Genomic DNA, 69,115 nt, shown 5'->3' on the forward strand with positions numbered 1-69,115 from the left:
AATACATGACCCGAAATAGTTAACGTGAATGTTGTATGAAAAAGATGCTATTAGTAAAATAATTTATATATCTATATAAAGCAAGGACATAAGCCGATGACGTGACACTCTAATAAGCCAGAATTGCTATTATCTAATTTTCTAGTATTAGTTCCCTTAAATTCCGTTCTTTTACAAATCTAAAGTGATTGTTCGGTGGTCTAGCCACATTTTCAAACCATTATTTTCTCTTAACTCTTAAATAGTTACACCCCTCACTAATAGTAATAGTTGCCTCTGTAAAAGACAGTTTATTAATGGATGAAACGAATAGCCCTGCAAATTATATTAGGCTGCGATAATGGTCATCAAACACCTGTGATTTCAAGGTTCAAATATTCCACCAAAGATATTAACTTTGTGTCTATAAGTTGCTCTTTTTATTTCTGTTTTGTTTTTCCCACATAATTTCTGGAAATATCTTCAACTTTCTTATTGAAGTATTGCTAGATGCTATCTACCTGTTAATATGTAATTTTATCTGCATTCAGCAAAAATATATTAGTAAACTCAATTCTTTAAAGGAAGGTATATGGATATATCTTGTAATATTATAACACACCTTATGTTATCGCCTAAGTAATCTAATGGCTGGCACCTATATAGGAGATTGCAGGACATGCTATTTGTTTAGTTCTCAAATGCTACATGTAAGTCTTCAATTCAAGAGACGACTCAATTTATAGATCTAAGATTTGAACAAAATTCAAAAAATAAAATAATAATAATAATAATATCCTCCAAGGATAAAGGTATAAAAACAGTCATTTGATCTCCATCAAAATCGGAGTGGAATCCCTTGCAAACTAATGGATGTAAACTAATAGCGCGCTCCTCCACTAAAACGGGCAGAACAAGTCAAAAGATAAAGAAGTATCGTTAACGATTAAATATCCTTCAAAAGTAAGTAATTAAACCCGAAACATATAAAATGCGATTAATCCTGCCGTGGCCCAATCGTATAAATCTTCACCTTCAATTTATGTGAACCGGTGTAACTCTTCGTTTCATTCTCTCATACGAATATAAAATACTGAAAAGAATAACCATGCAAGCTATTCTAGGCCATGGTAATCATGAAGTGGGTTTAATAATTAGTCACAATATCTACACACTTTTCACCTTCCCATGGTAATCGTAAAGTGGGTTTCACTAAATTTTCTTTTACTAAGGATAAGGATCACACACTCCCAAATACATTTCTTTTTGAGAGACTAGATTTATAGAAGAGTAATCAGTGTGTCAAAATGGTATAGGAAACGTTATTTGCAGAAACTAACATATTTTGAATTTCACATCAAATTAGAAGGAAAAAGAACAAGAGGTTTGTTTTGTGATTTGAGAGGAAAAAGCTTTGGAAACGAAGTAACGGTTTTGAAAGAAAGATTTACCGACAAGGGTAAAAGAAGTGGTGCTATCATTGTTTTTCTCTTTCTGCTTTCTCTTTTTCTAATTATTTCTTCTTCTTTAGGTTTTTTATTATTATTATTATTATAAAAATAGGAGAAAGGGTGAAGAGAATTTTAACTATCTTTTTGTCTTTTTCTTTTTGCTTTTATCTCTCATTTTGTCCAAACATCCAACAATTTCTATTTTTCTTCTTTCTCTTATTTATAAGCATTTACATAGTAATCACCAAATTAAATTAAATTGAAAGAGGTTTACACCGTAATTGTCAAATTACGTTAATTAAAAGAGGTATATTAATTATTTTCTATTTATAACTAAGTGTTTGACCATGCGATTTGAAATCATGATTTTACATTTTTGATTTCAAATCAGCGTTTGTTTATGAAATTTGCACAAAATTTCAACTTCAACTTCATAGTATGATTTCAAATCCCAAATTTCCCAAAAGGTAGACCAAATCATGATTTCAAAAAATTTTAAATATAAAACTTGACTCAAAGTGACAATGTTGGTTCGTCTTCTCGGTCATCTGATCGGAAATACATGCTCAAAGTGAAGAGATTGTCCGTACCATGTGGGAGGATTATATTAAAGAGTAGTTACACTACAACTCATGTTCAATTTTCCTTTCTATTGAACTAAAGTTCGATCAATAGCATGTTAACTTTGTTATGAACTATGATTTGCTCATTTGGTAAGATTGTATAAGAGTTGGGGAAGTTTCGATAGTTTTCAAATTTATGAGAAAAAATACAACTTAAAAAATTCAGATTGCATGTCCAAGCAAAACCTCAACTTCAAATCAACCTAATTTCAAATCGCTAATTTCATATCATGTCCAAACGGGGGTTAAGTCTCCAAGCTTTTAGTGGTTATCACCTTATTTCTTTTCTTACATTCTTAATTAGCTCTTGGTGCATGTATAACGATTTTTGTCATAGTTATTCACTGTTTTCATGAAATTGATAATATGACGAGGTCGAAGTTAATCTCAAAAAATGTTTGTACTTGTGATTTAGTCAGTTTATTACTATTAATTTTTGTATGCATTAATCTTTGTGTGCATATGGATGAAATATTTATTTCTATACTGACTAAATTTATAGAAAGACTAATTAAAAATTTCACTAAATTTTCTCGCGCGGTCAATATCACTAGTTTAAAATATTTTCGAGTGTTCAATAATAGATTTTATATTATAATATTAGGATAGTGAAGAAGAAATGACTTTGAAGCGTGGAAGAATCAACTTTCCTTAAAGAGATATTGTTTGTGTACAGATTGGAAAACATACAAATAATTTCCTTCGGGATACAACAAAGCTCATATTTATACCTGCAGATTTTTCTTACGCTACTTCAAGAGAGTCCTTATATATATATATAGAACTCAAGAGATGACTTTTCAAAATAGTTACTTTCACGAAAAATGTGCTTGTTCAATTTAAGACCTCTATATATTACAAACTATCTAACAATTAACAAAAGACAAACAAAATAAGGTTTCTTAAGGAGAACCATGTTGAGACATAATAGTCCGCACCCAGATGCACAACGTACCTGCATTCATGTAGGGTTTGGGAAGGACGGCACCCCAAGGGATGCAACCTGCCCTAAAATATTAGTGATTGATTCCACGGCCCAAACTAGGTCACGTGGAAATGACTTTAGGTTGCTTCAAGGAACCCCTCCATTGGAGACATAATAAAATTAAGCATTAGGCCTATCAATTTAAGCTCTATGATGAGATGATGACACAATTCAACACTATGATCTATTTTAAGACATGTTAATAGGCTTTCCAAAGCTAGGAGAAGGTTCCTAGGACAGATACTGATCCCAACCTCTAGCTCTGGCAAACTCTGCTAACTTATTTCTTAGCTTTTCTATCATGCTCATGGGAAGTCTCCATCTCAAAGCTATTAGCAATAGTTCTATGTCTCCCTGTCTCTTATACATTCCTAATTATAGATATTATTAAGCTGGACATGGTGAGGCTGAATTTGCAGCTATCATATGTTACACAATTATTGACTTAGAAGAGGGTCGTCCTATAGGGATAACATTCAAAACAGCAATCGCTTGAGATATTGCAAATTTGCTAATTTTATTGTTTATATTCAATGACTTGCTATGATATCACCCACTCCCACCAGCCTCAATTTCTTTTATCATTGTCATAATCTCTTTCTATCTCTGTCTCTCTTTAGGCAATGTTCCTCTCGCACCAGCTTACCTCCAACTTGTTGAAAAGTGGTGAATTTGAGTCCTAGGTGTTTCTTTTTTGTTGTTACAGGATCACCATCAAAGATAAGGTTTGACTTTTGTATTTTACTTTTGATTGTAATTACTGGATTAGGCGGCTCTAAAATAAAAAGGTAACCTAGTGCACGAAGCATCTCGCATTAACACAGGGTCGCATCCCAATGGAGTGTGATGTAGGCAGCCCACCGCAACACAAGCATCAATGTCTTTTCCTCTCATGAGATTGCACATATATATGCCAATTTCATTAGCTTAATACGTTTCCTGAAAACCATTATGCAATTTATGCTTTGCAGGATATGATTGATGTCTAATATAGCAGCTCTTAGGATAGTCTTGATAATCAAAATGCCCAATGTATCCACAAAATGGAAAAAATCACTTATGAAGGTGGCCCCAAAAAAGCCTGCCATTTTGTTTTATTGTTATTGTTGCTTCAAGTGGTGCTAAAATGCATTTTCCCCAGCAAAACTTCATCTGCATATATCACACATTGATAACTAAGTTGGGCTGGCTGCAAAGCATGTCTAGATGTACACAGAGGAACTAAGAATCTTATATTAGTAATTACTACTTACATATAATGAGGCTAAAGAAAGGAGTACAAACAAGCCTTTTAAAATTCTAACCACATTGGGACTATAGAACCTTAAACTAGCACTTGGAGCTGATTGCATCAACATTCTGCTTAGTTTAGACATATCAGTGATTAAATGCTACTGAGGTAATATGTATTCAATCGTCTAAGAATCTCAATAGTCCCCAGAGGAGTTCATTGAGATGAAGTTATGACTAAATGGACGAAGCTAAATAAAGTTTTTGTGCTAACAGTTGGCATGCTTCTCACCCTAGTGACTGATTCCCGTTCTGTTATATGGATTCAAACTAGTCATTGGCTTCAGCTTTCTTCTTCTTCTTCTCCTAAAAAACAAACAGATGTTTACGGTGCTTTTTCCCGTTGCAGTGTAATGTGAAAGTTTCTTCATTCATGCACGGAACTTGACATAATTCGCACCAGAATTGCTGCCCATTCTCATCTTTAATCTTCTCTCCGTGTTCCAGCTCATGTTCTTTAGCCTTGTGTTTCTTACCTTTAAGGTGCATCTCTAACAAAGTTTCGTCCTGGCAGTAAATTTCGCACAAGTCACATCTCACTCGTTTGTTTCTTTCCTTGACACTTGGATCTCGCGAGCATTGTAGTTTTGCCTTGTGCTTTTCACCTCTCAAGTGCTGCTCATAACATAGAGCTCCAGAGCAGTAAATTCCACAGTCATTACAGTAGTGCATTATGTTTGGAGTATGCTGCTCTTCCAGCTCATGTTCTTTAGCCTTGTGTTTCTTACCTTTAAGGTGCATCTCTAACAAAGTTTCATCCTGGCAGTAAATTTCACACAAGTCACATCTCACTTGTTTGTTTCTTTCCTTGACACTTAAATCTCGCGGGTATTGCAGTTTTGCCTTGTGATTTTCACCTCTCAACTGCTGCTCATAACATAGAGCTCCAGAGCAGTAAACTCCAGAGTCTTTGCCGTAGTGCATTATGTTTGGTGTATGCTGCTGTTGAGGTGACACAAAGCCAGAGTTGCCCGAATCTGCATTTTCCTTTCTACATGAGTAAGCAAACATAGGGCTTAATGATGGACGTGGTGGCGAGATCATACTTGGAAAATGATTTGGCAGTAGGGCTGCAATAGGGGCAGAAGACGGAATTTCAGCATTTATACTTGAATTTTTCTTGAAGATGGTACCTGACAGGATGAAATTTTTTGTAACAGAAGAAATGGAAACGTGCAATGTGCCCCAGAAAAATAATATTTAGCAGTAGTTGCTGTGATATTTGTAGATTTTAGTACTATTACTTACTTTCCCCATCAGATTCCAAATGTTTTAATGTATCCTGTGAAACTCCAGTGTATCCACAAGTTGGACTACCAGCGGATTTCTTGTTCTTGGAAATCGTAGCTTTCTGTCTTTTTACCTAAAACTTGGATGTTTTTATTAGATCTGAATAGGCATAATACATAGGTAGACACTTAAACTTGGCCTCTACTGGCAACTAAAGACTCCTACTTTGAGAATGCACATCTAGATACCAACTCATCCCCTCTGTGTCAATTGAACACCCCAACTTACAAATGATCACCTAGACACCTCAAAAGTTTATGTGCCACATCATGTCACGTCAGCGTTGGGTGTGCACTACATACAGTGAGAACGAGTTGAGGTATCTAGATGCGCATTCCTAAAGTTGGAGTGTTTAGCTGCCAGTTGAGGTCAAGTTAAGGTGTCTAATTATTTGATACACGGAACATCAGATATACAAAGATAACTCGCACGATTCAGTGAACAAAATCAGTTAATGGACCTGGGAAGGGAAGCTCAATACTTACATTTGGGTTGCTCCTTGAGATGGTACCTGACAGGAGGAAAAATCATAAGATCAGAGAGTAGTAAATAAAACTGTACAGTGTGTGCTAATAAATGTGACTTTCTGCAACAATTGCTTTGATATTTGTAGAACTTGGTTTTACTTACAGGATTAAAAAAGAAGCGAAAAGAAAAGATGAAATACCTATGGCATTAATTTCTCCATCAGATTCTTGTTTCATTCTTTCCTGTAAAACTTTGGTGTATTTATTGGTTGGTGTTGTTGTTGGGCTGCAATCTATTAATTCATCAGTGGATCTCTTATTCTTGGAAATCGAAGCTTTCCATCGTTTTTCCTAAAACTTAGGATGATGTTCTATTAGAAGGCCGCATGTATGACACACAGATTACCAGATATGTAGAGTTAGTAATTCACAGGATTCATCGAACAAAAACTACTAAACTAGTTTATATGTATCTGTATCAAGGATATATCAGGTCTTAGTAAATCCTTGTAACACAAAAGATAAAAGTAGTACGCACATTTTGGTCATCGGATGTAGTGCAAACGCGTTTTCTTTATTTGAATGCATATAATAAAACCTTATACCAAAACGATATGTCATGCATTTATTGATTTAAGTTAGTATTTTTCGCTAACTATTAACAGGGTCATGGAGTGGACAAGATGGATAGAAACAGACCTCTTCTAAGGGCAAAACATTATCTGGAAATAAATTTGCAATCTTCTGTATATATTGTACCTCACGCTGAATTGCATTTGCATTCTCCACTCCCTTATCTTCAGCCATTATCCCTTTGGCCCTTTCTGTCATCAATTTTATCAATCTCTAATTAAGTCTTGAGCAAATCTGAAGCTACTAAGGTTCAACAATGCAGCATCTTTATACTATCAAATAGGGTAAATCTGCATTTTTCAACATATTTGTTACTAATAAAAGACTTGATAATAACATAACAAAGTTTTCAGGAAACCAAAGGAAAAAAAAAATTGTGAGTCTTGACTAATAATACCTGTAAAGCATAATAATAAGGGAATTATTTCCTCGTGTTTAGGCTTCTGCCACGTCCTCTCCTCACAGTTTCTTCGTGTTTAGGCTGCTGGCTCATTTTTTTTTTTTTTTTTTTTTTTTTTTTTTGTATTTAAAAAAAAAACTAATTTTGTTTATTCCTGTTATAGTTTATTTTTTTGTACAAAATTGTGATTAGTATAGTAGAGTGAATTATGATTAAATTTCAGTTTTGTGAAAATAGAAAGAAATTTCCACGAACCAAAATATAATACTCTCTCCGTCCCAATTAAGTATCTTACATTCTTTTTTGATTTGTTTCAAAAAGGGTATCTCTTTCTATATTTAGTAAGTTGACAATTCAAATATCTTACATGGCAAGTTTAAAACAACAAGATTCAAAGGACTTTTTGCTACTTTACACATCTTTAATTTAAGGCAACAAGATTTAAATGTCTCTATTTATTTCTTAAACTCCTTGTCAAGTCAAACTACACACTTAAATTGGACGGAGGGAGTGGATTATTCTGAGGTTAATAAAGTAGGCGATAGGCTTTGGAATTTTTACATTGAATGACTTGGAAATTCAAGGGGAAATTATAAATCTTGAAAGGTAATGTAAGACATTAAACTTTTCTTGAGTCTTAAACACGGTTTATAAATAAGAAAATTCAATGCATCCGCTGCATTAGAATAGTCCATTAGTGATATTCACGTTAATTAAGCTTCTAGATCCACTTCAACTGGCGATTACTCCATGATTTGACTCCATTGGTTAATTTTGTGCAAAACCCACCATGTCAAAATGTTATAGCATCATATACTGTACAAAACATATCAAATTTTGATCAATTCAGCAGTTTTTAGCTACTGTTATAAGTAAATGATCTTGAGTTATTGAAGTATGGGGATAGTAACCACAAAGATAAATGTATTTTCCAAGTGCTCGTGTTCCTTTTTCTCCTTTTTTGACGCCATCCACTATGAAAAAGAATGGTAATTACAAGACTTGATGACCTAATCAACAACAAATTCCGTGTACTAAATTTTTTTTTTTTTTAATAAAAGTCCACTAGGCTTTTGGCCTAGGGCTAATTTTATAAATTTTATCAAAAAATTCAGAAGTTTGTACAACTCTAGCCAAAAGGCTAATGAAAATACAAAATTTAAACTAATGATCAAATTAAGACTTATAACTTGTCTTAATTTGATATTACAAATTGTTAAAAAATTACTAATAGAATGAAATTTGAAATAATTGCTCCATAAAGAACTTCTATTTCTATATCTCACATGCTCTATATTTGGCTCTCTATATGCACCAAGGCAGTACATTTTCTAACTAATGACCAGTTCTCAGTAGGATGAGCATCCCGGGGTGCTAATACCACCAACTAAGAAACAACCACTAAATAGAAACTGTATGCCCATGTGTACTCAAGAGGTCTGTTGTGTTCCATGTGCTCAATCATTTGGAGCAGTAATTCCACTTCATGTCATTTGTCAAAAGTGTCTCCAACCAGTTGCAATTTATGCTGGTAAAACTTCTCAACATCCTGATTACACTGTGTTTCGCTGCTTGTTGGTATTCCTTCAGTGTGGTTGTTCTGTGGTACCTGTTGAATTAAAATCCTCCATTTATGTTAGTTTGTGTACCTGCAACCATTAGCAAACAGTTAGTGTAAACCAAATCCTTCACATTCTCCTCCCAAAGGATTTGAGTGTGAGGACCTCCTTTTCTCCCACCTTCCCCCTATATTCAGTCTCCTTAACATGATCTAATTCTTAGACAGGGCAGCTGTAATTTGTCACTGTTCACAATTCTTTTACAGTGGCTCTCCATGTCATGAAAGGAATTGAATTGTATGTACCCTATGTCCAAAGCTAAATTAGCCAAGTGATCTGCTAATTTGTTTCCTTCCCTATAAATATGCTCTATCACCACCACTTTTTCCTCACTTATTCTCCAAATTTCTTCCACCATAGTAATGATTTGCCAAGGAATTTCCCATGTCCTTTGAATAGAGTTCTTCAGCAAAAGTGAATCTGTCTCTATCCTTATTTGATCCCATTGACTGTCTTTTAAATACCTGAGAGCCTGTAAAATGGCTAGGGCCTCTGCCTCGGTGTTGGTGCTTTGAAGATCCTCTATTTCTCTGGCCTGTGCTTGTATCACATCTCCCCTTTCATCCCTTACACAAAAGGCCCATGAACTCCTACCCGGGTTTCCTCTTGAGGCTCCATCAGTATTGACTTTTATCCATCCAATATCTGGAGTTCTCCAAGTCACTGGTGTTACTCTTATCTTTGGAGAATATCTCTGTAATGCCTCAACAATCACACTCCAATTATATGGTGCATACCTAAAATTTCTCCTTCTCACCTTCATGAATTGAATCAAAGTATGCATCACTTGGTAAATGAGTTTTGTGATTGACACCTTCCCTTCATGTCTCATAGTGTTTCTCCTCTTCCAGAGTTCCCAAATAATAATAGCAGGGACAGCTTGGTTGATGCATTTGGCATGTAGTCTACTAGGCATATCCCACCATCTGTTAATTATTTGGGTAACTTGCAAATTCTCAGTATTTATTCCCACTGGTCCACAAAAATACTTCCAGATGGCTTGAGCTGTTGGTGAGTGTAAAAAGACATGGGAGGTATCTTCCACTTTTGGATGTTGACAACAATAGCATCTGGAAGGGAATTGGTGTCCCCATTTCTTCAACTTATCATCCAATGGTAGCTTGAACTTCCAAAATCTCCACATAAAAAAAGATATCTTTATTGGTAGTCCTTTTATCCACATCTGCTTATACAAATTACTGGGGTCTTTTCTTTGTCTGAGCAATTGAAATGCAGACCCAACTGTGAATTTCCCCCTCGAATCTAATTTCCAGAAAGCCTTATCTGCTTGGCCATTTTCATTTGGTGGATTAATGTGCTGCACAATATGGTCTGCTAGATCCTCAGGAAGGATTCTTCTTAGCAACTGTTCATCCCATTGCCCCACTTCTGCAGTTTCTTTTACAAGGATGATTGTGGGATCACACTCAAAATCTGGTGGAGTAATATGGTATAGGGCTCCCAGTCCTGTCCAATTATCAAACCAAAAATAAGAATTACCTTGTTGAAGCTTCCACCATATCTCATGTTCCATCTCATCTCGGTATTTAATCATCTTCTTCCACACATAAGTACCTGATCCGCTAGGGGCTATCACAGCATGAAACTTCTTTAAGTACTTATTACTCATGAAAGTTCTCCATAAGGATTGTTTGGTTCTCATGTTCCACCACAGTTTAGCAAAGAGGGCTTTAGATATATCTTGTAGGCTTCTAAACCCCATGCCGCCTTCTTCTTGTGGGTGACATAAGGTTGTCCAAGTTGCCCAGTGCTTACTTGAATTTCCCACAGAGTTGCTCCAAAAGAACTTAGCAAACAATCTATGAATCTGAGCAAGTATAGCACTAGGAGGGTCACAAGCGGATAGTAGGTGTATAGGCATGCTCTGTAAACCATGTTTAATCAGTGTTGTCCTTCCTCCAATAGATAACAGCTTACCAGTCCATGAGCTCAGTCTATTCTGAATCTTTTCTATTATCTCCTTGTAGTGAATGTTCCTTCTTCTCCCATAGTAGATTGGTACACCCAAATATGTGAATGGAAAATCCTTTTTAGGAATCTGGGTGACAGAAAATACCAGCTCCTTAATGTTATGAGATGTCAAATGATGCATATAAACAGCACTTTTCTGCTTGTTGATCTTCTGACCACTCACCTTCTCATAATTACTCAAAGTCTTCATCACTAATCTCATAGACTGTTCATTAGCAGAGGTGAAAATGATAGTATCATCTGCATATGCCAAATGATTGACATATGGACTCCATTTTGGCATCCCATATTCCTTGTACTCATCCTCAGTATGCAGTGTATTGAGAGCCCTAGACAAACATTCTGCAGCCAAAATGAATAAAGTAGGGGACAGTGGATCTCCTTGCTTTACTCCTCTAGATGATTTGAAGAATCCATGAGGTTGCCCATTAATCAGAATGGAATACCAATTATTTGAGATAACTCTAAACACCAGATCAATAGTAAATTCACCGAACCCCATTCTCCTCAGGACTTTAGTTAGAAATAACCATGATACTCTGTCATAAGCCTTTTCCATGTCCAGCTTAATGACAACATTTGCAGGCTTTCCTCTAATCCTAATATCATGTACAATTTCCTGAGCCAACAGAATGTTTTCTACAATACTCCTGCCTTTAACAAATCCTGATTGCTGAGGTGAAATGATCTCAGGTAGCAGATATATCAGTCTTTCATGAATGATTCTTGAAATAACTTTGCTAGTGATGTTACTCAAGCTGATTGGCCTCATATCAGAAAATGTATTAATTTCTTTCTTCTTTGGTATCAAAACCAAATTGGTACAAGTTACATACCTTGGGAGTTCATGCCCACAGAAGAATGATCTCACCATGGTCACCAAGTCATTTGCAATAATTTCCCAACAAGCTTGGAAAAATCTTCCTGTGAAACCATCAGGACCCCCTGCACTGTCTCCATTTAAACCAAAAACTGCTCTTTTCACCTCTGCTTCATCTGGCATTTCATAGAGTTGTTGATTTTGTTCTTCTGTAACCATTTTAGGAATCTTATCAAGCATAGAGAAATCTGTAGGGATATTTTCCTCTTTGAATTGGTCTGAGAAAAATCTGATTGCTTCCTGTGCAATCTCCTCTTCAGTGTCCAGCCATGTACCTGTATGATCTTGAATTCTCTGTAATTGTAGCTTTCTTCTCTTTCCATTGACATGAGCATGAAAGAATTTTGTGTTCCTATCTCCATCCTGAAACCACAGCATCCCTGCTTTTTGTCTCCAAAATTTTTCTTCAATAGCATAAAACCTGATCAGATCAGCTTGTACCCTTTGTAGCCTTTCCCTGTTAAGCCCTGTAGGATTCTGTTCAAATTCTTGCTCATGCACCTGCACCACTTCCTCCAGAGTTGCAATTTGCTTGAAGATATCACCATAAGTGTCCCTACTCCACTTAGAGAGAGCTCTTCCCACCTTTTTTTAACTTATTAAGTTAAAGAAGGGGTCTGAGCCATAAGATTCCACCCAATTTTCTTTGATTACATCTAGAAAAGATTCATGCTCCACCCAAAAATTAAGAAACCTGAAAGATTTCCTAATTGGTCTACTATCTGCTCTCATATTTACCAGCAAGGGGGAGTGGTCAGAACCTTGTTTAATGAGATGCTCTACCTCCAAATTAGGAAAATAATTCTGCAGAGCCTGATTTCCCAAACATCTGTCCAGTCTTTTAAATATACAAGCCTCATCCGATCTCCCATTCCACCATGTGAACATACTTCCAGTAAAACCAAGATCCATCAGTTGGCAAATGTCTATACATTGTCTAAAATCCTCTGTTTCTGCAAACTGTACAGGAAGACCCCCAAATTTCTCAATGTCATCTGTAATGACATTAAAATCCCCACCCACAAGCCATGGGATGGTGATGTGTGAAGACATGTCATATAGATCCTCCCATAGAGCTATTCTCCCACTTCTATCAGTACTCGCATAAACAACTGTAAGCACCAACTCTTGCCCATCACCCAAATGAGTGAATCTACAGGATAACAGTTGTTCTGTATCTCTCATTATTTCTACTTGAATTTCTGCATCCACAAAAATCCAAATCTTCCCATTCACATTATGCCATGATGTCCCCATATTTAACCACAATTTGTACATGTCAATATGTCTAACATGCTGGAAAGGCTCTAGTAAGGCAACATAATTAAAATGTTTCTGTCTATGCAATAGTACTACCCTCTCAAAGGCCTGTTGAGTGTTTACAGACCTTATATTCCATATTAATGAGCTATTCATTGAGAAACTCCTTTAGAACATGCCATCCTTGTTTGTACTCCTCCCACTGTCTTGGGAGGAACACTTTTATCTCTTGGCTTGTGACCTTTTTTAGTTTTTGTCAAGTGTTTAGGGGAAATATCTCCTTTATTGTTGCCCTCCATTAAATCAGAACTAATAGTTTCACCTGCTTCCTCCTCTCCAATATCTATTTTATTCTGATTCACTTCTTCTTGTGTTGTGTTTTCATGATCTTTGGCTACCAGTTGATACTTATGATTTCCTGAAATTGCCTGCATTTCTATGGCTGTATCTCTGTTGTTTTGATCTCTCTGATCCCTTTCTTGTGTTTCCCTTTCATTATTTTGTTCCTTATTTGCAGATGATGTTGTATCTCCTTCACCCATATTGTTTGTATGAGGAGGCTCTTCCGGTAAGTCCTTCATTTGATCCACTTGTTGTCTAGCTGATTCCACTTGCTGATATGAGCTTGAATTAACACTGTCATGTACTTCTATGGGTTGAAGTACGTCTTGGCCTTCAGTAATCTGTTTGTTATCATCTTCTTTTTTGTTATCATTTTCCACGATATCTGTAATTGTTCTTTCTGAATCTTGTATGGCTATCTCCTCTGACTGATTATCCCCTACCCCTTTCTCATTCTTATTATCTTGCTCTTGTCTGCTATCTATCTTTCCCTGCTCTTTCATAACTTTGTTATTTTCTGTTTGCTTCCCAAAGGCAGCATCCACCCATGGCCTAGCTGTCTCTTTAACAGGATTACTACTATGTGTGATTCCTTCTTGTGTTTCATTTTGTTTTTCTTGTTCCTCCTCCAAGTCCACCAAAGTGTTAAATTTGTTGCATGTAGCAGTGACTGTTGTCTCTTTCTGTTTGCTATGATTTGCACTTCCCTTCTCAGCATTGAAGTTTCTGTTGTCTTTGATGGGATTCCAATTTCCCGAATTTCCTAACACTCTTCCACCTGCCAACACTCTAGCAGAATAATTGTATAAATTATTGTATCATCTATAATTGTATTTTCCATAATTCTTTTTCCCTTCATATCCTTGTTGGTTTCCATCCTCTTGCTTTTGTTTGCCTTTGTCATTAGTCTGCTTTTTATTATGTTGTTCCTCTGCTTGTAATCTCTTGGCCTTTTTTGCTTCAATTTCTTTATCCTCTTGGAGATCTTTATTGCTTTCCTTACTATTGTGCACTTCATCAGAGCTTTTATGAGGTTTTGTCTTGCCATTCTCCTTTGGCATTTCCTCCCTTTCATTGTCATACTGAACACGCTCTGGATTTATAATTCTACAGTCATATTCATCATGTCCCTGTAATTTACATTCCTTGCAATACTTAGGGAGGTAATCATAATGAATCTGAACATTAACAGTCCTTATTGCTCCTGTTTTTTCATTTTCAATATCCATCCTCACCGTTTTGGGTAAATCCGCTACCAGATCTACTAAAACCTTGACCCTAGCACAACTAGGTCTAGTCTTGTTAATCGTAGCCATATCCAATTGTATAGGAATACCCACTGCAGATGCAATTGAAAAAAGAGTTTCCTTCACAAAGTATGTAGGCAATAACTTTGGGAAGGAAATCCATGCCATTGTCTTTGATGTTTCTTCATCAACCTTGAAATTCGAATCATAGATCAGTGTTCTCATTTGGTACGAGTATCCCTCTCTATCTTGAATGTAGTATACAGGCTTTGATGTGAAATTCACAAAGTCTTCAAAAAGACTTAATCTGATAAGCACATGGCGGTTTCTTAGAAAACTTGTTCTACACTCACCTTTTATTCCACATTGTGTAGGGATTATGAGACGAAGTTGTTCAATATCTGGTTGGCCATATGAGAACTTTCCTACCACAGCATACTGAAGATTTTCAATGATATTCATCTGATCAACTTCTACTTCAGTGTATTTAATGTATGGCACCCCATGTAGGTAAGTTACTGGTTTCATTGGAATTTGGGGCAGTGATTGGATCTGACTATGTAATGTATCATTCAAGGTTTTTGGTTTGAACAGATCTGAATATTGTAATGGATTAGGATTGGTTTTTGGAATAGTCGTATTTAGTGAGGGTTGGCCAGCCTCCATTGTGGACTGGCCACCGGCCATCACTTATTCCACAATTGAAGACGGAAAAGTGATGCAAAGTACCAATCTTTAAGGGTAAAATTGATTCAGATCTTGAGTAAATCTAAAAATAAAAATTGATTGCACAAGAGAAGTAGCTAAAGAATTGTACCAATAAACAGAGAAAGAGTCAGATCTAATAAATTTGCAAATAATCTAAAAGAAAGAAGGTAGGTGTACCTTCAGATCTGCTTTTTCGGACAGTTTGAATTTTTAGTAATCCATTTTGCTTTGAATTTTCAACTTCATGAACAGACTTCTTTTCCAAGACCTTAAGAATCTGAATTCCAGCTTTCCAAATCTGGGTTTGAACTTCAAGTTGAGGTGGGGTGTCAAGATTTCATGGTGCCTGGCACTCGTTCTTCACTAACATGCTGCAAATTCAGTGTGAGCTACTGATCTTTAAAGGGAAAAAGTGGAATTCCCGTGTACTAAATAATTATGACCATAATCATATTTTCTGAAGGCACTAATCCATAACATAACTGGGTTTTACACTTGCTTTGTGGGTGGGTTGGTGGGTCAATACTTGTCTCCTTTAGTTGCTTTTACTTGGATTAATATTTCATCTCATTTAACATCACTAAATCAATTCACAATGTTAACATTTCTTGAGAGAAACATATATTCAAATTGTTGTTATCACTCATTCGGTTCTTGGAAAAACAAAATTATTAAATCAAAGAGTTTCAGTTATATAAATCACAGTGTAAATAAAATTTCCACTACAATTAAGTGCAATTTAATCTAATAAAGAAGGTCAAGTATTACTCTATTTTCCTGGTTACGACATCAGGCTTGATATGAAGAGTTACCCGTTATTGTAAATAATATGATAGTGCGATGCACAGAACATAAACTCGAAAGCAAGAGATAAAACTTTCCATAAGAAACTTTTGAAAAGTTAATTCACATTTCAACTCTAATAATCTTCACAAAAAATGTGGGATCCTAACAAAACAAAGTGCCAGAATAAAGAATCTAAAACAACTGTATACAAGAAGAATGTGCTATATGTATATTACAAATGTGTAAAAACTATTGACACTTAATTTGCTGATTCAAACAAAAATGTTCATCAAAATGAAGGAGAATTGCCACAAACAAAAATGTTCATCAAAATGAAGGAGAATTGCTACGACTGGATCCTGATCTTTGTCTGCGAGAAATGGCAATCAACATATCCAATACTTCCTTCATATTAGGCCTAGCATGAGGAATTTCAGCAGTGCACCTTATTCCTATTCTAAGCAATTCACACAATTCCTCTGCTCCCTCAGCTAGACCAGATACCAAAAGAGAAACTGGTATTATGGCTCTAGTAAATCCTTGCCTTCCGTCTCCCATCACTCGCCTCGCCCATTCAACTAAACATTCCTCGCCTCCATCTACTGCCCGTCTCCCTGTGGCTAACTCCATTGCTAGCACACCATAACTGTAAACGTCACCTTTTGTTGTAGCCTGCCACGTCTGTCCATATTCTGGTGCAACGTACCCGATTGTACCAGCAACCATTGTGCTAACATGACTATCTCCAGCATCCATAACCCTAGCTAGGCCAAAATCCGTGACTCTTGCCCTTCCGTCTTTGTCTAGTAGCACGTTGCTAGCCTTAACGTCTCTGTGGACAATACAAGGGTAGCACTCGTGGTGTAAGAAGACTAACGCACGTGCCACATCAATTGCCACGTTGATTCTTTTCTTCCATGTGAATTTGGTTCTATCTGTGATAATGTCATCTAAGCTTCCACCTCCCATGTATTCATAGACTAACAATTTCTCTGATCCATTAAGGCACCAACCATAAAGTGTTACGAGATTCGGATGCCAACCAAAGTCATTGCCACTTAGTACTTCCATTTCAGCTCGGAATTCTCTTTCCCCTTCAATTCCTTCCCTTTGTAGCTTTTTCACTGCCACTTGCCTTCCATCAGGCAAGACTCCGCGATAAACTGTCCCAAATCCTCCTTTACCTATAATTCTATCATTCGAGAATCTACCTGTGGCCTTCAATATATCAGAATGTGTGAAGCTTGTTCTGTCCAAACGGATAACCTTAAAATCATTAGACAACCACGGTGAGGATGCACCTGAACTCGATGCCACATCATGTCGGCCCTTTAAATCCTCCAATAAATATCCTGGTGTATCTATTGGAGATTTTAGGATGAGGCAGACAACGAGTGTCATAAGTCCACAAACTAGGAAAGCCAGTACCAGAGCCAAGAATACCAAAATTATACCGACTTTTGTAGTTTTTTTTAAACTTCCACCTTTGTTTGTTGCATTATTCGTAGAGTTGTCAATGAAAGATGGAAGGTGAAGCAATGGATCACCAAGATATGATGACTTCTCAAATGTGGCTAATTGCCCACTTTCTGGTATGGTACCATAGATGTACGGGTTGAAAGAGACATTGAACTTGCTCAGCTCAGTCAAGTTACTAAAGCTAGCTGGGAATAGACCAGAGAAATTGTTGTTGGACAGATCAAGATTCTGTAAGCACTTAATGTAGCCAATTTGCCTTGGAATTTCACCAGCTATTCTGTTCTGTGAAACATTAAGGACTACTAGTTGCATTTGTCCAATCTGTGAAGGGAGCATGCCAGCGAATTCATTTACACCTAAATGAAGCATACTGAAATTCCGCAGGCTGCCAATTTCAGGAGGGATCCTACCAGAAAAATTGTTGTTGCTAAGTTGAAGATAACCTGATATCTGATTCGAACGAACATTACTACCCGGTTCACACACTGGAAATAAACCATACCCTTTAAGCAATTTATCCCACAGGCTTCTACAATTCTTCCTGGTAAGAAGAGGATATACAAAACTAAATGGAGGATAATCAGCTGGCATCCACCTCTTCATCGCGAAGCACTCACCTGAGCCAGCGGTGACTTTATCCTTGGCCCTATTCGACAAGAAAGTAGGCATCGGATTCGAGCCAATTCTTGCTAACTGAGGTGGAATTGACCCAGAGAGATGATTGTTTGCAAGATTCAACCATAATAAGCTACTGCAATTTCCCAACTCGGGTGGGATTCTACCAGTCAGTGAATTGTTAGCAAGCATCAACCACAAAAGTGAGTTTAACTTCCCTAAACTTGGTGGTATCACTCCAGTTAACTTATTAGAGGAAAGATCAAGGGCCTGAAGTGTCGGTATATCACCGTATACTGATGGTATACTTCCATTAAAGTGGTTGTATGCAAGAATCAGAAACTTCAAGCCTTTCATCTTGTGAAGTTCAACTGGCAATGGACCGAAGAACTGGTTATCGGTCAAGTCCAACCGGGAAAGGTTCACTAAGTTGGGAATTCCAGAGGAAACTATGCCTCCAGTATAAGAGTTACCATGCAACAGAAGAAACCTTAACTGTGTAAATCGCCCGAAAATTTCTTGGATTTCTCCTCTGAAGTTGTTTCTACTAAGATCAAGAAACACCAAGTTGCTTAAACCTGATAAAGTCTCTGGAATTTCCCTTGAAATATTGTTGCTTCCCAGGTAAAGTGCTTGAAGACTCATAACTGATCCAATTTCCTTAGGAATTGGCCCTGAAAAGTTGTTTCCAGACAAATTCAAGTCTTCCAAGTTCTTACAGTTCGATATCTCCTTAGGCAATCCTCCAACGAATTCGTTTTCTGATAAATCCAAAGCCTGCAAGGTGCAGTTTGGAGTGAAAAACGACGAAGGTAGAGAGCCAGTACACTTGTTTTTAGATACCGAAAACTCCTTCAGCTTATCAAAACCAACTGACAACTCTCCAGTCAAGTTATTGTAGCTCAAATCAAGATACTTCAAATTCCAGCACTGATCAAAGGTGCTTCCAATCTCACCAGTGAAATTATTATTCGAAATATTTGCAACCACCAAACTGTCACAAATCCCTGGGAAAGTTAAGCTGATCTCACCATGAATCCTGTTCATGGCCAAATCAAGAACTTGCAACTTGTTCAGCCCAGTCAAATTCAGCTCCCCATCAATAATATTGTGTGACAAATTCAAAAATCTCAGATTTTGACATTTTCCTAAATCTGCAGGAATGGACCCTCCAATTGTATTCATGGACAGGTCAATATGTGTCAACTCTGTCATGGCAGAGAAATTATGAAACATTTTTCCAGCCAAATTGTTACCAGAGAGGTGGATTTGAGTGACTCGATTAACACCATCATCACATAAAATTCCAGGCCAGTTGCACGGAGATAAGTCCGAGGAATCCCATTTTGTGTGACTGTATCCTTTATTAATTGGATTTTGTTCCTCAAGAAACGTCTTGAAACTCAGCAACACTTGCTTGTCAGTCTCGAGGGTGTCTCCACAAACTATAATTCACAAACCAAAAATGGAAATTTTAGAATTGCAAGTCAACTAAGCTAAGAAAAATAGTTTTGAATATGCAAGAATCTTGAAAATTTATAAGCATATGATCGAAAAACGTTTGCTTTTATAGATATGACAATACAAAATGTTTCTAGCAGAGAGTTTAGGATTCATAAGGAATACAAACCTGTAGTGATTATAAGCAAGAAGTGGAATAATACAACAGGAAGAAGAATATCAGATTCCTCTTCTGCCATAACTAAATCTTGTTTTCCTCTTCCAGTACTACTTCTATCTATGTACTTTCTTCTTCTTTGAGTCACAAAGTTGACAGATGAGTTCTTGTTATCTCAGGGGTATAGAAATTTGTGCAAAAAAAGGTATTTTTAAGAAAAAGGTTTTGGTAGTTCTGTGCAAGGAATAAACATGGGAAATTGTAGTTGAATTTCAGAGGGCCTGCAGATGGACTAAACCATACTTTTAAGATAAATGCACGTACGCTAGAATAATTTAATACATTATGCTTTTGTAGTAGTTTTTGTTTTCTGGTTATTAAATTTGGAAAGGATCTGTTTATTGTGGGTGTCCCGTAGTTATAGTATTGTATTTTTATTTTTTTTGGTGGAAAGATGAAGAGGAGGCTTTTGAAATTCAAGGACTAGAACTTTTGTTTGGAAACTTAGCCATATAAAATGCCGTCCAAATTGACCATTTGTGCACCATTTGAAGGGGGAAGAAAAGATGATAGAGTTATGTTATGTGATAATTCTAGAAAAAAAAAAAATGGTTGTCTCATGCTAGAGGCGAGTTAGCGCCTAGGATATATAATTTATTGTTAGGGAGTGTCCTTGATGTGGGATTTTACAGCGCGAATCAAGATGGACTCTAATATACATATTGAACACGTGGCGAGAAATCAAAAAAGAAACTTTCGAATTGTATTTGCTAGTTCTAGAATTTAATGACCAAATTTTGTTTCCACTAAATTTCTTCACAGTTTCGTACTCTTGACTTGCTCCTCGTTCAAAAGCTTCAACTAACAACTCAGTTGAATCAAACTTAAAATGGTCCCTCTTCCATAAGGGGCGGTTGACGCGTTTACCTTCAAAATGAAGAAATATTTAATTTTGAACCTCATGTGCATACAATCTTGAAAAGTAAAATCATTTTGGCCGATTTGAACTAGGGGTGTTTATAGTTTGGGCAAAATCGAAACTCGAACTTTAGATGTTTTGCTTGAATTTTCAAATTATGGATTGGATTTCAGATCTAATTCTACAAATTTCTAGTTTCAAATTGGATTAAGGATTTAGTACTTCGGATTTTCGGTTATCCTAAAATCCAAAACTTTTAGTTGGTTGTTAGAATAGTTTCTAGCTTGTTTTACTATGTTTGGACTTGTTAAATCCTTAGGTCTTAATGCTTCTAAGAATTTCCTTGATATTGATTTCATTGCTTGCATGAATGCTTTATTTGGATGATTGTAGTAGGAATGATGAATTATTAAGGCAATTTAACACTAATATTCTTTAATTGGATGTTACTTTTGTAAGAAGAAGAAGAAGCAACTCAACTTATAGGCTGGAAATCGAAATTTCTCAAAATATCAAACTGATTAATTGGAATCGATCTTTAAAAAATAAAAATGGGTTCTAGCTGAATTTATTTGGAATGTAATTTTATCGAATTTCGAAGATCTAAACCGGAATTTTCATAATTAATTCAAATTGCCTGAACATTCATCTTTAAATAATTAATTAGCCGTTATAATCCTCAAACTAAATTAAGATTAATTTTTCTTTTATCATCCGGTATACAAAGTTCAATAGAAAGATTAGTTTGAATTTGCGCTGAGTAAGTGTATTAAGAAAAGTAAAGTTGTACATCATCCATCCATTGTTCATTTTTCGTATTATCCTTCTATGCCAAAAGCTTAACTATTCTTTCCTGAGAACATTAAACTTTACCTATTTTTCTTCCCTCGTGTGAACTATAATTCTAAAAGTAAAACGAAGAACAAAGTAACCCAGTACTACGAGGCTATAGTCTTCCATAGAGTCTTTCTAATATCACACACATGATAGTCACGATTTGCCGACAAGTAATTTGTGATCCACGTTGTATTAAATGGAATATAACAGTACATTGTCAAGGTTTACATCTAATCAGGTCGTGCTAATATTTTTTTCATAATAAGAACAATTGCGAGAATATAGTGAAGCCGATTTTTTTGATACTTTTTTACATACTTTGGAATATATTTTCTTAAATATTTACAAGTAAGCTGTCACTTCTAAATGTAGTTCACATCTTCAAATTTCACATTTTTCTAAAAATAAACCAATATTGACACTGATATGTCACACAAAAAGAAGGGATACTTACTGAGGGTTGTAATTTGCAATATTTTATCAAAACAACTATCTGTTCTCCGAATAAATCTACCGAACTTCTTTTTTCTTTTTGGCGATAACTAATTAATTATACTATAATTCAATTGGAAAGAAAAAAAACAGAGGCAGGATGCATGATTAATAAACTAATCTAAGTGCCCCGAGACGTAACCAAATGTATTAGTCCTGAAAAAAGCCAGATATATTATAAGTACTCCATCTTTTATAAGTTCTCTATGTTTGTTTTCTACTAAATAATATCCATATTAGTACACTTACAAATACAATAAAAGTGATGCATCGGGCATATGGCATCAAGGCTATGCTACAGAGTATGATTGAAAAAGAAAGCCATTTTGATTAGTTTTGAAAAAGAAAGCCATTTTGATTAGTTGGTTGAATGTTCAAACAAAAACATTGACAGAATAAAAGAGAGAACAAAAAGACAATTTCAGAACTCATTCAAATTAAATGTTTGACTGTCTCCTCCACCCTGATTCAGCGAAACAGACAAAGACTACAAAGTAATAATCAACGATATCCGTGAATCATAATCATCCACATTTAATTAAAGATTTCAAGTTTAATGGAAAAAAAATAAAGAACTTTTTTTGAATTGATCCTGCGAACACGAAATTAAATTAATCAGATCAGTGACCAGCTTCTCGGAAACCGGCAAGAAAAAGTTAACTCTAGGCTTTGTTCAACAGTAGTGAGAAACAAGAAAAAAATGGTTCAACAAAATGTTATAAATAATTAATACAACATAGTGAGAAGCAAGAAAAAAATGGTTCAACAAAATGTTATAAATAATTAATACAACAATTGTTAAATTCCATGCATATGAGCTGACTTAATATATTTTTTTAAGTAGATCTATTAAAATAAAGTTGGTTTTCTTTTCCTTGATGGACACATGGACAAAATTGGTCAAAGGAAAGAGACATTTTCTTTCTATAGTGGTTAGGGTTGTTATTGTTTTATCTTCACAAAATTATTTGTTTAAGCAGATAAAAAATAATTTAAGATGGGTCTACATCATTTTCACTAGCTAACTTCGTTTTCGAAATTAGAGACAAGTAGACACTGACATGTCCGCACGAGTGGATCTAGCTTTAAGTTTATCCTTATTGTCTTAAGCATCCTCCAAATTAAGTTTCAAAATCTGACAAAGTAAAAAAAAAAAAAAATTTGAATAGTTAATTTATATAAATTTCTTAAATTAATAGGAAGAATCCACGCGTAAATTGACCCAAAAAAAATTCACATTTAATAACCGTACATTGATTGTGATGAATGAGTTTGACTAATTAATTAATAGAAAAAATATCAAATGATCAGGTAAAGACTTTCAAATCATACGGGCCCTAAGTATATTTTTAAGTGGTTAATTCTTTTCATCTTGTAGATTAATTTTATAAATTTTTTTAGCGGGCTCTATGTGATGCAACATACATTTTTTTCTTAATTTTCATGATATATTATTTAACCCTCTTGGCATGCATGCTTCAATAAAATAAATTATGTTTATTTAAGATTTGTTGCTTGTCTAGATCTTACAAGATTTTGCAACAAATGCTATCACACTTACTTACTGGTATGTTAGATTCTGGCACTCTTGTCATGAATACAATAAAATCAAATTAAAATCATTAATTAAACCTACGAAATATATATATATATATATATATTGGCGTGCCGTTCTGCTGACTTACACTTGACCGTGATTTGGCTCTAATTAAACGACTATGTAAACTAAATTAAATCTCCCACATTTTCACCTAATTCCACATAGTTAAACGGCAAAAATCACAAGGACGGCCCGTGATTAGGACCTTAATCAAGTTAACTTTTTTGTTCTTCATTTGGGTTTGCCGGAAATCCAGACTTAATCAATCTGGACAACTTGTTAATTACACACAAAGATATATTCAAAATCACGTGTGAACAAGTGGAAGATCCATGCATCGTTATGCATATAAACCATAGAGAGAGAAATCGGAAAAGGTTTTAATCACTCTCTCTTTTTAAAATAGATATTGAACTCCGTCGATGAAAATTCTATCTTAGTATGTGTATCGGCGTGCATAAGTAAAACATGTATAGTGAATACGGATATATGTGAGGACTGCTAACGAAATTCAGTCAAATACGTATTTTGCATATTTTGAATGTTCTTAGCTTGTACTCTCTGTATTTCAATTTGTGTGTCCTAGTTGGTATTTAGAAAGTCAAAAGGATGTTTTCTTTGAACATGATTTTTTCAAATAATTTTTAAATGTTTTAGATTGTTAATCGGGGGCGGATCTAGGGGTCTCCAGGGTGTTCACCCGAACATCCTCGGCAAAAAATTACATTGTACATATAAGGTAATTTTTTAATTTTTTATGTACATATATAGATTTTGAACATCCTTAGTAAAAATCCTGGATTCGCCATTGTTGTTAACTATTGTAAGATATACTGCTTTTTATGTAATTTGTAAATATGAAGAGTTTATTTTCAAAAACTTAAAGATTTTATATCCAAATTCACACAAACAATTAGATAGTGCAACCTTTTACTTTCAATCAGGTCACATAAATTGAAATAAAGGGAGTAATTCGTGGCAAAATCAAAATTGAATTCTGGTCGTTCAAAGTCCACTCTCCTGTTGTTGGCTTGCCCATATTTCACATTTAAAATTTTGAAATATAAATTTCTTTTGTGGAGTGAAGGAGTTGGGTGTGGTTTTTTTTTTTTTTTTTTTTTCTCCTTTAGGGTGGGATTCCTTTAATGTTTGAGAAGAAAGGGTTACCGGAATGGATCAGTGCTAAATCTCGTTACTACTAGTAATTTGTATAATATTATAAGTTTAATTAAATTTCAATACTCATGGATCAATTTTTTTCACTCATCAAGCAGAGACAAAATTAGAATTTTGAGTGTATGAATCTAAATTTTGACAAAACAGAGCATACGTTTAGATTATTGGATTCTACCGATCCCGTACTCATAATACTAGTTCCGCTCCTATCATCGAGATTTTCATGCCTCAAGAAAAGAAACACAAAAGAAGAAGAAGAGTATGAAATAAAATATAATATAAACTTGAGTGGTAGCTCACGCATAGAATTACAACCTTGTATGCAATATGTAATTCTCATCATAAACAACAAAAAGAAAAAGCGAAAAATTAAAGAGGAAGATGCATGGAATATATATAATAATATGATGTTGGAAGCAGGGTTCCTTTTTACTCTTTTTCTTTAAATGTAATCCATGATGTCAAAGTTCCAACTGCTGGTGCTCAAAAATCCAAGTCTTGATTGGACATCAACGAACAATCCAGAAGTTGATTAAATTTATAGTATAAAAAAAAAAAAAAAAAAAGAGTAAAAAGGAGAAGCACATAGTCCCCTTTTTCTTCTTTCTGATGGCCATTATATTACCTAAAAAAAATAAACTAACAAGAAGACAATATTTACACTCAAATTGCCCCTTCAAATGACTAGGTTATACTACGGGCCACTGCTTGAAAATATCATTTTGTAGACTACCGAAGTGCGTTGCTCAGCCAATGAGTTAATTAGAATCGCTCAATTTATAATTAGTTGAACTGTTATTGTATTGACATTGACACTGTAAAAAATATTCTTACACAACCCGATCAGTTAGTACTCCTTCTGTTCACTTTTACTTGTTTACTTTTGATATTGTACACCCCTTAAGAATTAAAAATGAAATATATGTTTTATTACTATAATACTCATATTAATTGGTGTACAGTCTCAATAGATTTGAGAAATGAGTAATTAATGCTAAGGATAAAATAAAAAGAAAAAAAAGTATTTCTCTTGATATGCTAAAGTGGACAAGTAAAAGTGAAAATTTACTTTTAGTATAGCGAACAAGTAAAAGTGAATGGATGGAGTAGATAATTATAAATAGATTTTTTGATAAATATTAATTAACAATTTGATTACAATAATACTAACTTGCTATCGCAAATTAAACTTCACTAATAATTTTAAAAGAAAATGACGCGATATATAACTTAAAGCCTTATTAGCTAACCGTTGCTTTTCTCTCCGTTATAGCAATATCATGAGAAGCAGTGGCGGATGTATGTGTATGGGGGGAGAGCCATGGCACTTGCTAACTTTGGTCGAGGCTTAGCATACACATACACTACTAAAAAAACAGTGAAAATCGATCAAATTTTTCGACCGCATGAGGTTGAAAAAGCCGATTTTTAGACCAAATTTTCGACCTCAAGGGCAGGTTGTTAATTGATAGGGTGAAATTTTTTTCGACCTCATGTGGTTGAAATTTTTCAACCACGCGAGGTCGAAAAAAAAATTCTACCTACATTAAGAAAATACAGTGTTTAATTACAAAGTAATGTAACTAATAATGATAGAAATGAGATTGAAAAAAAAATGGCAAAAAAATTACTTACCTTTAGTGGCGGCGGACAGCAAGCTAGGGCGGCAACAAGGACAGACAGTGGTAGGGATGGGGCGTCGGTGGCGATTGAGGGTGAGGTGAGGATGGGATTTTGGGATTTTAGGTTTTAGAAGAGTACTAAAACGATCTGATTTTGGGGGAGTATAATTGATTTTTTTTACTTAAGTTTTTTGACCGCACGCGCTCGAAATAATTAAGTTTGACTTAATTATTTCGATTGCATGTGGTCGAAATATGATTTTTTTTATTTTTTAATTAATTGTTTATATTTATATAATTTAATTTTTTATAAAATGATTTTTTTTCATTTATTATTTGTTTAAAAATAAGTTTCGACCTCATGTGGTAGAAATTTCATTTCCCGTTTAAATATCGACCCCGTGTGGTCAAAATCCAAAAACAAAAAAAAAAAAAAAATTCTGGAACTTTCAACCTCGTGTGGTCTATTTTTTTCGACCAAAAAGTGTGGTAATTTATTGATCGAAAATCTCTGTTTTTTTAGTAGTGATATGTATACATAGAAAAAAAATAGGCCGAATAGCTTAATTGGCACCCGGATCACCAAAAGGGTGTGTGGTGCCATTGGCAATGCGTTGAATTATTCACCTTTGTGGCAGGAGTTCGAATACTGTTACTCTGTTAGCACACTTTTTATATAAGCTTTATTTTGCAGCATTTTAGCATTTAGGAGTTGGGACAACCACAAAGAGACCGGTTTCTCCTTTGTTTCCTCGTTCTTTTCCTTTAATTGCTTAGTTCCTAGTACTAACCTTTTCTCTGGTCTTATTAATTCATTTTTGAATATTTTTTCTCATTTTTCTTTAAACATTAATCATAAAATATAGAGGTTTTCTTCCGCAGTGATGCGCTTTCCCAACTCCTTCGATGATTTATTAGTAGATGATAGAAAAATATTATTTTTCTCTAGGGGCACAACTCCTGCAAATCTATTTCAGAGACCTAGAAAATAGAAATTCTTGAATAAGTTACTGTTTTTATCAAAGATGAAAGTTTATTTTTTGCTAGATAATCTCATAAGAATGGCCTACCAAAATAGATTGCAACTCTAGATCGAATGGAGTGCACTGATCGCTGCTGGATAAGGGTCCTACTAAGCTGGACCACCTCTCTGTCTACCTGTACCTGTGGGCATGAACACAGCCCCCCGAGCAACGAGGAGTCAGGACAGATAATGTACTGAATATGTAAGGCATAAAGACAACATGTATAAATATGTACAGAAATCATGAATAAGATCTGAACTCATAAGTTGAAATGACTATCTGCATAAATCTGTATGAACTAGTATCTGTCTGCATCTGGCTGAATCTGTACATCAGGAAGTATGGACATGCATATATATATATAACTAGTAGGTACACACCTCATCTTTCACATCGCAGGCCACACCTTCACCCCCTGTCAAGTGTGCCTTTCTCATGTATATACTCCAACATCATAGGCCACTCATGGACCACTCATAGGCCATACCTTCACCCCCTGTCAAGTGTGCCTTTCACATATAGAACGTAATATCATAGGTCACACCTCCACCCCTTGTCAAGTGCGCCTCTCACTCATAGCCCTAAGAACTGGCAGTGAATGCGTAATACAAGTAAAACTGAACGACAGGATTCTCAAACAATAAAATGATAGTTTGCCTCTCATGGGCCTTACTGAACTCATACTACTAGGACAGGAAATCATAAGATTTGTATATGGGGAAAATACCATAGCCGGGGTACGGGGACATCAAAACTGTATTTCTCTTAGTACTTATAAGAATAGAGTAATATGGAAACTCTCTTACTCATTTATCGGTTCATATCATAGGATCATGCCAAAAAGAAGGAATAACCTTAACATACCTTGACGTATATCAAATCGCCCAACTTCTACTTCTTGAACTTGTAAATCTACAATTAAGATAACATAAGCCTTAATTAGGCTACTGCTTTGCTTACTAATCATTCCCATGCACGTATAAAGCTTAACGAATTATAGACGACCATTTCCTTTATAAGCTTACAATGATAACGCCTATATATATCCAAATACACGTAAATCCATCCCTAATCATTTCTTTAAAATAGTCTCATATCACTACCTTGCTCTTCATCAATCTATCACTTCCACAAATACCCTTTCTTTACCTAAAATCACTAAAGCTCTTGATAGCAAACTCAAATACAAGGGTAGAAATCATTTACATACCTTGAGGGGTTAAGAATCCCAAGAATCACTTTAACTTCAACTTCCTAAGCTTCCCATTCTTGGAGAAACCCTAGAACCAACCTTCTTCTTCACAAGCTCGGGTTTGGTCCAGGTCTTGTCAAATCTTCACTACTATGCCATAAATGTTGGGAGAGAAAAATATTAGGGTTTTCTGATCTGGGAATGAGAGAAATAAGACATAAAGTCGTGGACCATGTATTTATACTCGGAGAATTAAATGTTTCAGTGGTCCAGTTCGACGAGCGGGTCGACGACCCGTCGACGTGTCAACGGTCCGTCGACGTGCTCGTCGACTTGCTCCTGCAGAATGCAGGGCTGCAAAACCCTGTCGACGCCGCACAACGACGGCCCGTAGACAGGTTCGACGACCCGTCGATCTTGACTGGTGTCTGCAGACTTTTCTAATTCGGTTCAGATCGCGTCAATTCAATTCGTTCAACTTCTAACCCTGCAAATCACCAGGAATTCCTGCTGGTACCATTGCACACGGGGTAGGACACTTTCTATCTCCAAAACTCAGCCTCGGGTCTCGATTCCCAAGGCATACCCAACTAGGAAATCATAAGTTCTACCACTACAAAGACGAGGGGTGTAACAATGACATCCAGAACCTTCAAATCCTGGATCCACCTCTGATGAGAAGATTCCAAAGATTCATATAAACGCAAGAAAAGGTGGTAATGATAAAATATAATAAAAGATGAAAAATCTACATGGCATAGCTAACTCTACTACATATTTATATTTAGTAGCTATAGTTTAGATTAATTACATCCTATAGCAAAAATAATATGTTAAATACAATTAATAGCTACATATATATATATTTAAAGTGGAATACTTTATTATAATTATTTATAAAATTTTTTTAATCTTCACTGTTTATGCTCTCTCTTACTACCGTCGCCGTAGCTCCGGCCACCACTGCGCAGATCTGAATTGGTTGTTACTATTGCTGGTGTTGTTGTTGTTGTTACACAACGACGCAGTGTTGTTGTTGATGTTGGCTGTGATTGGTCTTTGTAACTGTTGGTTATTGTTGTGGTTCACCGGAGAAATAAGCTCTGGCGATGGTTGTTGTTGTTGTTGATGGTTATTGCTCTTATTGTCAATGGATTTTGTTGTTGTTGATGGTTGTTGTTGTAACGTCGCCGGAGAAGTGTTGTCGTCTCTCTCTCTTCCCCCTCATTGATGGCTATGACGGCTTTCTCTTTCCGTCGCTGCTCCGCCTCCCTGTGCCTACCACATTCCAGTCAGATCTGGCCGGAAACAGTCAGATCTAGCTGGAAGCGGTTTTCTTTTTTTGAATACAATCCGGTGTTGATGATGATGATGACGGTGACGGCGGTCAGATCTTGACGGAAAAAGTCAAATCTGATCGGATTCTAACCGGAATTTTATTTCTTATATTCAGTTTTTGAGTGTATTCATTGATTTTATTTCTTGTATACAAATGAATACAGTGAATTTTGAAGTGTATACAAATGAATACAATGAATTTTATTTCTTGTATTCAGTTTTTGAGTGTATTCGTTAATTCTTTTGGTGCAAAATTCTGTGTTTTGGGGTGTATTTTGAAGGAATTTTTTTTTGTATACAACCAATTTTAAATACAGTAAAGTGAATACAGTATAAAAGTAACTACAATGAATACAGTTGAGTTGAATACATTTAAATTGAATACAAATTTTAATGGTTGTATTCATGAATACAGCGACACACTATAATAAATGCAATAAGTAACAAGAGCTGAGTTTTGCTATATGTTTATTACGTAATGTAAATAGGTAAAATGTAACTAAAAAGCAAAAAATAAGCCTTCAAAGTTAGTCGTAAGTTTCCCATAAAAGATGGAGAAAATGACCCAGGATTGTGGTGGGCCGCGGGTTTTATGTCCTTAGCAAATAAGGCATTGAGGATATGATATTTTGAAGGTTCAAATTAGTGAAATATTTTTGGAATAGTGGGGTATGAACGTGACGTGCGTAGGAAAAGGGACTTCCTTTCTGGAGTGTGGGGGACAATTATATGCCTTTGCCACACAAGGCAAAAGGAAAAGTATATCCTAAAGGGATTCAAATTCATATGTACTATTTGTGTAGTGAAGTTTTTACGAGGAAATAGGTGAATATAATTCCTTACCATTTGAATACAAGGAAATGACTTTACAAATTTTTACTAATAAATAAATTATATGCACTAATGCAAGAAATAATTTACACCATTAGGTTATTTAAAAGGTAATTATGTGTGACTATTTTTTACAAACATTAGTTGCTTACTTCAAAAAAACAAAAACCAATCTTCTATAACAGGTCAAAATATAATGATAGTGTGAGGAACTTTTATATTATCAGTATATAGAATTTAAACCCATGCAATTTAACCACTTCTAAGAAGTTACTACTACTAGTCTTATTTTCTAAGTCACTAATGAAAGAATTTTATCCTAATAACATTAAAAAAAAAATTACGCTATCAATATACAAAAATTAAACTTATTCCAAGAAGAAAGCTGGCATCTAAAAAGATGGCATAAGGTCCAAAACGCACACCGGGTATAATTTTTAATACAGAAAAAATGGTTCAAAGGACTAAAGAGTGTTTGTGTTCAACAAGATTACTGCAGCTACCATTTTGCCATTGACCTTTGACCATTCTCTACTTTCCCACCAATCCTTGACCCCCAAGACTCTTCTTGTCTTAAACAAGTCTTAATCCCTATTTCTGTCTTTTTCATCATTAATTAAACATATCACTAACACTAGACCGTTGAAAACGTGGGTAGAATTTGGTTTACGACCAACCTCAGAATTGGTACCTTTTTCTTTTTCCTTTTTTCTTTTGGAGGAGCAAGCGGGAAAGGAGCAGTAGGAATTGAACCTATAAAACATGTGATCATAGATTAACTTTGGTTGTGCATGTATGGCGAGTCTCTCATTTTCACGACTTCTCTTATCTCGGGCCATTTCTAGCAAAGGGTAACGGACATATTCATTATCGAATTTGAGGTTCTGATTAAAGATATTGTTGAGGTTCAACCTAAAACCTACTCAAGATAAGGACAAAGGAAACAAAAGCAACCAAATATCATTTTTACCTACTATGCCTTTTGCCGATGCTATTGAGACAATTTTAACATTTTATTCTTAGCATCGAGCACTACATTTAGAGCCCGTTTGGATTGGCATATAAGCTCGTCAAACCAGCTTATAAGTTATTTTTAACTTATTTGGGTGTTTGATAAAATAGAAAACAACTTAAACTAAATTGAAAAGTGCTTAAAATAAGTCAAAATCAAGAAGTGCTCAACTTCATTTTTTTTTTTTTTGGCTTAAAAGCCATTTTGGTTTGACCAATAACTTTACCCTTTTATCCCTTATATTTTCTATTAATTTCAATACTACCCTTACTTTTAAATTTAAGCATTTTTATCCAAACACGTAACTGCTTATTTATAAAATAACCTTCAGCACTTAAAAAATACTTTAAACATTTATGCCTAAAAGCCATTTTTTCCAGCTAATCTAAACGGACTCTTATACAATGGGATTTAGAAAAACACTAATAATATCATATTTGGGACTTTGAACCTATGATTTAAAGTAACTTTTCAACTCTTTTGCCACTTTCTAGAATTTTATCTTTTGTCAAGGAATTCAATAATTTAAATAAGCCAAAAAGAATCATTTTTTTTGCGTGGATTGTCCTTCATTTGGGGCGGTCTTTAATTTTTTCCCTTCAAATTGGTGTTCTTTAAATTTTGTCTATCGCATAATACTCCGAGATTGTGGGTTCGAATCCCAGTTTAGTAAAAAAAAAAATTGCAAGGCAGAATTTTGCTTCAAAACTCTACCTTAAAGCTGTCTATGCAAATTCTGTCGTGCGAAACCAAACTCTACCTTGAGAATTTTTTTTAAATTTTTTTATTGAGCGAGGGTTCGAACCCAAAACTAAGGAATTTTTAGCGTAGGGCAAAAGTTAAAGACCAACAATTTGAGGGACAAAAATTAAAGACCACTCCTAGCGAAGGGCAATCCTACAAATTGCCCAAAAAGAATCATTTTTTTTGTACGGAATGCCGTTCAAAGGCGCTGGTCTTTAATTTTTGTCCCCCCAATTGATGATCTTTAATTTTTGTCCTTCGCTTAAAAAAGTGGCCAAAAATATCCCGAAGTTCTGGATTAGAACCGGTCAAAAAAAAAATAATTTCGCAAGGCAAGGCTTCGCGAAAATTCTGCCTTAAGGCAAAAGTTTGCCTTGCGAAATATTTCAAGGCAATTTTTTTTTCACTCTGCTGGATTCTACAAATGCCCGAATAGGCCTAATTTTGCTACTAAATTCTGCTTTGCGAAATTATTCTTTTTTTTTATTATTGAACCGGGTTTTGAACCCAAAACCTCGGAATATTTTAAGCGAAAGATAAAAATTAAAGACCAGCATTTTGAGGGACAAAAATTAAAGACCACCCCCGAGTAAGGACTATCGCGCAAATTGCCCAAAAAAAAAAAAATCATTTTTGCTAACTTGTCAAAGTCTTTATAAGGAAGCGATGGCAACACAGATCTGAAAATAGCAAATGGCATGAGCGAAGACATATCCTCTTGGGCTGGGCTCCCTCTTAAAGACAGAAAATGTCAACCATACTAGGCTTAACTTATTGGCCCAATAAAATCTATAACCCACTCGTCTACATTTTTTTGCGGGGATTATCCTTCTTTTGGGGTGGTCTTTAAATTTTATCCCTCAAATTGCTGGTCTTTAAGTTTTGTCTTTCCTTTGAAAAAGTAGCCAAAAATATTCTACGATTCTGAGTTCGAACCCCCGCTCAGTCAAAACAAAAAACAATCGCAAGACAAGTCTTTGCAAAAAGTTATGCCTTAAGGAAAAGTTCCACCTTATGGGACATACTTTTAGTTATGCCTTAACTAAAACTGCTCCATAAGACAAAACTTTTCCTTAAGGCATAACTAAAAGTTGCCTTATAAGGCAAGATCTATGCCTTAAGGAAAAGTTCCACCTTATGTGGCACACTTGTAGTTATGCCTTAACTAAAAGTCTGCTCCATAAGGCAGAACTTTTCCTTAAGGCATAACTAAAATTTTGCCTTAGAAGGCAAAGTCTATGCCTTAATAAAAAAGTTATGTCGTATGAGGCAGACTTTTAGTAACAATAAAGTGACCGAAAATATCTCATACATCGAAAAAACGAAAATAATAATAATTAGGCATACCCTTATCTATGATCTAATTTAGCAAGGCATAAGTTTATAGAGCTTTTGCCTTGTCCGGCATAAGTTATGTAGGAATTAAGTTATGTGGCGTAAGTTATGTACTGCCTAATTCGGCCTGCATAAGCTTATATTTTCGCATCATAATGTAATATAAGTTATTCCTTACAAGGCATAACTTAGTTCCTTCAGAAAAGTGCTCTAAACTTATGCCGAGCAAGGGCAAAATTCTGTAAACTTATGTCTTGCAAAATGAGGTCATAGATAAGGGTACTTTGACCCACAAATTTTCATTAAATGAGAAGCAGGGGAAAAAAAAATTAAAGACCAGCGATTTGAGGGACAAAAATTAAAAACCAACTCGAAATAGGGGAAATCTGCGCAAAAAAAAATGTCAAATGGTTGGTCTTTGATTAGCAGTTTTTGTCATATTGCCCTTCAAACGCACCGGTCTTTAATTTTTCCCCTCATATATGTGGTCTGTAATTTTTCCGCTACTGCGTAATGAAAATATTTAGACCTGGTTCGCTTGACATAACATTTGTAACATTTATTTTCGAAAACTGAAGCTTTGCTTCGCTCAGTATAAGTTCAGTAGGAATTAAGTTATGCGGCATAAGTTGTGTGATATTTTCAGCATTTGTTGTAGTATTGAATTATGTCTTTTGGGCATATGTTCTTTATCCTTTTATGTGCCTATTTTTGTGGAGTTTGATGTGTTTTGGCCATTTTTATATTGAGTATTGAAAGTTTTGTCGTGTCTGGCACAATTTGTGAAAATGAAATATAAACTTATGCCGCGCGAAAAGTGCCGCAAGGCAAAAATTGAAGACCACAATTTTGAGGGGCATTTGTGAGAATGACTCCTTTAATTTTGCCCCTTTAGCAATTGAACTTATGCCTAGTGAACATAAGTTCTTCTGAGGGTGCCGGGCATAAATTATAAGATATTATGATGCGGAAAAAAAAATTATGCCCCGAAAAAAATTGTTTATTATGGAGACAAATATTAAAGATCAGCAAAAAATAAGGCACAAGTGCTAATGACCCTCGTCTATATCAAATCTAATTCAGCAACTTTGGTGTTTGGACATGATTTAATTGAAATTTGAAAAAGAAAAAAAAACAGCAGTATTTGAAATTGAAGTTAAAAGGGGTATTCTAAAGCTGCCCACAAGGGGAAAAAATGTGAAGTTTTGTTAGTGTATAATTGAAATATTCCTAAAACCAGTTTTTCAAACCTCAAATTTTTAATTTCAAGTTTGAAGTTGAAATAATAGACCAAATTGATGAACAAACAAACACTTATTTGAAATATGATTTTATGTTTTTAAATAACCCAAATCATATTCATGGCCAAACGGTAAAGGAACAAATCCTTTTAAATTTGAGAGGACCCAAATCATATTCGTGCATCTTAATCAAGAGAGGACCCAATTTTTGTTGGCGCGAATTTACTGGGATCTTAATATTTTCTGCCAGCTGGCTAAAAAAAATCACCCTCCTAGCCGTAATAGAATATATATGGACCTCGTATGAGTATACTCAGTGTATAACAAGTGTATAATTAGTGTACAGAGTTATTATACTGGCTAAAATTTGTAAAAATAAAGACTGGAGTATTCGTTGTATAGTGTAATGTTAATCTGTTAATGGTTCCTTCCTTAGCTTCAGCTACAAATAGCTTCATTATATAAGAAGTTCAAATTGTAATAAGAAGGCATTATGAAATGTGGATGAAAGTTTTTCTCTATGTATCTCTATTTCTCCTTTTCTCTCTCTATCAACCTCTACAGAATTTGTTCAAGGATTGTTCTTTCAATCACTTAGAATGCTGCCCCGTTGTAACTTTTTCTCCAAAGAGTTAGTATAACATTTCACAACATATACTAATGTAGATAGTATGTATGAATACTACATCTAAACTTGAACCAAGAACAATTAACAAGAATATGGGACATAAAAGTAACAAGATCAATAAAATCACATTGCACTACCAGTCCAAACTAGCAAACTTATAATACAGAAAACTTTTCTTGCTATTGAAAAGTTTTGCAATAGATTTGGTGTCACTAGAAATTCATCCTGAGAACCTTACCAAGAGGTTGTAATGTTTTAGGAGAAGTATCAGACTTGTATTCAGTAATTTCTCTGGAAATGGACTCTTCTCTAAGTGCTGCCAATGCTGCCCTTTTTCTCTCTTTATGTTCCTTCCACCTCTTTATCTGATTTTCAAGTGCAGCTTTACCCTTCTCAGCTGCCTCAGCTCTGCTTATCGCCTGCTCAGCTCTCGTCCTCAACTCGCTAATTTTCACCGTTGCTGTTTTCAGTTCTTTCTTCAGTACTTGAATTTCACTTGGTTCTTCATGAACTGGCTCCTTGTTCTTGATCAACTGCTCATTCTCGAGTACTCGCTCATACTCCTCTCTTGGTACTGTGACATAGGCCTTAGCCTCTCCGTTTCCCTCTTCTGATCCTTCATTTCGACTTTCTTCAGATGATTTACTAGCTTCTTTTAGTCTCTTATTTTCCTTTTTGGCCTCTTCAGCCTCTAAGGCAAGCTGCTGAACTGCAAGATGTAAAGCTGATTTCTCACTATTGGATAATGAATCAGCAACCTCCGCTGCTACAATTTTTGACCTCCCTTTGTGAAGCTCAGATTTTAGAAATGCTATCTCAACTTGTGCTTCTGATTCCTTTTCTCTAGTCTCAACCATTTCCTTTTTAATCGTCTCAACATCTGCATTGGCTCGAGCAGCCTCTTCGTTGGCTTTATTGAGTTCCCCTTTTACTTGCCTGAGTTCCAACTCCAATAAACTGATATAACCAGACTGATCCCAATTCTTTCTCTCTTGTAATTCGAGAGCCTCGTTTAACTTTTTCACCTCACTAGAAGCATCTGAAGTGACTTTCTCATAAGAAGAGCAAAGCTCATTTACTTCCTGGAATTCTGCTTTCATTGAATCGATAAGTGCAGACTTGTTCAATAGCTCATTTTCCAAATTCTGCATTATTTCGAAGTGATGTCTCATAAATTCTATTTCTTTCTTTGCATTTGCTGCTTCTAATTCCAACTCGGCCTTTCTCTCATACAAAAGAGCAGTGCTTTCTTCTGCCTCAGAAGCAGTCATTCTCAAGTGCAAAACGGTCTCATTGAGCTTTGAAACATTCCTCAATAGCTCATCAGTCTTTAACTTTTCCTTGCTCAAAGATTTTTCCATCACTTCTACTTGTGTCAAGGCTTCAAGTTTAGCATCTTTTTCTCCCACTAGTTCTCTTTGTGTGGCCTTCAACTCATCGATGGCATGTGAGAGCTGTCCTCGTGTCATTACAGACTCCAAAAATCGGTCATCCATCTTCTGAATTCTTGACTCAAGTTCAAGTACATGAATCCTTAACGCTCTACATTCTATCGTGTAAATCTCCTTCTCGAGTTCCGAGCTCATTAGAAGGGTGTATAGTTCATCAACTGTATTTTCATTATGGTCTAGCTTAAGAAGTGCTTGCTTGTGTGCAGAATCCTTCGCCTCAAGTTCAATTTTCAGATTTGCCAAGTATTTTAATACACTTCCAATATCTTTTTCCTTCTGCATCTCCTGTCAGTTCAAGGGAAAAAAGAAGAAGTCAAATTCGATATTGCAAGTGTAAGTCGATGTTCCTGATATGAAAGTAAAAGTGTTGTGAAAGCCGGCCCTAAGCAGGATCAAAAGACATTTAAGTCCAGTTCCGATCTGGATAAACCAATCAGACAGGGTAACTTGGTTGTGAAGATCTAGATATCAATTTGTTCAAAGAACATAGCATCTCACACATCATCAAGAATACAACATCTTGCGATACATCTTATTTAGTCTTCTTACTATTTAATTACATAGTCCGCTAAACACTGCAATACTGCATACTTTCTATTACGACCCAAAATCCATGAAGAATGAGCTGCGTAAAAATAAACAAAAAGCAAACATTTCGTTACAATTCTGTGGAGTATTGCATAGATTAATAGGTACCACAAATCTAACGTAGGCAATTTCAAGTTCTGATAACAATTCGGGATGATTATGACATATACTCTCCCCATTTTCCTTCTTGGTCTATTCCAAAAAGAATGACACACTCTAACTTTTCGTTATACCCTTAGAGAAGCTTTTGCAACCACACAAATGTTATGACATGTTTAAGTCCACAAGTTTCAAAAGTTTTATAATCATACAAATGCTATGACATGTTTAAGAGTACAAGTTTCAAAAGTCTTTATTTTTTTTTTAAATTGGAATGGGGAAAGTAACACTTTGTATACTTCAATTATAGTCTTGCAGCAACAATTACTCTTCATTCTCAAACATATCTTGATGGAACGACATTGGAAAAATAATAGACTCGAGCAATCTAAATCTTGGTATGATAATTGATCAACAACACTATGGTGAGCACAAAAGCCAGTTGAAAAGAGTAATAAATTTCGTGAAGCATTGTAGGATTTGGTCAGTTGGCTTACATTAATACATGAAGTGGATCTATATTTCTTCTTGAGGTCAGATGATTTCTCTCCAAACAAAGAAAGCGCGGCTTGGACTGATTCAATTGATTTTGTATCAATCTCTCCCATTACTAATTCCTTCTCCAAGAGAGCCTTTTGCGGATCTCCAATAGAGTAATGAACTTTAATAAAGTTTGAGAATTTCATTTGATTTATAAGCACGAAAGAGTGAGAGAATTGGAAAAACCGATACGAATAAGAAATTTCTGTCTCCGTGGAAAAATCCAGCAGAGAAGCATTGTTCCCACAGGATAACAGCCAGCTTTGTTCTATGTTTTGCTATATGGATTATTAATTTCCCTCGGCCGTTTTGAACCTTTGTTTGCGCGCGCTCCCTCTTTGTATCCTCTTTTTTTTAGGCAATTTAACTAGAGGTACTCTTTTTAAGTATTGAAATTAGAGAGGAAAAATTACACTATATATTAATTAGGGTAACAATGCTATCAAAATTTCACCACCTTTTTAAATCTTACAAAACATGACCCACTCCCTCCTCCTCTCTCTCTCTCGCCTTGAACTTCAATTCAGGAAAATGCACTGAATTAGGATTTCGAGATTGGTAGTTGAGACCAAAAAGTGAAAAGATATGTTTTCTGGACATCTAGAATTGCGCAGAATCGAATGTACGGCTGCGATTGTTCCACGAAGATACTTCTAATCGAGAGTAATTGCTATATGAACAAGTGAATCAAATTTCGCGGATTTTGTTGAGGTACAATCAGCTGCATTGCGGAAAATAGAAGATTTACGATATAATAGTGTATAATATTGTATATGATTGTATTTATGGGGTGTATATGGGTGTACACACTCCTCTTATACAATATTATACATTTTTATACACCTATATACATAATATATCTGTCTTGTATAAAAGTGCAATTCTTATTCAAAACCAGCCCAAATCTATGTTTATACCCACTTATACAATATTGTATATTTATGTATAAATTTGTATAAATGCATATTTTTCGTGTATAATTATATCTTTTTGTGTATATGCCTACACATTATACACTTTCATACACCTCTATATATAATGTACATGTCTTTTGTATATAAGTGTATAACATTGTATAAAAGTGTTATTGGGCTATATTTTTGCACTGTAAGTTTTGGGCTATATTTTTGCAACGTAATCAGCGAATTGTATATTTCTGAAATTTTCCCAATTAGAAATGGTGACTTTGACTTGGTCAACTCAAATTAAATGAAATATGGGACTAACTTTAACAATCAAGAACTAGGGGGTACGATTAGAATTTTGATTTTTTTAAAAAGATTTCCCTCTCCTTTTTATCTTTTCATATCTTTTTTCCTTCTCTTTCTTCTTCTTCTTCTTCTTCTTCTTCTTCTTTCTTCTTTCTTCTTTCTCTCAGCCATTTTTTCTCTTCTTTTGCTTCTTCTTCTTCTTCTTCTTTTTGGTCGCCGTCATCTTGATCTTTTTCATGGCGTATTCTTCTTGTTCTCCTAGTTTTTTATTTTATTTTATAGATTGTTTTACTTTGTTAGTCTTATATTATGGAGAAAATTTGGAAAAAATCCAACAATTTTAGAAGTTGTTGCAACAATTACTGAAATTTGTTGCAGCAATTCAGTATTTGTCAAGTTATTGCAACAATTATTGAACTTGTTGCAACAACTATGAAAGTTTCTTGCAACAATTTTCCGAAGTTGTTGAATTTTCTGTATAAGGTGAAGGTGGAAAGTAAGGTGAAGAAGGTGGTGGAGAAGGCGGAGTAGAGGAAAAGGAGACAAAAAAAGTGTTGGCGGAGATAATGATACCAGAGTAGGTGGTGGTGGCGGCGGTGGCGGTGGAGGTAGATGCGGCAAAGGAGGGGGAAGGGGGTGTGGGAGAGAGAGGGAGGGGGAGGTAGGTTCATTGTGTAAATAATAAAACTTGAGAGCTTTTAAAATTAGTGTCATTAACCCTAATCTCAAAAAAGTCACCCTACCTAATAAAAAAAACTTGAGTCGCCCATTCTTAATTTTGAAACTAGAAAATCACCTTTAATTAAATTTCCCCTCTTTCTTGTCTTTTTTTTTTTTTTTTTTTTTTTTTTTTTTTTTTTTTTTTTACCTTTTTGAAATTTGCTTTAATCCTTCAAACATTGACAAATTTTATTTTTGTTCTAAGCACTTATGCCTCACTTATTTTCAGTTAATATAGGTCTTAATTTTAATCATTCAAATTTCATTAAGCATGTTTATTTCCAGGTATGAATCTTAATCATTTAGATCTTTACCACTAAGTGTATTTATTTTTTGTTCTTTTTTATTGTTTCAACCACTTAATATGTATGAATAATTAAAGTCTGCAATAAAGTTTTAATATCATTAAGATATATATTCAAAATTTCATACAAAGATGATAGTTCGCCAGTTCCATCCATTATCAACTATCATAAGCCACCATCCACAATCACCAATCAATCGTTATCGCCATTAGCCATCATTTACAATCATCACTACCACGACAACGATAATCACTACCGTCAATCACCACCATTAGTCAGTAATATATACCGCCAAATACTGTCATCATTTACCACCACCATTAGCTATATCACCATCAACCACCACAATTATTAGCCGCTACCAACTACCACCATCAACCACTACTATCACTCACCGTCACGGCTATCTACTACTCACAACACTACCACATTAGCCAATATCATCCCCAGTGAACATCCACAACCACCACCGCTAGCCATCACCATCACAAACCGTCATAGAGTTATTAAAAAATATTTTGTTGATATGGTAGTATTAAATTAATTTAGTATTTTATTAAATTTTTATATTTATTATTTTTTAAATAAAGACAAAATTTATACATTCAAATGGTGAAAAAAATAGTCTTAATAGTTTAGTATTCCGATCTTATACAACATCTTAATATTCATGTGTATTTAGATTTAGACATTCAAATCTTAATGCACAACTTAATATTTAGATGCATATTCAGATTTAGACATTTTAATCTTAATAAAAATAAATATGGCCTAGCTATGTCCAAAAAATTTCATGTATTTAAATTTTTTATTATACTAAATCAGATATTATTTGGAGAAATAAATGTCACAAACATGTAAAGAATTAGGGGATCAACATGCAAGTTGCCCAAATCTGTGAATCCTATTGAATGTCAAAATGTTCAAAAGGCCCAAAACGATATGATTACAAACACAATAGAACGTATAGAGCAACTAAAGTCCTATAAACACAATAGAACGTATAGAGCAACTACAGCCTGTTTGATGGGCTTATGCCTATAAGCTGTAAATAACTTATAAGCTAAGAAAAATAAGTTGGGATAGTCTAACTTATTTTTTTTAGCTTATAAGCTGCTTTAGATAAGCTAAGTCAAATGGGCCCAACTATTTTTTTGAGTTTATTTTAAACACAAAATGACTTTAAGCTAGCCAGCCAAACACTCAAAAAAGCTGAAAACAGTTTATAAGCAACTTATAAGCAATCCAAACGGGCTCCTAGAGTAGAACTAATTACTCTATATCGTGTAAAACACATTAGAAAATTGAATGGGAAATCTACATAGTGTAGAGAACATTAGGCATTATTTACATTTAGTAGCTATACTTTGCCCAAACTACATCTCATAGCTAAATCTTGTATGTCAATTACACAAGATAACTAGTATAGTAAAATTATATTGTATTTAGAACTAAAAAATATTTTCTCTCTATTTTCTCACAATCTCCTCCCATTTTCCTTCATTTTTTCTCTCCTCCATCACCTCTCTCTCTCTCTAAGCCGTCTTTTTCTACACCGACAACCACCACCGTCGGCAGAACTCCGATAAGACCCACCAGATCTGCCACCACGCCCTCTATCTCCAGCCACCACGAAACCACCAACCCGACCATCGCTCCACTGCTTCTCAAGTCACCACCCCTTCTCTGATCCTACCCTCCATTGCCATCTCCATCCAAACCAGCTCCGGTGAAACCTAACTCCGGCTAAACTAGCTCGTCTCTCTGCCTGTTCTGTTGAGTGTATCTCCGTCCAGATCTCTCTCTCTCCCTTTTTCTCAGATCTGCCGAGATCATCGGAGCATTTGTATTCATTATTTTTGAGTTTTTTGGTTAATTTTTTAGATTGTATTCATTTTATTGTTTTTTATTCAGTTTTTTTGAGTGTTTTTGTTAATTTTTAGTGTATCTATGTTTTTATGTATTCAATTTTTAGTGTATTACTCGCTGCCTTCACTAAAAAAAAAAATTGTATGCAACAAGTTGAATACAATATTTTTTGTATTTATGTTATTTAAATACCACTGATTTTTAAATACAATAAAGTGAATACAATGTAAAAGTAGCTATAGATGAATACATTTGACATGAATACAGCTGAGTTGAATACATATGACTTGAATACAGTGAAAAGAATTTTTGAATTTTTTTTATTCGTTGTATTCATGAATACAGCTAGGCCGTTTTATGAATACAGCGAACCATTTTTTTAATACAGCGGGGAAACTGTAGCTACGCAATGTGAATATTGAAACTGTAGCTATGACAAATTTTAAACCCCCAAATTGTAGTCATTTATGTAAAATTCCCAAATTGAATTTCCTTTGTCACGGATTTAAGACGGTGTTGGTTTCAAAATACTTCAAGGAAAGAGAAGTTGACTTTTTTGAGCCCGTTTGGATTGACTTATAAGTTGCTGAAAACAACTTATAAGTTGTTTTCAGTTTTTCATTTTTTTGCGCGGATTGCCCTTCTTTTGGGGTGGTCTTTAAATTTGTCCTTCAAATTTGTGGTCTTTAAATTTTGCCCCTCATATTTGTGGTCTTTAAGTTTTGCCCTTTGCTTGGAACGGTGGGCGAATACATGAAGTTCTGGGTTCGAATCCCCGCTCAGGCATAAAATAAAAAAATAATTTCGTAAGGCAGGACTGGGGGAGTGTATGCCGGATCCAGCATACAATCTTTAAGGAAAAGCTAAAGTTATGCCGGATCCGGCATAACTAAAAGTCTGCCCATAAGGCAGAATTTTTCCTAAGACATAGTTTAGTTATGCCTTATGGGGCAGAATATTAGTTAAGGCATAACAAAATTATGCCCCATAAGGCAAGAATTTTTCTTAAGGCATAGACTTTGCCTTATAAGGCAAAGTTTAAGTTATGCCTTGAGGAAAAGTTCCGCCTTATGGGCATACTTTTAGTTAAGTCTTTGGGGCACACTTTTTAGTTACGGCATAACTAAAAGTTTACATTGAAAAGTAAAATAAAAAATAAAATATATATATATATATATATATATATATATATATATATATATATATATATATATATGCTTCAAGGCAAAGTCTACCCCCTCCGGCAGACTTTTAGTTAAACACAACTAAAAGTCTGCCCCCTCCGGCACACTTCTAGTTAAACACAACTAAAAGTCTGCCGGAGGGGGCATAGCAAAATTTAAACTTTGCCTTATAAGGCAAACTTTTAGTTATGCCTTAAGGAAAACTTATGCCTTATGGGACATACTTTTAGTTATGTTTTATGAGGCACACTTTTAGTTAAGGCATTACTAAAAGTTTACCTTGAAAAGTTTTAAAAAAAATACATATATATGCTTCAAGACAAAGTCTGCCCCCTCCGACAGACTTTTAGTTAAACATGACTAAAAGTCTGCCGGAGGGGGCATAACGAAATTTAAACTCTGCTTTGCAATTTTTTTAAAAAATTTTGACTGAGCGGGGGTTCGAACCCGGAACCTATGGGTTTTAGCCGAAGGTCAAAATTTAAAGACCACAAATATGAGGGGCAAATTTAAATACCACCCCAAAAAAAGGGCAATTCGCAGTTTTTTTGAGTGTTTGACTGGCCAGCTTAAAGCCATTTTGTGCTTAAAATAAGTCCAAAAAAATAATTGGGCTCGTTTGGTTTAGCTTATCTAAAACAGCTTATAAGCTGCTTTTTTAAGCCCATCCAAACAGATTTTATTGGTTCAAAAACCCGAATTAATTCTTGCGAAATATATCAAATTATATTGTTTTTTAAAAGTGGAATAAACTCAATGTTATAAGTTTTTCAAATCAAATTCATTTTTGTTCCGGCCTAAAGAACAATCTACTCTTTTGTTTCTGAATTTTTTCTTAAGTAAAACACGATCTAATTTCTAATCTAAACACCAAAAATATTTTCAAAATCCTTTCCAAAATCAATAATTTTAAAAATCAAATCCAAGCATAATGGTGTTCTAACTACTAATATAGCCTTGGAAGCAAAGAAATAGAGATGCTTCTGAATTATTTGGGTGGGCATCCGCCATCACATGATTTCCAAATAGATGCTAAACATTCCACATGATTGCCTAATTGGATTTAAGGCTAAAACACATGATTGCTATTTGCCACCTAAATAAGATATGAACACAATTCATGTTCCACAAATAAATAAATAAAAGATACAGCTAAAAAGGCAATAAATTTAGGAGAGAGAGGAAATATATTATCTTCCTTTTTTGTGCAATTTCTGACACTGCGTCAATTTAAAATATGTTAAGCCTAAACTTTTGAAAGTTAGTCACACAACTACAAGCAAATTAACTAGGAAGGAAAGTTGCATTAACGTAGTTTTCCATTTAACTCAATTTTTAGTTGTTGATGACATTCTGCACTAGATGAGAATTACATGTCTATTTTCTACTTAGATTTCCTAGCAATAGAATTTAACCCATTTAGTTTTTTGTGTGTATGGGAGAAGAAACAAAAAAATTAGGAGGAATTAAACGCAATCATACAGATCTCATACTCCACTGTTTTGGAATCTGATTACAAGTAACCCAATTGATAAAAGTTCATTTGTGTAATTTGTTAGTAGTAGTACACTAGTACTTAACAAATTATCCGAATTAGGGCGCAAGTAATTCATCCAAATTACATTATAGACATATATTAAAAAACCAAAATTATAAAACTTGTTTATTCCACTTAATTTCTTTATGTTTTGTATATCCTTAGTAAATATTATGAGTTTGTGTCACTTATTAAAGGCGCCCAAGGGACAAAACAGTAAACAGACAGAAATCCCCCCCCAAAAAAAAGGGGGAAAAAACCATCATTTTACTGTCACCAAAATTGTTGTTTTTTCTTACAGGAGCGCCGTCATTTTTGGTAATGGTGACAAATGATGAGTTGTGTGACAGCAGTGATACAGAAAGAACCAAACAAGCCAAATTTACATCAACACTCCCAGAAAGAGAGAGAAGAAAGGAACAGATAGAGAAGTAAAAAGCCAAAAGAGAGTGGAGTTGTGTGTGTGTGTACTTGTTAGAGAAGTGCAATGGAGAAAGCTTTGACGAAAGTAGGGACCTTGAAATCAAGTACATTTTGGGTTTCTAAGAAGGCCAAACAAGAGATCTCCAACATCTCTAACGACCTCTCCGTATGTTCTCTGTCTTCTTTGCTATTTTTCTTTCTTTGTTTCTTGTTCTGTGTCATTCTTCTAGCTAAGTCGGCTCTCTAATGCTGCTTGATCGAAAGTATATATTTTTTCGTCATTATCTTTTATCAGTGAAGCACCAAATTGGGGTTTGGGTATCTTAAACTCTGCAATACCTGAACAGGATTCTCAGTTTATGGTCCACCGATTATTTAGCTTCGAAAAAGAACTTTTTATTGTGTATGTGTGCCTTTTTTTTAACTTTTATCCGATTTCTTCTTTTTGTGGTCAATGCACCTTCCTGACTGTATCATTTCTAGCATGAAATATGTGAATGTACATGGTTTGCTCGAAGGATTATGTGCTCGGAGACTGCAATTGGTGCTAAACATTGTGTGTGTACTTGCCTCTGGTTTACTAGTTTATTTTAATTTTGGGATAGTGTGGAAACTGTATTTTTTTTTTCCCTCTCATTAAGAACTGAGAATAATCTTCATCAAACACCCCAAGTAAAAATCTGGCCACTGGGTAAAGGGACTGGGAGAAGAGATTAATGCAGGGCTGTAGATTTTGGAAGTCCCAGTTTTGATCTAGAGATGGGATCTAGGCAAGAACAATAGCTCTCTTCCCTCTCCCTTTTAAATTTTGTGTGAAATTTTCCTTGGGTTTCACTTAATATTGAAAGTTAATTAATCCCTCAATTAAGTCTATACTTAGTACCAAAGCTTAACAAATTGATGGTGCCTTCTGAATTCTGTCATTAGGTGGTAAGGTGCTGGAGATTTGTTTCCATTCTTGTCTATTGAATGATCATGATTTTCATTGATATTGGTCAATCACCGTTGTGACTCTTCTTTTGAGGACAACGATAGGAGGTAAATGAGAGGAAGTAAAAAGAATCCGAGCTGTGTAACAAAGATAGGATGTTGTAAAGAGAATAAAATGAGTTGAGGCAATTAGAAACTAAGACCAATTATGATGGTATTAAAAATGATAGGATGTTGTAAAGAGAATAAGAAGAGAGTTGAGGCAATTAGAAACTAAGATCAATTATGATGGCATTGAAAAGGTTAACAACCCATAGCATTTGAAGTGTGTAGTTTTCCTTTGGTCACATCATATTATACATGTGGTTGTGTCGCCCTTTTTGGTATGAGAAAAGCAGCTACTAAGTTCAACAGTTGGAATGAATTCTCTTTTGGAGTTTGAGGCTGAACATATGAACATCTTCTTTAAGCTAAGACTCCACTTAAGATGTTGTTTTCCCTTATTCTCTGAACCCATATCTTCTGAATCGAAAGCGATAAATTCTAAAAAAATGCTTCCGTCTCCATTTTTGGAGAGTGAGACTGAACATATCAACGACTTTTATAAGCTCATACTTAAGATTCTGTTAATCTCTAACCATATCTTCTGGATTCACAGCAGAAAATTCTAATGAAATGTGTCTGAGTAGCTAAAATTAGCAAGGATTTCATCATTGTTTACTTATGCCTGGACAGCATCATTTTTATATCATTGACACAAAAGTCTAGCCTGTTCAAATAGTAAAATCAACAACCCTGTTCTGTTGCTAGAGTTTTGGCAATTCAGTTTGTTGTACTTATATATGTAGATAAACTTGTAAGTTACCACTTCATCACTCTGCTTGACTTCACACGTTTCAGAATCTATCATGTACTGTTGAAGAAAAGGCAAAATGGATTTTCAACAAGCTGAAAGGTATGCATTTACTTCTAAAATCAACTTAATTCTGCATTTTCTGTCTCCCTATGATTTAATACATACTCATATAGTTTTATCCTGAGTAGACAGTTTTACTGTTACATCCACAATTCTTAGTTTAACTAGCACACTCGTGTCATTGGTCCATGTGGATGACAAAGAATGGCTTATTCTGTAATTTGCTAGGCAAACCTACAAAATCTTTGCCGGATCTGCTGCGAGAATACAACCTGCCTCCTGGTCTTTTCCCCCAAAACATAATTACCTATGAGTTTGATGAGTCAAACACAAAGCTCATTGTCTACCTGCCATCAGCCTGTGAGGTCTGCTTCAAGGATTCATCCATTACGAGGTATGCTACTCGCGTCAAAGGAACTTTGTCAAAGGGAAAGCTCACTGGAATAGATGGAATGAAGACCAAGGTCTTGGTATGGGTCAAAGTCACGAGTATTAACGTCGAGAGCTACAAGTCCGATAAGGTGTGGTTCACTGCTGGAGTGAAGAAATCGAGGTCCAAAGATGCATACGAAATGCCTCGTGATGCTGTTAAAGTTGAAGAATTTTGAGGTTTCGATAAAGAGCAAAAAGTAAAAATTTCAAAGAAGATAATTTGTTGTTTGGTGAAGTAGATGATGGTCCTTAACCTGCTGTTCTTATGATTTATTTCACCTGGAATATTCAATTTATAAAGAAAGCAATGTGCATGTTCACATATCTTCTAGATAATTTTAGTCCTCTCATTAATTGCTTTAGTGTGTTGCACTGTTGTGATCTTTAGTCTGATGTTTCCATCCAATTCCGACATATTAGAACATTAATTCATGGGTATTACGATGATTATCCAACACAATTGACATTTTTGTACTAAGTCTGTGATCTAGGATGGTGCCTTGAATTTTAAGAAGATCTGAAGATGGTGATATGCTGACTCTTGTTGAAGAAAGGAACTCCTATAATCCAACCATTGGTGACCATAATTTGATCTGGCCAAAGGTGAAAATGAAATTTATTTTGGTTTTTTCGTCATAGAGAAAGGTGAATTATTGCTCAATGATCTTGTCATCTAGCATTCTTGATCAATGCACTAGATACACAAATACTACTAGAATATTTATGATCTTGAACTAGAGAAGTGGTTAATAAAGTACACTAAAGTTTGGGAAGGGTTAGGAACATGATGTATTTTACGAGGTGGATAAGTCACCAACTACCACTAGAATATTTATAGGGTAATTATCAATGTCATGAACGATGACTTATAGGCCTCGCTCTCAAGCAGTGCACAAGGCTGGATTGGCTCAGATATAATGTTGTTTTAAAAGATAACATATACTCCATATATTAAAGACATTGGGTGGAGAATCAAATTTTACTTTAATGAGTTGTAAGTATTCTCTACTACTATTAATTAGTAGTCTCCGTTTTATTTTTTATGAATTAAATCATCTTTAATAGTTAATGTCTGACTGAAAAATTTCGGTGAGGTAAATTAGTCAAATCTCAAAAGAAATACTGAAATAAAAGAATCAAAAAAATAATATGGATATTACTATTACTATTACTACAACTATTAACAGAAGCGAATGAGGAGCTTCCCGTTCATATAAATTTACGAAAATAGCCTTTGAGCTTATGTCCTTTATTTTGCTCTATTGCCTGTCATTATACTTGTGAGTCCCATTGACCTTTCACATACGAGAGCTCTCTGCTTCTGTCAGCATTTCACTCACACACTATTAAAACGGTGGGCCCATTCAGTTTTTCATTGTACACATAGGAGTAATACTTATTGGGTCTCCACATGCATTTTTAATTTCATTTATCTATTAATTTAATTTATCTATCTCATACTCCCTTCATTCACTTTTACTTATTACGTTTTAATTTTTCACACTATTTAAAAATAATGATTATGATAGGTATTTTACCACAATATCCCTATTAAATGATGTATAATTATATTAGAGTTGGGAAAATAATTTAAAATGAGTAATAAATGCTAAGGGTAAAACATAATTTTTTTTAATCTTATCTTGATATGTGAAAATTGAGAAGTAAAAATGAAAATCTATAAAGGAAATAAGAGACAAGTAAAAGTGAACGGAGGGAGGGAGTATTTAACATATATAAACTTCAACTTAGCAAAGTAACAATTACATGCCCAGGGAGTAGATAGTAGTGTTTCGAAGAAATAAATGTTGAAGAAGCCAAAATGGTAAAAGAAACAAGCATTCCATTTTTAAATATAACTAGATAGTGATGCCCGCGCTCACATTCCGGCTTAAATATACTTTGATGTAAACAATATCATCCACAATGCGATAATTTAGAAAGAGATAATTATGAAACTACAATAAGTTAAACATATGATCCTATAAGAACAGGATGACAGCAAGCACGAAACAAAAAGAAGCTTAGTAAAATTAATCAATTGATAGCAATTCAACTTTAAATAGGAGCAGCATGCCAAAATATATTTTTCCGTCAAGACTAATTTACAATGTCTTTCTGCTTGCTGCTTTTGCTTTAGTTGAATCTTTCAAGACATAGCCCCTATCTATTTTAGTTTTCTCAAAAATGGAGAAAAAAGATGCAACTAAGCATAATAGAAGAAGCACGGACAGAAAGCTCAAAAGTTAAACTAAAATTTGATAGGAACACTGATAGAGCTACAATTAATAATCTATTTTCAACCCAAAAAAAAAGATATAGCTACATTTTAAGTGTCATGAGAAGTTTGTACAAGAAATTTTCATTTTTTTCACTTTCAATACATTCAGACAACTAAATATTCTTTGCAAAAACTATAAGCAAACACAACTCCATCTTCATGATTATATATGCAGATGGCAACAGACATGAAACAGAAGGGAAACAATAAAATTGACTCACTGATTGCCTATTCAACAGTAAGATTGAAAAACATGAATTACTACAAAATCTTCTCCTTAGGATGTGCCTAAATTGTAGCAGTATGCCGGAATATATTTTGCCATCAAGACTAATTTACTCAAGAAAGTGCTGAAAGTTTCTCTAATGTCTCTATTTTTCGCTGTAGCTGAAAAAGGTCTGATTACCTGTGCAGGACCAAAAGCACAATCAGCTCACAAGTATGTTCCAAGACATGCTCCCAGTTAGTTCACTCTTTAATATAATCTATTTCTCTAAAATGGAGAAAAAGTCACAGTAATAAGGATTGAAAAAACATGAACGGATCCTTTACTGGATGGCATTATGAATGATCTTTTAGGAAAAAAAATTCTGCTTTTCTGATCACGTATTGTTAGCAGATGAAATTAATTTCACTCAACTTGTAGTACTGTTTAGATTTGTGGTAAACTCTAGATTATGTCCATTCAAGAACAAAACATCATACATTTGATGAGTAAACACCATGTCTTCTCCCTGAAAAATCCTTTTTTTTCCTCCCCAATCAAAATTCCACAATATATGCACAGAATGTCCATTGAACTTTTTCTCTAGACAATCATTATTTAAGATTTCAACTGGTAATATCAATTTGAGATGGTATATTCTTGTACGTCTATGTTGAAATAAATGAAGCAGGTCACCAAATTGAGAAATCAAATTACTAAGTTACAGAATGAGAATATACCTGTCTGCAGTTGTCTTTCCTAGAAACCATCTTCAAAATTCGAGGTTCTCAACTCAGTGCAGTATTCAACAATATAATTCTTTAGTCATTATTGTATTTCCCTGCAATTGAATAATTCATTATAGCCTGTAAAATTCCCTGTTAAATAATATATAGCTCAGAAAAAATTTCAGTTTTAGAGCTTTTACAGTTGAAGAACATCAGATACATCTCTGCAGTTCTCAGACAGTGAAATAGCAAATACAGAGTCTCACGTTTTCTATCCAATAAGTAACGCACCTTTGAGGTTGCCGGATGATGATATCAATATTAGAACACCTACAGGAAAAATGATAATAAAGAAAAAAGAATGAAAGTTATTTAGTACTTGAGGCACATCGTCAAACATCATTGTTGCATCAAAGTTCTTCCTTTTTCATTACTACTTTTTTTCTTTCTGATGGTAAATTTAGTGTACTTTCATAGAAGAGTTTAAACAATCAACCACAAGCATGTATTCACACACAGTAAAGACCATATTAGTGTATATATCAAACAGTAAAAAGTACATACGATGCACAAAAAATAAAATAAAGAAACAAAGCAAGGAGAATAAGGGAGAATGAAGATTGTGAATCAATATTCTCTTGAAAAAAAAAATAGAATCACATGTTTACCCGTGTTCGTCCAACCCAACTGTCCTTTCTAATATAGTAGAGAAATCCCATTATAAATGAAGTTAGATAAATGAGAGAAATCTTAACACATTAGCAGAAATAACACATTAAACAAGAAATCATCCGCGGTGATAGTGCATGTTATTACTTGCATATCTGCATACTCTATACATCAAATTACATTATAATAAAATTTAAGTAAAGGGATTAGTGATAGTAGCAATTTGAAAATTACATAATTTTGGTGCAAAATCAAAATGATCACTTAGTGAAAATAAGAAAAAATAATTTAGCTTTCTTGAACGGAAATTTATTTCTGTTAGGGGAAAACTGACAAAGGAATGTACAATTAGGATCGTTCAAGTTTAACTTCAAATTAAGAAAAATTCAAAGGCTTTTAAGTATCATTAGAAAACTTACATGCACTATGTAGTGTACGATAAGTCAATAGCTTGAAAATAAACAAAATACATATTACTATGAAATATAAAATAAAACCTGAAAATCAACATAATTTTAGATTCAGATTCACCAATTAAGTTGATTATTACTCTCTCCGTCCATTTTTACTTATCCACTATATTATAATAGATATCCACTTTTATTTATTCAATTTGAAAAATCAAGACTTAATTTTCTCATTTACTTTCTAATTTATCTTTATTATTAACTATAATCATTTTTCAAGACATTTTTCAAAATATTAAATTTATTATATTCGAAAGGGAGATATAAATAAAATTGTCATTTTATTTATATGTGCAACTAAAAATGGACGGAGGGAGGGAGTAAAACACAATGAGGTCACGACAGGGAAAAATAGGATAAGGATGAAAAATGAAAATTCCAAAATGCCACCGTAAGAGGACTGCGTCACTTGAACGCATCTCTCATTTGAAAAAACCTCTTGTAGCCTACAAAACAAAAAGTAACCCCTCACTACTCAGTAGAGCTATATTTCGGATCCTCCTTACTCCTCTCCCTTGAAAGCAAAAAAAAAAAGATCAAAACGATGTCGGATGAAGAGCACCAGTTCGAATCCAAGGCCGATGCAGGAGCTTCAAAAACATATCCTCAACAAGCTGGTACTATTCGTAAGAATGGTCACATCGTCATCAAAAATCGTCCTTGCAAGGTGTCTCTCTATTTTTTTTTTATTTTTATCCTTATAGTTTGGTTTTCGTGCTTTTTAAGTTTTTGGATTATTGATATTTATTTTCTGTGATACTGAATTTAGATTTGTTATACCTGAGAATTCGTTGATATGCTGGGTGTCACGGTCATCTATTGTTTGTTTTTTTTTTTTCGTGTCAGGCTCTGAGTGTATTTCTCTATTGAGTATTTAGGGTTTCTTTCTGGAAGATATTTGATCTTGATGGATTTTTTTGGTTTTGCTTTTAGTGGTTGCATCTGTTGAAACACCACCTTCCACACACTGGTACAACCCAGAGTTTAAAAAGAAAAGGTTGATATACGTTTTGTACTCTGTTAACGGTTGGACAAGTGCCTGTATTGATCTAATATATTTGCTATATATATTAACTGAAGCTGATTTAGGGTTTCTCGGTGGCTTCAACTGAACCCTTGTTTTCTGCTTGAACTACTACGAATAACATCTTAAATGTGTATATAAAATCACACCCTTGAAGGGGAGCCTTGGAGAAACGGTAAAGTGGTCTCGGGTTCGAACCAGCCACTAATACTTGCATTAGGGTCGGCTGTCTACTTCACACCCCTTGCCCCTTGGGGCTGTGGCCCTTCCCCGGACCCGCTTTGTGCGCCGGGTTTCCCCTTTTTTTAAGATCACGCCCTTCTAAAAATATACACAATAAGATCACACTGATTCTAAACTCTCTGACTCTAGAGTCTAGGTTCATCTCTATACACAATTGGGTACAGTATAATAAAAAGTGTTTATATGTGTATATATATATATAGATGCATGTATATGTCCCACTTCGTTTAGAGTTGTACACCACTGGTCCTTAGGGATTTCTCGGTTATCAAAATAAAGAGTTCCCTGTAGCAGCCTAAGTTCCAGTAATATAAGTTTTGGGCATCCATCTAGGCTCAAGCTTTTGGACCAAGGTTTGATATGCCTCCCTTTTTTCCCCATTGCTAGTCATGCTGTATATTCTCTGTTTGGTTCATAATAACGAGCACTGATAAGTCTGGTTTGTTGTTGAAGGTAGTTGAAGTTTCCACTTCCAAGACAGGCAAGCACGGTCATGCTAAGTGTCACTTTGTGGCGATTGACATTTTCACTGGAAAGAAGCTTGAAGATATTGTTCCCTCTTCTCACAATTGTGATGTAACTGACTGACTCTGGTTATATTGTTTCCCTTGATGCTTTCTTCTTGCTCTGTTACTAAATTATTACGAAAACTAAAACATGTTCTGTTTTGCTTACAGGTTCCTCATGTGAATAGGACTGATTATCAGCTTATTGATATCTCTGAGGATGGATTTGTACGTATTTTGCTGTTACTTTTACTCTTGTTGTATTGGATCTCCTTGTTGATGTCTATCTAATTTATAATATTGTTTCAGGTGAGTCTGTTGACTGAAAATGGTAACACCAAGGATGATTTGAGGCTCCCCACTGATGATAATCTTCTGGCCCAGGTAAACATAATTATACTATCTGTTTCATGCATGTTACTTTTGCTACCTGTTTTATGGTTCACGAACACAAAAATTTAAAGTGAATGATACTTGGAAACAGGCTATAACTAATAGAAGACTAACATTTACTGATGAGTGCCATTTTTCTGTACTCAATGGTTTAAGAAGTAGCCTCTAGATTTATATTCCACAAGGCATTAGCTTTTTCTTTTGAAGATCAAAAAGCAGATGAATGCTTTATTTTCCTTGATTATTTCATGGCCAGTTAATTCCTTTTGATGCACGATAATATTTGTACACAAGTTTGTGTGATTCTAAGACATCGATCCTGTTAAAAATGACACTGTTTCCAAATTATTTGCATAGGTCAAAGATGGTTTTGCTGAGGGGAAGGACCTGGTTCTGTCAGTGATGTCTGCCATGGGAGAGGAGCAGATTTGTGGTATCAAGGACATTGGCCCCAAGTAACTGCAGGTGGTGGGTAGTGTATGTTACAAAGTTTCAAAAAAAGATGTATTATGTAGAAGTACCAAAACTTCTTTACTTTTTCTTGCACTTGCAGTTGTTCCACATAACTGCTATTCAACTATATGTTGTGACTGGATTCTTGTACTCACTACGATTTCCTTTGATATTGCTACCTTTATAATATTGTCTACGTGGAAAAGCTCTGTTTCTGCTTCATAAAGCTATTAGGTCATAAGCTGTTAACTGTTCCATCATTGAGAGGGTTCAATTTTGGAAAGATTCCCTTCAATTTTTCGTTTCCCTGTAGTCGGGCATCATTTTGCCATTGCAGTGTTGAAACTTGAAATGCCTTGCATTTGGTGTGATACTGTACTCTAGTCTGAACGCTGGGCCAAGGCTAATGCTGCGAATTGCCCTTTTTTTGGGGTGGTATTTAAATTTTGCCCCTCATATTTGTGGTCTTTAAATTTTGTCCTTCGGCTAAAATCCATAGGTTCCGGGTTCGAACTCCCGCTCAATCAAAAATTTTAAAAAAAATTGCAAAGCAGAGTTTAAATTTCGTTATGCTCCCTCCGGCAGACTTTTAGTCATGTTTAACTAAAAGTCTGCCGGAGGGGGCAGACTTTGCCTTGAAGCATATATACATATTTTTTTTTCAAACTTTTCAAGGTAAATTTTTAGTAATGCCTTAACTAAAAGTGTGCCTCATAGAACATAACTAAAAGTATGCCTCATAAAGCGTAAGTTTTCCTTAAGGTATAACTAAAAGTTTGTCTTATAAGATAAAGTTTAAATTTTGCTATGCTCCACTTTTAGTTGTGTTTAACTAAAAGTCTGCCCCCTCCGGCAGACTTTGCCTTGAAGCATATATATATATATGTATTTTTATTTTATTTTTTACTTTTCAAGTTCAACTTTTAGTTATGCCTTAACTAAAAAGTGTGTCCCAAAGACATAACTAAAAGTATGCCCATAAGGCGGAACTTTTCCTTAAGGCATAACTTAAACTTTGCCTTATAAGGCCAAGTCTATGCCTTAAGAAAAGTTCTTGCCTTATGGGGCATAATTTTGTTATGCCTTAACTAAAATTCTGTCCCATAAGACATAACTAAACTATGTCTTAGGAAAAATTCTGCCTTATGGGGTAGACTTTTAGTTATGCCGGATCCGGCATAACTTTAGCTTTTCCTTAAAGATTGTATGCTGTATCCGGCATACACTCCCCCAGTCTTGCCTGGCGAAATTATTTTTTTATTTTATACCTGAGCGGGGGTTCGAACCCAGAACTTCATGTATTCGCCCACCTTTCCAAGCAAAGGGCAAAACTTAAAGACCACAAATATGAGGGGCGAAATTTAAAGATCACAAATTTGAAGGGCAAAATTTAAAGACCACCCCAAAAGAAGGGCAATCCGCGCAAAAAAAAGATGATGTGCCTGGACGCTGTCCTGAAATTTGGCCTGAAGATGCGATAAGGATTGAAATGCACTAGTCTTTAACTTTTGCCCCTCATCGTTGGTCTTTAATTTTTGTCCTTCACCTAAAATTTTTAGGTTCCGGGTTTGAACTCACGTTTAGTAAAAAAATTTTGCCAGGTAGAACTTGAATTCGCAAGGTAGAGTTTTGAAAATTCTGCCTGCAGGCCTAACTTTGGCCCGAATAAGCCTAAGTTTGTTATAAGACTCTGTCTTGCGATTTTTTTTTTTACTGATTCGGGGTTCGAACCTCAAATCTCATAGTATTAGGCAAATACAAAAATTAAAGACCACCCCAAAATAAGGGCATTCCTGCCAATTGCCCACTGTGAACCAATACCATTGTAGAACTGTTGTTGAACAGTTGGGAGTATTGGGCCATGCAGAAAAGGAGCTTGACGTAGGGTGCATTTTCCATGGAAAGTATCTTTCAGGGTTTTGCTTTCCATGAAAAAATACCTTCTTGGAAAATGTTTTCTAGTGTTTGGATGGTGAGTAATATTTTCATTTAAAATTATACATTGAAGATTACTTATAACATTTACAAATCAGAGAATGTTTTGATTAAAGTATTGAGTACTAGTGATTAGCATTGATGTAGAATTGTTAGTTGAAACAGAGAATATGAAACTAAAATCTTAAGTAGTGGTAAGCTTTTGTCTTAGAAGTGAGGGAAATCATTTCTCTTTCGGATGAAAAAAAGACTTCCTATCTGCCAAACAAAATGACACTTTGCTGAAGACCAAACACACCACTAATTGATATTGCAGTCTATGGGATTATTACTGTCGGGGTTCAATGCTGTTGTAGCACCGTTGTTGAAATATTGGACAAAGACAAGTCAAAAAGATTGGGCTGCACCTTGCAGGTTCCCATATGCTGAAAATTTCCTTGTAGCAGAAAAGTGAAGACAAGATTTGGGCTGATATATTAAAGTAGTAAACATTTTCCAAATTCAATTCTTTTCAATATGGTGGTGTTGTTTGCTAATTTTCTTTTGCTCGATTACATTATTCTTAATTCATCTCAAATCCACATCGAATGAAATGTTGTGGGAGAATACTTTGTTAATTCTAGAACCACTGACCACCAGACATACTTGTCTGTGTGTGTCTGAATTATAAGTGACTAGGTGAGTTTAGTTGACATCAATTAATAATGTAATGCGAGGATAAGAACTAGCCCCAAAACTGTATTATCTAATGCGGTCATCTAGAGTAATTTAATTGCTTTTTAAGTACGCACTAACCAATTTGGAAGGATTGGGAGCAGCGGTGGAACTAGAATTTTCATTAGGGGAATTCAAACTATAAAGAAATAAAAACAGAAAGAAGCAGAGGGGATACAAACCTTATTATAATGTGTTATTTTCCGGCTAAGGGAGTTCCTCCCTAGCTCCACCCCTGGACTTGGGAGTACTAATAAAACATGAAGTATTTGTTTCACCTAAATCTACAGAAGTTGACTGTGAAGCAAGACCTATCGTTTGTACCTAGTAGCAAGGGTAGTTAGTACTTAGTAGCAAGGGCAATGAGTGTTCATAAGAAAAAATAGGAAGCATCAACAACATTAAGATGTATAGGTGCAAACTTGTCCACATTGTTATGTCTAGCCGGCTCAAGAATGGATATGCTATTGCTCTCAACATTAAAAACTTCTTCAAACAACGTTTAATGCTGTCGATGAGTGAAGTAGTTGCGTGAATACGACACTGAGTTGGTTGCCTTACTCCATTTTAATGTGGTCTGATTTTGTAATTTCTTGAATAATTATTACCCCTATTCTGGTCCCATATATAAGTTGTTTTAGCAAACTAAATTTGTTTCATAAATATTTAAATTAAATTAGTGGAATATTAATTAATTGAGTCGTTTAAGAGAGATATTAAAGGTATTAACCGTTTAAACATTATTCTTATGATTAAGATTAATCATGTCTTTTTTAAGGGGTGTATAAATTTTTTAAAAGACATTTAATATGAATCGGACATAGTGCTAGTGTAGTAAATGAAATCCGTCAATGTGAACTTTAGATGCTGTTGCTAAATTATGAACTTTTTTCATCAAGAAAGTAGGTCATCAGTGAAGAGTAGCCATAAAAAGAGTTTGCTACATTTTAACCACTTAGTAATAGATAATAAGTTATTATTATAATAATAATTTCTAGTTTTGCACCGAAAAATTGCAAAAGGAAAAAAGACGCAGTGAGTAGAATTGATCAAGTGCTCCATAAGATAGATCCACGATTTCGGATGGGAAGCAGAATTATTAACATTACGCTAACTAGAACAAAAGTAGTTTCCACTATCTTGTCATATGAGGACCATAATAGGGTTTCAACAACTTTGAGAAATTGCACATAAATCTTGGTTGATTTGGTAATAGGACCGCCAGTTTGTTATTTTGGGCCCAACAAAATCAGATTCGTGTCATGTAAAATCTATTAAAGGGAGAAATGCTTCCTACCAGGATTTTTTAATTCCCAGAGCTTGAATCGAGGAGTGGAGCTAGGAGGTCCATCCAAATCCTCTTCACTGAAAAATAACATTGTATGTATAAGGCAAACTTAGTTTTTCCATGTATATATATAATAAGCCAAGAAGTGTTGAACTCCATTGATTTCTTCGTGTGTTTATCTCTTTGTATTTTGAATTTCCTTATTACTCGAAATCAAGACTTCTGATTAATGATATATGTTTCACTAAGAGCCCGTTTGGATTGGCTTACAGCTTAAAGCTGTTTGCAGCTTATAAGCTGAAAAAAATAAGTTGGGGTAGTCCAACTTATTTTTTTTGGCTTATAAGCTGTTTTCAGCTTATAAGCTGCTTTAGATAAACTAAGTCAAATGGGTCCAATTATTTTTTTGAGCTTATTTTAAGCATAAAATGACTTTAAGCTGGCCAGCCAAACACTCAAAAAAGCTGAAAACAGCTTATAAGCTAACTTATAAGCCAATCCAAACGGGCTCTAACTTTGCTCATCTTTTTCATTGCTGCTAATTAGTTGAAGAAAACATCCGTATTTTTAGGTTCTATTGGAAATTTACTTACACCAGTTTCTTTCTAAAAAATAGGTTAACATATAGCACTGTTGTGTGTTTTTTGAGTGGAACAGAGAGAATATAGGTTGCTACTATATTTTATAGCCTTGGATAATTTATATGTGCCCTCCAGAATTTTCAAAATAAATACTTATCTTTTTTTGGTGGGATATTCAAGATAGTTCTACCAGCCCATTTATTATTTTGGTAGAGATAATGATTTTATTTCTACGAGTAGTTGCCAAAATTATTAAAACTTGTTACACAAATGAGCTCATATACAGTTTGTTCATGTAGTCTAACTTATGGAGGTTTCTGAAAGCAACCTGCTGAGTGCTGACCTCGTTGTTCTTGAGGTACAACGACACGTACTACTTGTACCCGAATTAATTTGGTGTCATTTATGGAAAGTTAGGTTTTGGAATTAATTTGGAAATTTATGATATTGGGCTATTTGATTTTGGAGGGGAAGCCAGCGGTGGCGAAATCAAGATTTTCACTGAGAGTATTAAAAATATAAATATCTAAGAAGTACTCAAGGAAATCTAATATTTACTATATATATATATATATATATATATATATATATATATATAACAACAACAACAACCCAGTGAAATCCCACAACGTGGGGTCTGGGGAGGGTAGAGTGTACGCAGACCTTACTCCTACCAAGGTAGGACGGCTGTTTCTGAAAGACCCTCGGCTCAATAAAAAACATAAAAAGAGGTCAGATAAGGCTAAGAGATTCAAAGCGATATGGAAATGAAGTAACGCAAGCGACACAGATAACATAGAATAATCAAAGCACAGGAAATAACAGATAATAGCATAAATCAGAACACAAGAAATTATACTACGATAATGCGACTACTAATAAGACAGGATAATGAGACTATCTACTAGCCTTCTACCCTTATATATATATATATATATTACAGTCAAACCTCTCTCTAATTGTCATTCGACATAACAACATTTCGCTGTCACGACCTAATTTTCTCCGGAACCGATTTGTCATGTTATATTTTACTTCTTATAACAACATTCTACCTATAACAGCAGTGACATTTATTATAGCGGTACACTCTTTGTAGAATTACCTCCCTATAACAGCTACAGCTACCTCTCCATAAGAAATACATTAAACCCCCCCCCCCCCCCCAACGTATAGCCAGATTAATTATGACGCACCCAACCTTTGCGGGCGACCTATTACCCCCCCCCCCCTCCCAGTCTTAATTTTTCAGTATTTTAGTGACTTTTTAGCGCTGATTTTTAGTGACCCCAAATTTTTTAACTTACGTGTTGTACACGCGCCTTTTAAATTTTCAAATGGAAAACTACATTAAACCCCCCCCCCCCAACGTATAGCCAAATTAATTATGACTCACCCAACCTTTGCGGGCGACCTATTACCCCCAATCTTAATTTTTCAGTATTTTAGTGACCTTTTAGCGCTGATCTGGCACTGTGCGTGACTACACGACCAAGCAGTGCATGAGAGGGCATTTGACCTGCTATTTTTTGCCACGTGTATAAAATATAACGGGAAAAAACCCGCCCCACCCCCCTCCCCCTTTATTTCTCTTCCTTCTTCTTCATTTTCTAATCTTGACTCCATTTTTCCCAAAGCTTGAAGAAAAAAAAAATTGAAATGTGTGCCATGCATTCTAGTGGTAAGTAATATTTTCTCCAAACTCATTATTATTCTCATATTTTATTTATATGTTATATCTTTCACTTAATTTTTTTTCTAGGGTTCTTAAGAGTTCAAATCGGAGTTGAACAATCTTTGTACTCAAAATGACGATCCAAAGATGAAGCGTCAAGTGCGATGCCAGCACGGAGTATTATTAAAAATGCAGATTTCTTGGTCTCCCAATAATCCCGGAAGAAGATTTTGGACATGCCCATTCTATGGGGTACGATTATAAATATATTTTTTTATGTTGCGTGCCTTATTTCTGCCACACATTACAGTGTGCCTAACATGAGTTGAATTTATTTTATAGGCTAAGAAATGTAAGTACTTTGAATGGAGGGATTGTTATATCCCGTAATTTTAAACGTCGGATTATTTGTAAGCTGAGGTGGGACCCACACGTTAAGATTTTTTTTGGAACATGTGACAAGTCATATGAATCACATATGTGAAGTTAAACACAACTCAAGAAGGACCCTTGGGCCAAATCAAAGTGGAAGTCCTCCAAACGAATATTTTTAAGAAAACGTTTTCGGGTGATCTGACTTTTAGGGGAAAAAACGGTATTATAAGTTTGGAATTTGGAAAAATACCAAGAAATAGAAGTTGTAGATAATTGAATTAGCTTTCCAACCATAGGTCGTGGGTTCCCAGGTGACATCGGTACAAGGAGATATGAACGTTTTAAGGTCGAAAGGTCAGTGGACTAGGCCCAACTCGGGATCAACCGAGTTGGCCCAAAAAAATAAAAACGAATTAAGGCCCAAAGGAGATGGGGTGGCCGGCCAACAATGGCCCAAGCCCATGGAATTTTAATTAATTCCCATGTGATAATTAGCATATAAAGCCTAGAAGATTCAAGAAAATAACACAAGTTGGAAAACAAGAACAAAACAAAGAAACAAGAGCAAAAGAACTAAAGGCCATACGGCCATGGAGAAAAAAAATTGACCCTTTGAAATCTTATCCCAAAAATTATTTTCTTGTGGTATTTCTACTAATTCAAGGGTCCTTTACAACTTGGTGTAATTATTTTGGAAGAAAGAGCACTTGTTTCTTCAAGTTGACAACTTGGTCAAGTGAAGAAGATTGTAGAAAAATGTAAGAATTAATACCTTTTTATTATGTTATGAAGGTTGGTTTATGTTGTAGTTGTTGACACCCAATTTTGTCCCGCCTCTCCTCCGAAACACCTATTTATACTTCTGGCATGTTAAAAAAAAATAAAAAAAAAATAATAATAAATAAATAAATAAATAAAATAAAATAAAAAATATGTATTTTTATAATTATTAGTCTTTCATTAACACCCACGTTGTATTATTCCACTGCAGCTATTGTTATTATTATTATTATTATTATTATCATTATTATCGTTTTTATTATTATTATTAATTATTACTATTATCCTTAAAATATTATTATTACTAATTCTCATTATTATTGTTATTTATTTATTTATTATTATTATTAATTACTAATCATTATTATCAGCGTTAGTTTTTGTTATCAATTATTTATCATGATTATCATCGTTATTTTTATTATTAATTATTATCATTGTTTTATCAATAAATGTTATTTATTATTATTATTATCATCATTATTTCTCTTATTATTATCATCATTATTACCCCTATTATTGTTATTATTATTAATTCATTATCATTTTGTTATTTGCAATAATTGTTATTTATCGTTTATTATTAATTACTATCATCTTTATTAGCTTTATTAATTATTATCATTTTTTAATTATCAATATTTGTTATTTACTATTATTATTATATCTATTATTGTTTTTATCACCATTTATCATCAACGTTATCATTATTACCATTATCATTATTGTTATTAACAGTATCACTACCGCTATTTATTTGCTGTTATTATTTAGTATTATTGAAACTTGCATTTCTCAACGTTTCTACCAACTTCCGCATACGCATCGCATTTACTTCGCACATTTTAATGATAGCATTTGTTATTAAATATTACTGCACGGTCGTTTGCGACATCATATAATTTTTTACCGGGTCTTTATAATTACATATTTCCGTATTAGGTGATATTCTGGCACCCTTAGTACATCGTTAATCAAAATGTGTCTCTTATTCAAATTTAGAAGCCAAACTATTTCTTGCACTCAGTCCGTATTTTGACTTACCGGACCCCAAATTAAAGTCTGATTAATTCCTAATATTTTTTTACTAGACCATATTTTCTATCTCAATTTTTAGACCAGTCCATGATTTAATTCACTAGTCCACCCTTAAATACCCAGTCTAAAATTTGACCCGGTCCACAAATGGACAGGGTCCAATTCATTTCTCAGCAAAATAAGGGAAACCCTTTTACATTTTCTTTTCCCTCCTTCGCACCCCGCCGCTTCATCTCTTTCCTCTTCCTCTCCCATTCCTTCGTCTCCTCTCTTCCTTTCCCGCCTCCCTCGCCGCCGCCCCCACTCTCCCTTGTTCCCTCCTTCTTCTCCGCTCCCCACTCACCCTTGTCCCCCACTTTTCTCTCTCTCCCGCTCCTCCTTCCCCTTTTTCAGTACAAAACGACGAAAAAAAAAACCTATAAAGTACAGTAAACAACAACAACAAGAAGGGAGGAGGACAGAGAGAAAAACACGAAAAAAAAAAGGGATAAAAACGGAAAACCCCAAGAACAGTTTCACTTTTGATTGGGGAAACCCCAGGAATAACTTGTTTTAGCCGTCAAAATCCCCCTAGAAATTAGGTTTTAGATTCGTTTTAAACCCTAAGAAATCCCCTCCACGAACGACATTAGTTTTTAGCAGTATTACCCGATATCGAGTCGAAGTCCACATCACTGTGTTCTGTTATTCCCTTGGCATCTGTTTGGGTTCAGGGGTGTATAAAATTTGGGATTTTAGTATTTTGAAGTATATTTGAAGTGTTCGAGGCTAGATCGGAACCTTCGCTCCACTTCGTTGCATCCGAAGAAGGTAAACCCCCTTCCTTAACTATTTCTGTTTGTTCGAATTGTTGTTTATACTATTTAGGCTATGTGTTTAATCCCATATTAGTAGTAAATTTGATTGGGATAATTTTGTTGTTTGTTAGAGTTACAGTAGTAAGCATGATTAGGATTAAGTTATATTAGTTTGTTTAGTTATAATTATAGTTAGTAAGCAGGATTAGTGGTTAAATATTTTATGCATACATTGCTTAACTAGAGTTGTTGTTTAGATGTTATGTAATGAGCATGATTAGGGTAAAGACATGCTAATAGAATTGTTTGTTTGACTAAATTATCAGAATGTTCTAAATAAGCTTGACTGGGAGTCCTTAGAACGCTGTTTAATCAAATGCTTTCATTAAATGCTCATTTAAATAGCCTGTCTATCGATTAATTGGACCCTGTTTGATTTAAAGCAGTTGTTAGTTTTCGGTTAGCATGTTTTTCCAGTTGACAATGTTTGAACAAGTTTAGATGTGAAGTTTGTTAACTTAAGAATCTGGTGTGCACATATGATTCATGTTAAGGGCAGTATAATATGTTAGTCCTTCTGTATTGATATTGGGTATCCCATCTATGTGTTCGTTTTGAACTGGTTTGGTTTTCCTGTAATTTGCTAGCCCTGCTCTGTTTATCTTAGATTGGCAGTTTAAAATATGTTGATATGTCAGCAAAATTAGTTAAGTCATTCCAGTTATGTAGTTAAAACATATCTTATATGATTTATGTGTAAGGATGATTTAGTTAGCATAATCCCCTTGGAAACATATCTTATGAGTCTTTTGTAGTTTGGCATAACCCCTTGGAAATTCATTGGTACCTGTTTCTGTTCCCTTGTTTTTTTTATTGGTTTCAGTCATCTATAATTTGCAAAAAACATATTTAGTATGATTTGACACAGTATTAGTACAGTTAGTAAATCTTGCTTGGTGTAGAGATCTCTTGGGATTGCCATGTTATTGCTGTTAGTGGGATCATGATTCAGTCCAGTTGTCATACATCATTCTAAGTTGTTTTTTTTTTGTGGTTAAATTTGTATGATGAGTTATCTGCAATGTTGTAGCCTACTTGATCAAAATCTCTTGCCTAATACCTAGGACTGTAGTTGTTTTGCTGGTATCATGTTGCAACCTTCCATGCCTACTGTATTTTTGAGTTTGGAACTGTTATAGTTAAAAGACTAGTGGGTACTTTTTGGAGTAGATAAACAATCGATGGCTGTTTCTATCTTTCAAAATGGACACTAGATTATTGTAATTCTGAGTCAGGTTATTATAATACTCTCGGGCTGTCTCCTTATTTTGTTGTTATCTGGCAGTTTGCTTATAGGTCTAATCCTTGATGTTTCTTTCAAATTGAATACAGCCTTTCATGATATGACCCTTGTTTGCTATCCTCTTCCTGTCATTTCTTTTAAGAGATCTGAAAAATACAAACATGAACTGGTTGACTTCATCTCACAGCTTGTTCTAAATTTTGTCCAAGTTCAGATAAAAGGCCCTAATATAGTTTGTTTTGAATTGGATATTTATTCCCTTCGTGTCTGAAATATTCCTTTGGGTATCTCTCTTGGTTTGCTTCTACTCCCCTGCTTGCTTTAGTCTCATTTTCTACTCAAACATGAGCTGTTGATATGTGTTTAGCCACTTAGTGTTTGCTTGGTGTTGCTGTTGGCAAGAAACTATCTTCAGCTGTTTTAGTTTGTTTGTTTACTATGGCAACTGATAAAAAACTGCATTTAACATTCAAATTGGTTTGCTGGCACACAGTTGGGTATGAAGCCATGCCCAGTTATTAAGTTTGTCCTGTGTGAGTGTTGCAGTTAGTGTAAAAATCATACTCAAAAGAGCACAATTTGCTTATTCAGTGGAGACTGTAGTCACAGTTCAAAGAGTTACGGGCTGATATTTGATTGATCCTTTTGTTAACAGTGCATGGTTAAAATATGATGCCTATCTCGTCAAATAAAAAATGTTCAAATCTCTGTCTAGGCACTACCACTACCAAATCCTGATATTAGTTTTGCATCTGCGTTTGCTCAAGTTCATACGCACACGAATTGCATTTGATAAACCCCATACAATCATATGAAACAACTAAGTGTACCACCTCATATATATATATATATATATATATATATATATATATATATATATATATATATATATATATATATATATATATACTTGTTCAAATCTGGATAAACTGTTGACATTCTAATGTGTCCTATGGAGCATGTTGGGGTGTGTTTTGCTACATTGCAAGCATGTTAGGTTGGCTGTGCATATGTACGTATGAGATATACATTAACTATACATGGCATATACAGAATTTGCTTTGAGTGTATATCTTATGTGTTTTATTCGTTTGATTATATTCTAATCCTTTTCTCTCGTTCCTTTGCATGACCATCGCATACGAGTCTGAGAGACTCGTCTCCTTCCGCGTTTGGTGTTGGGCTAAAGGCCCAACAAGACTTCTTCTCAACCCACCTCTGTCCGCAGCCCAGTTTAAAGAAATAAATTCTGGGCCAAGCCCAATTCTAATAGCAGCAGCAGCAGTCCAGTAATAAAATTTGCTGGGCCGAAGCCCAACCGCAAATAGTAATCTCAAAATGGGCCGAGCCCACTTAATTTTATTTATGCCTTTGTTTTATTTTATGTCTTTTAACTTGTATGTATTATTTGACTAACACTTTCGTATTTTTCCGTTCTTTCTTAGCTTAGTTGAACTATTGAGGATTAGTAGATAGTTTAGTAAAGGGGTAGTTAGATAAAAAGACTAACGATCAATCTCATAAGTCATGTTCTTCTCTTTTATGTCAAAACTATTTATAAGCATCTAATATTTATCTTATTTAGAATAACTGATTTACAAATGGCCTAATTTTATATTTTTTTTTTTTAGTCAAAGGATTCACGCTTTATTATCTCGGGAATTTCGAAACGTCATTAACACGTAAATAGGAATTAAAGAACATTTTGAACTTCCAAAAATGCAAAAGTCAATCAATACATCATCGTTTAGTTTGTTTCAAATATTTGTTAAAGCATTACGCAAACTCGCGTTTTCTTTTTTTTTTTGCTTATACATTTCACGCGAGTTCTATTAGCATCATTAATTAAAATCTTTGCAACATTTATAAGTTATTTTCGTATGGCATTTGCAGTTTCTTTTACGCGAATTATTACATTTTTTTTCTATAAAATTTCACTTTATACCGCACTTTTTCTTATATTTCAACCTTAACAATATTTACAAATTATATGACATTTGAAGTCTCCTTTTATACAAATCATTACCTTCTTTTTTTCATGAGTTTTATTTAGTATTTTATTTTAAATCTTAGCAACATTTATAAACTTCTATTTCAAATAGCATTCTAAAATTCCCTCTCATGCGAATTACTAGTTCTATTTTGACAACCTTATTACTTGAAGTCTTTTTTATAAAATGACATTTAAAATCCTCTTTTGCATAAATTGCTATATTTTACAAGCCTTATCTGCATAAACTATTTTCTTAAAATTTGATACTATATCCAACATTGATTAATTAACCTAAGTTTGGCCGGATAACCGTGTTTAACGGATTCTAAAGGATGCCTAACCCCTTCCCTTTAGGATGATATAGAACCCTTACCTAGAATCACATTGGTTAAGCAGACCATTAACAGAGGTTTAGTTTTAACTTTACCTTAGTTAATAATTAGGTGTCCTAATTCACCGTAAAATTAATTAGGTGGCGACTCTTTAAAACAAATCAATTTAGGAATCACCAATATGTTGTACTCCGCTTCAACCCGGTTAAAATGGGGTATGACAGCTTGGCGACTCTGTTGGGGACTTTTAGGTTCTTAACCATAACAACTTAGGTTAATAATTAAATTTGTTGGATGTTTGTTTGTTTTCTTTATTTTTGCCTTTATTGTTGCTTTATTTTTTTTTTCTTTTTATGTTCTTTTAAGTGATTGTTTTATTATGTAAATTTCCTATGTAATATGTATGTTATTGCTTTCCTTAAATTGGCATTCCGCTCATATTTCTTCCACTCCTGGAAAACTCACACATATTCACACACTTAAAGCGGCTTCGCAGTTTGCGCCCGTGCACTACTAAATTACCCCTTTAGTTGGATTGGTCTAGTGGATTTAGTCGATCAGCGGTGCAGTCGACGGCCACAGACTTTCCACTCCCAAGTTGTCCGCTTGGGGGAACCTTGTGTCATAGGAAGCCAACTCTTAGTAAGCCTAAGATAGAGCTAAACCAACACCCTTTATTAGGAGCATACATTTCATGACCTAGGAGGTTTAATACCCTTGGTGTATTAAATTCATTAGATGACTTTACCCAAACGTCCAAGCTGGTTCGCGACCCCGAGTGACACCAATCATACTTTATGTGCATGTTTGAAGGATAATTGTGCCTAAATATTGACTATTTGCTCTAATTAATTAAACTTTAGGAAGGAGGGCATGATTAATATTTCTATGACAGGTATGGATTTGTATTGGAGTACAACGAATGATGAAGATCAAAGACAACACAAATGGAGCTAGAAGTTAGACATAGGAAACTGTATTTACTTTACTTAAATTAGGAAACACTTTATGTTGTATTCATTTAACATGTAATAAATATTGCATTATCTTGTACTTTATTTGAGAAATAGAATCTGTTTAATTAATCAAAGCAACGGGATGACATATTATGGCACACTTCACCCTTCAAACGACGATAGGCCTACCTCTGGCACAAAGAGGTCACATGCATATTAGGACGCGTTATTGTTTGATATACTTGTTTGACAATTTGTTTGACTTTATTTGATGAATTATTTGCTACATGTCTTACTTGACTTTACATGATCATGACTTTACCTAGATATGTTCACGAGACTAACATCATTTATACTTTATGTTTCTTTTATCTTATTCCCAAAAAGAAGTTGATTCGTGTTGACACTCAATGGCCGACCATCCTTACATCACAAGGTCAAAGACATCATCGTTACCTCAATGCAGCTGGGTTGTTCAAGGAAAAGCAAATATTACGTCTGGTCCAGCCGCATCTATT

At 34.7% G+C, this 69,115-nt stretch overlaps 4 protein-coding genes and 1 long non-coding RNA gene across 5 annotated transcripts; 2 read left to right on the plus strand and 3 right to left on the minus strand.

Annotated features, from left to right (window-relative positions):
* Positions 1-16,057: 16,057 nt before the first annotated feature.
* Positions 16,058-20,248, minus strand: LOC132632903 (probable LRR receptor-like serine/threonine-protein kinase At1g74360). The gene is made up of 2 exons (XM_060349046.1): positions 19,677-20,248; positions 16,058-19,491 (listed from the first exon to the last, which is right to left on the minus strand). The coding sequence occupies exons 1-2, from the start codon at positions 19,744-19,746 to the stop codon at positions 16,280-16,282; spliced, it is 3,282 nt and encodes a 1,093-aa protein (XP_060205029.1). The 5' UTR covers positions 19,747-20,248; the 3' UTR covers positions 16,058-16,279.
* Positions 20,249-35,672: 15,424 nt separating this feature from the next.
* On the minus strand, positions 35,673-38,976 carry LOC132634276 (WEB family protein At1g12150-like). The gene is made up of 2 exons (XM_060350551.1): positions 38,292-38,976; positions 35,673-37,392 (listed from the first exon to the last, which is right to left on the minus strand). The coding sequence occupies exons 1-2, from the start codon at positions 38,478-38,480 to the stop codon at positions 35,869-35,871; spliced, it is 1,713 nt and encodes a 570-aa protein (XP_060206534.1). The 5' UTR covers positions 38,481-38,976; the 3' UTR covers positions 35,673-35,868.
* A 6,535-nt stretch (positions 38,977-45,511) lies between these two features.
* Positions 45,512-48,197, plus strand: LOC132632904 (uncharacterized protein At5g01610-like). The gene is made up of 3 exons (XM_060349047.1): positions 45,512-45,749; positions 47,414-47,468; positions 47,658-48,197. Exons 1-3 carry the CDS (start codon positions 45,648-45,650, stop codon positions 48,035-48,037), a joined length of 537 nt encoding a protein of 178 aa, XP_060205030.1. The 5' UTR covers positions 45,512-45,647; the 3' UTR covers positions 48,038-48,197.
* A 2,057-nt stretch (positions 48,198-50,254) lies between these two features.
* Positions 50,255-51,926, minus strand: LOC132634277 (uncharacterized). Its single transcript, XR_009580104.1, has 3 exons — positions 51,367-51,926; positions 51,088-51,188; positions 50,255-50,548 (listed from the first exon to the last, which is right to left on the minus strand). It is a non-coding gene; the product is annotated as an uncharacterized LOC132634277 (long non-coding RNA).
* A 728-nt stretch (positions 51,927-52,654) lies between these two features.
* On the plus strand, positions 52,655-55,035 carry LOC132632905 (eukaryotic translation initiation factor 5A-1). The gene is made up of 5 exons (XM_060349048.1): positions 52,655-52,878; positions 53,932-54,054; positions 54,156-54,212; positions 54,294-54,368; positions 54,735-55,035. The coding sequence occupies exons 1-5, from the start codon at positions 52,756-52,758 to the stop codon at positions 54,834-54,836; spliced, it is 480 nt and encodes a 159-aa protein (XP_060205031.1). The 5' UTR covers positions 52,655-52,755; the 3' UTR covers positions 54,837-55,035.
* Positions 55,036-69,115: the final 14,080 nt, after the last annotated feature.

Source organism: Lycium barbarum, chromosome 3, assembly GCF_019175385.1.
Source record: "Lycium barbarum isolate Lr01 chromosome 3, ASM1917538v2, whole genome shotgun sequence".
Lineage (NCBI taxonomy): Eukaryota > Viridiplantae > Streptophyta > Magnoliopsida > Solanales > Solanaceae > Lycium > Lycium barbarum.

Bases quoted from the DNA above. Each gene is read 5' to 3' on its own strand.
- LOC132632903 (XM_060349046.1), bottom strand. From the start codon at position 19,746: ATGGCAGAAGAGGAATCTGATATTCTTCTTCCTGTTGTATTATTCCAC. The intron at 19,492-19,676 runs GTTTGTATTCCT...TGTGAATTATAG, and splicing joins CTTGCTTATAATCACTACAG to TTTGTGGAGACACCCTCGAG.
- LOC132634276 (XM_060350551.1), bottom strand. From the start codon at position 38,480: ATGAAATTCTCAAACTTTATTAAAGTTCATTACTCTATTGGAGATCCG. The intron at 37,393-38,291 runs GTAAGCCAACTG...TTGAACTGACAG, and splicing joins GATCCACTTCATGTATTAAT to GAGATGCAGAAGGAAAAAGA.
- LOC132632904 (XM_060349047.1), top strand. From the start codon at position 45,648: ATGGAGAAAGCTTTGACGAAAGTAGGGACCTTGAAATCAAGTACATTT. The intron at 45,750-47,413 runs GTATGTTCTCTG...CACACGTTTCAG, and splicing joins ACATCTCTAACGACCTCTCC to AATCTATCATGTACTGTTGA. The intron at 47,469-47,657 runs GTATGCATTTAC...GTAATTTGCTAG, and splicing joins GATTTTCAACAAGCTGAAAG to GCAAACCTACAAAATCTTTG.
- LOC132632905 (XM_060349048.1), top strand. From the start codon at position 52,756: ATGTCGGATGAAGAGCACCAGTTCGAATCCAAGGCCGATGCAGGAGCT. The intron at 52,879-53,931 runs GTGTCTCTCTAT...TTGTTGTTGAAG, and splicing joins TCAAAAATCGTCCTTGCAAG to GTAGTTGAAGTTTCCACTTC. The intron at 54,213-54,293 runs GTACGTATTTTG...ATATTGTTTCAG, and splicing joins ATATCTCTGAGGATGGATTT to GTGAGTCTGTTGACTGAAAA.